Below are 72,089 nucleotides of genomic sequence, written 5' to 3'. Positions count from 1 at the left end.
GGCTCAGGGACTATGGTGGTCAGGGAGACACATGGGCTCAGGGACTATGGTGGTCAGGGAGACACTTGGGCTCAGGGACTATGGTGGTCAGGGAGACACTTGGGCTCAGGGACTATGGTGGTCAGGGAGACACATGGGCTCAGGGACTATGGTGGTCAGGGAGACACTTGGGCACAGGGACTATGGTGGTCAGGGAGACACTTGGGCTCAGGGACTATGGTGGTCAGGGAGACACATGGGCTCAGGTACTATGGTGGTCAGGGAGACACATGGGCTCAGGGACTATGGTGGTCAGGGAGACACATGGGCTCAGGGACTATGGTGGTCAGGGAGACACATGGGCTCAGGGACTATGGTGGTCAGGGAGACACATGGGCACAGGGACTATGATGGTCAGGGAGACACTTGGGCACAGGGACTATGATGGTCAGGGAGACACATGGGCTCAGGGACTATGGTGGTCAGGGAGACACTTGGGCTCAGGTACTATGATGGTCAGGGAGACACATGGGCTCAGGGACTATGGTGGTCAGGGAGACACATGGGCTCAGGGACTATGGTGGTCAGGGAGACACATGGGCTCAGGGACTATGGTGGTCAGGGAGACACATGGGCTCAGGTACTATGGTGGTCAGGGAGACACATGGGCTCAGGGACTATGGTGGTCAGGGAGACACATGGGCACAGGGACTATGGTGGTCAGTGAAGACACTTGACAGTTGGTCAGCTCATGCTCAAAGTACACGTCCTGGTAATCCCTCTGGCCCTGCGGCCTTGTGAATGTTGACCTGTTTAAAGATCTTACTCACATTGGCTACGGAGAGCGTGATCACTTTCCTGCCTTCACTCTCAGGGGCTACTTCAGGATGAGACTCGTCAGAAGCTGGCTCTGGGCTCCAGGGTGAGAGCTCTGGAGGAGGAGAGGAATGGACTGATGGAGAGAGTGGAGGAGGAAGAGGAGAGAGCCAAGGATCTCTCCAGGCAGATACAGACTCACACTCAGCAGGTAATCATCATTGTGTAAAAAAACCTTTCATCTAGATTATAATATAAAACATGTTCAGTTGTCTTCTACAGTAAGTCTATCTTCCTCCTCACCATCACTCCCTCTCTCCTGCTCTCCCTCTAGCTGGCTGAGTTGCGGAGGCAGTCGGAGGAGGTGAATGCGGCGGTGGAGGCAGGAGAGGAGACGCGCAGGAAACTGCAGAGAGACCTAGACCAGGCCGTCCAGAGAGAACAACAGAAGGAGGAGGAGAAAGAACGCGTGGAGCGTCAGAGGGAGAGGCTGAGGGAGGAGATAGAGGACATGACCCTGGCCCTGCAGAGAGAGAGACAGAACTGCACCACCCTGGAGAAGAGGCAGAAGAAGTTTGACCAGGTCAGAGTTCGGGGGTTAGAGGTTAAAGGTGAGAGGTAACCATAATGACATAATGTCCCGTGATGTAACCCCTGCCCTTTGCCCCCTCAGTGCCTATCAGAGGAGAAGGCGGTGAGTGCCCGGCTGGCTGAGGAGAGAGACAGGGCCGAGGCAGACAGTAGAGAGAAGGAGACACGCTCCCTGGCACTGGCACGAGCCCTGCAGGTACCACTGGAGTGACTACACACATTATTATCCAGTTATCAGCATAAAAAGTTGTTTTCATCTTCATCTAAATAATAGTGAGTCTTGATACTTCATTGTTCCCGTCCACACTTACAGGAGGCCCAAGATCAGAGGGACGAGCTGGAGAGATCTAACAAGCAGCTCCGCATAGACATGGAACAACTAGTCAATCAACAGGATGACGTGGGGAAGAATGTACGTGTGTGTGTGTGTGTGTGTGTGTGTGTGTGTGTGTGTGTGTGTGTGTGTGTGTGTGTGTGTGTGTGTGTGTGTGTGTGTGTGTGTGTGTGTGTGTGTGTGTGTGTGTGTGTGTGTGTGTGTGTGTGTGAGAGAATGTGTGTGAGAATGTGTGTATTTGTATTACAGAGTGAAAATGTATCTCACAACAAGCAAACATTTCTCTCCTCCTGTGTCAGGTGCATGAGTTGGAGCGTTCCCGGCGGGCCCTGGAGACAGAGGCAGAGTCCCTGCGCACTCAGACCCAGGAGCTGGAGGAGGAGCTGGGGGAGGCGGAGAACTCCAGGCTGAGGCTTGAGGTCACCCTCCAAGCCCTCAGGGCCCAGTTTGAGAGAGAGATCAGCACCAAGGAGGAGAAAGGAGAGGAGAAGAGGAGGTCTCTCAACAAACAGGTATGGAGAGAAGAGAGAAGAAGAGGAATGTATCAAGCCTGAATATGGGGAGAATATGGGGAGTTATTCATTTGGATTAGATGCTAAACTTCTCTCTTTCTCTGCTGTTCCCTTCCTTTCCATCCCCCTCTCCTCTCCCCTTCTCTTGCTCTCCTTCCCCCCCAGGTGAGGGAGTTGGAGACCCAGCTAGAGGAGGAGAGGAGTCAACGCTCTCAGGCCATGTCTGTCAAGAAGCAGCTGGAGGCGGAGCTACAGGAGGCTGAGGCTCAGGTGGAGACAGCCAATCGCGGCAGGGAGGAGGGGCTTAGGCAGCTACGGAGACTGCAGGTAAGCTACACCCCCCTTCTCTCTTTCTTTCTAATGCTGCTTGCTCGGTCTGAGATTAGATGCTGTGCAGTTAACTGATATATAAACCACAGCTATAATGAGAACAGTAAGGATCCCAGCACAGAGCCTTGTGGAAAACCATATTTAATCAACCCTCCTTTTCGCTCTCTCTCAGGTTCAGATGAAGGAAGTGCTTCGTGAGCTGGATGAGTCCAAGCTGGCCCGTGACGAGGTGGTCGTCCAATCAAAAGACACAGAGAAGCGCCTGCAGACCTTGGAGGCGGAGTTACTGCAGCTTACAGAGGTGTGTGTGCTGGTGTGTGTGAGAGATTTGCGAAGACACAAACTCTTGTGTTTTAGGATGCTAACGCCCTCTCTCTCTTTCTCTGGCTCTCTCCTTCTGTCTGGCTCTCTCTTTCTCTCTCTCGCTCTCTTTCTCTGTCTCTCTCTCTCTTTCTGTCTGTCTCTCTCTCTGTCTCTCTTTCTCTGTGTGTAGGATTTATCAGTGTCTGAGAAGATGAGGAGACAGGCCCAGCAGGAGAGAGATGAGATGGCTGATGAGATCGTCAACAGCTCTACCGGGAAGTCAGTATCTCTCTTTCTATTTTCCTTTCTGTATATGTGTGTGTGTGTATTACTGTGTATTATGCGTGTGTATTACTCACGGTGTGTGTATTACTGTGTGTTATGCGTGTGTATTACTCACGGTGTGTGTGTTACTGTGTATTATGCGTGTGTATTACTCACGGTGTGTGTATTACTGTGTATTATGCGTGCATATTACTCACGGTGTGTGTATTACTGTGTATTATGTGTGCGTATTACTCACGGTGTGCGTATTACTCACAGTGTGTGTATTACTGTGTATTACTCTTGGTGTGTGTATTACTGTGTATTATGCGTGCATATTACTCACGGTAACACGTTCTTATTTTCAATGACGGCCTAGGAACGGTGGGTTAACTGCCTTGTTCAGGGGCAGAATGACAGATTTTTACCTTGTCAGCTCGGGGGATTCAATCTTGCAACCTTACAGTTAACTAGTCCAACGCTCTAACCACCTAAATACATTGCACTCCACGAGGAGACTGCCTGTTAGCGAATGCAGTAAGCTAAGGTAAGTTGCTAGCTAGCATTAAACTTATCTTATAAAAAACAATCAATCAATCATAATCACTAGTTATAACTACACATGGTTGATGATATTACTAGTTTATCTAGCGTGTCCTGCGTTGCATATAATCGATGCGGTGCGTATAGTTGCTCCAATGTGTACCTAACCATAAACATCAATGCCTTTCTTAAAATCAATACACAAGTATATATTTTTAAACCTGCATATTTAGTTAATATTGCCTGCTAACATGACTCGTTGCGAACTGTGAAGACTATTTCTTCCTAAGGAAGACAGCCAACTTCGCCAAACGGGATGATTTAACAAAAGCGCATTTGCGAAAAAATCACAATCGTTGCACGACTGTACCAAACCATAAACATCAATGCATTTCTTAAAATCAATACACAGAAGTATATATTTTTAAACCTGCATATTTAGCTAAAAGAAATCCAGGTTAGCAGGCAATATTAACCAGGTGAAATTGTGTCACTTCTCTTGCGTTCATTGCACGCAGAGTTAGTGTATATACAACAGTTTGGGCCGCCTAATTTGCCAGAATTGTACGTAATTATGACATAGCATTGAAGGTTGTGCAATGTAACAGGAATATTTAGACTTAGGGATGCCACCCGTTAGATAAAATACATAACGGTACCGTATTTCACTGAAAGAATAAACGTCTTGTTTTCGAGATGATAGTTTCCAGATTCTACCATATTAATGATCTAAGGCTCGTATTTCTGTGTGTTATTATGTTATAATTAAGTCTATGATTTGATAGAGCAGTCTGACTGAGCGGTGGTAGGCACCAGCAGGCTCGTAAGCATTCATTCAAACAGCACTTTAGTGCGTTTTGCCAGCAGCTCTTCGCTGTGCTTCAAGCATTGAGCTGTTTATGACTTCAAGCCTATCAACTCCCGAGATTAGGCTGGTGTAACCGATGTGAAATGGCTAGCTAGTTAGCGTGGTGCGCGCTAATAGCGTTTCAAACGTCACTCGCTCTGAGACTTGGAGTAGTTGTTCCCCTTGCTCTGCATGGGTAACGCTGCTTCGAGGGTGGCTGTTGTCGATGTGTTCCTGGTTCGAGCCCAGGTAGGTGCGAGGAGAGGGACGGAAGCTATACTGTTACACTGGCAATACTAAAGAACCTATAAGAACATCCAATAGTCAAAGGTATATGAAATACAAATCGTATAGAGAGAAATAGTCCTATAATTCCTATAACAACTACAACCTAAAACTTCTTACCTGGGAATATTGAAGACTCATGTTAAAGGAACCACCAGCTTTCATATGTTCTCATGTTCTGAGCAAGGAACTTAAACGTTAGCTTTTTTACATGGCACATATTGCACTTTTAATTTCTTCTCCAACACTTTGTTTTTGCATTATTTAAACCAAATTGAACATGTTTCATTATTTATTTGAGGCTAAATTGATTTTATTGATGTATTATATTAAGTTAAAATAAGTGTTCATTCAGTATTGTTGTAATTGTCTTTATTACAAATAACATTTTTAAAAAATCGGCCGATTAATTGGTATCGGCTTTTTTTGGTCCTCCAATAATCGGTATCGGCGTTGAAAAATCATAATCGGTCGACCTCTAGTGCGTATTACTCACGGTGTGTGTATTACTGTGTATTATTACTGTGTATTATGCGTGTGTATTACTCAATATGTGTGTATTCCTGTGTATTATGCATGCGTATTACTCACGGTGTGTGTATTACTGTGTATTATGCGTGTGTATTACTCACGGTGTGTGTATTACTGTGTATTACTCATGGTGTGTGTATTACTGTGTATCATGCGTGCGTATTACTCACGGTGTGTGTATTACTGTGTATTATGCGTGCGTATTACTCACGGTGTGTGTATTACTGTGTATTATGCGTGCGTATTACTCACGGTGTGTGTATTACTGTGTATTATGCGTGCGTATTACTCACGGTGTGTGTATTACTGTGTATTATGCGTGCGTATTACTCACGGTGTGTGTATTACTGTGTATTATGCATGCGTATTACTCACGGTGTGTGTGTTACTGTGTATTATGCGTGTGTATTACTCACGGTGTGTGTATTACTGTGTATTATGCGTTTGTATTACTCACGGTGTGTGTATTACTGTGTATTATGCGTGTGTATTACTCACGGTGTGTGTATTACTGTGTATTACTCACGGTGTGTGTGTTAATGTGTATTATGCGAGTGTATTACTCACGGTGTGTGTGTTACTGTGTATTATGCGTGTGTATTACTCACGGTGTGTGTGTTACTGTGTATTATGCGTGTGTATTACTCACGGTGTGTGTATTACTGTGTATTATGCGTGTGTATTACTCACGGTGTGTGTATTACTGTGTATTATGCGTGTGTATTACTCACGGTGTGTGTATTACTGTGTATTATGCGTGTGTATTACTCACGGTGTGTGTATTGCTGTGTATTACTCACGGTGTGTGTATTGCTGTGTATTGCTGTGTATTACTCACGGTGTGTGTGTTACTGTGTATTATGCGTGTGTATTACTCACGGTGTGTGTATTACTGTGTATTATGCGTGTGTATTACTCACGGTGTGTGTATTGCTGTGTATTACTCACGGTGTGTGTATTACTGTGTATTATGCGTGTGTATTACTCACGGTGTGTGTATTACTGTGTATTATGCATGTGTATTACTCACGGTGTGTGTATTGCTGTGTATTACTCACGGTGTGTGTATTGCTGTGTATTACTCACGGTGTGTGTGTTGCTGTGTATTACTCACGGTGTGTGTGTTGCTGTGTATTACTCATGGTGTGTGTATTGCTGTGTATTACTCACGGTGTGTGTATTGCTGTGTATTACTCACGGTGTGTGTATTACTGTGTATTATGCGTGTGTATTACTCACGGTGTGTGTATTGCTGTGTATTACTCACGGTGTGTGTATTGCTGTGTATTACTCACGGTGTGTGTTGTCAGGTCTGCTCTGTGTGATGAGAAGCGGAGGTTGGAGGCGCGAGTCACTCAGCTGGAGGAGGAGTTGGAGGAGGAGCAAAGCAATGCTGAACTAGTGGCCGAGAGACACAGGAAGACTACACTTCAGGTACACACTCTCACACACTTACCCCCACACACACACATACAGACACACACACACACACAGTATACTGGACTCGATTTACATTTATCCATTTTTCTCCCTTTCTATCCCTCTGTCTCCCCTCCCTCCCCAGGTGGAGACTCTGGCGGTGCAGCTTCAGGGAGAGAGGACCCTGGGCCAGAAGGCTGAGGGGGCCAGGGAGGCTCTGGAGAGGAATAATAAGGAGCTGAAGCTGAAGCTGGGGGAGATGGAGGGAGCTGTCAGGGGAAAACACAGGCTCAGTGTCGCCGCCCTGGAGGCCAAGATGGACGGCATGGAGGAGCAGCTGGAGCAGGAGAGACAGTGAGGGGAACACACACATTCTCTGATGGATTTCCCCTCACACTTCTTCTCTCGCCTTGTTCCTTTCCTCACTCCCCCTCCTCTCTCTTTAATTCTCCTCCCATCCCTCTCTTCCCTTTCCTTCCCATCTCCTCCCTCTAACATCTCACTTCTTCCACTACTATTCTGACTGTATGTTCTGGGTATGGGGATAAAACATGACTCACAGTATTTCTCCCCTCCCCCCAGAGAGCGGGCGATAGCCAACAAGCTGGTGAGGAAGACAGAGAAAAAACTGAAGGAGGTGATGATGCAGGCGGAGGACGAGAGGAGACACGCAGACCAGTACAGAGAACAGGTACGAACCAGTACAGACCAGTACAGAGAACAGGTATGTACCAGTACAGACCAGTACAGAGAACAGGTACGAACCAGTACAGACCAGTACAGAGAACAGGTATGTACCAGTACAGACCAGTACAGAGAACAGGTACGAACCAGTACAGACCAGTACAGAGAACAGGTATGTACCAGTACAGACCAGTACAGAAAACAGGTACGAACCAGTACAGACCAGTACAGAGAACAGGTACGAACCAGTACAGACCAGTACAGAGAACAGGTACGAACCAGTACAGACCAGTACAGAGAACAGATACGAACCAGTACAGACCAGTACAGAGAACAGGTACGAACCAGTACAGAGAACAGGTATGAACTAGTACAAACCAGTACAGAGAACAGGTACGAACCAGTACAGACCAGTACAGAGAACAGGTATGAACCAGTACAGACCAGTACAGAGAACAGGTATGAACCAGTACAGACCAGTACAGAGAACAGGTACGAACCAGTACAGACCAGTACAGAGAACAGGTATGAACCAGTACAGACCAGTACAGAGAACAGGTATGTACCAGTACAGACCAGTACAGAGAACAGGTACGAACCAGTACAGACCAGTACAGAGAACAGGTATGAACCAGTACAGACCAGTACAGAGAACAGGTACGAACCAGTACAGACCAGTACAGAGAACAGGTACGAACCAGTACAGACCAGTACAGAGAACAGGTATGTACCAGTACAGACCAGTACAGAGAACATGTATGAACCAGTACAGACCAGTACAGAGAACAGGTATGTACCAGTACAGACCAGTACAGAGAACATGTATGAACCAGTACAGACCAGTACAGAGAACAGGTATGTACCAGTACAGACCAGTACAGAGAACAGGTATGTACCAGTACAGACCAGTACAGAGAACAGGTATGTACCAGTACAGACCAGTACAGAGAACAGGTATGTACCAGTACAGACCAGTACAGAGAACAGGTATGAAACCTCTTCTCTATGAGTTCACCATAGAAATGGAGAGATACAGTAGGGTGTGTTTTCATCCCAAAAGGAGTGGTTGGTCCTGCTAATCCCAATCCTAATCTAATCCAGCCCTGGCACCAGGGGAAGGTAGGGGTTATCTCCTCCTAAATTATACCTAACAAAATAATCCCTCTACAGTGTAGAGGTAGAGGTGATACTGACCCCCCTCTCAAAAATCATCTGGAATTTAATCTGTGGGATGTAATCCCAGTCCTCGTGTTCTGTGCTTAATCTGTCTAATTCTCTCCCTCCGGCCCTCTCTGATACCCTTCCCCCCTTCTTCTATTGTCTTCTCCTCTTCCACTTTACCCATTCTCTTCTTCTCTCTCACTCCCTCTACACCCTTCCCCCTCCCTCCTCTCTCCAGTTGGATAAGTCTATGGGCCGGCTGAGGCAGCTGAAGAGGCAGCTCGAGGAGGTGGAGGAGGATAACTCTCGTTCCAACGCCCAGAGACGTAAACTGCAGAGAGAGATGGAGGAGCTGACTGACAGCTCCCAGAGCATGACCCGCGAGATCACCGCTCTACGCAGCCATCTCAGGTAATACTACCACTGTGTGTGTGTGTGTGTGTGTGTGTGTGTGTGTGTGTGTGTGTGTGTGTGTGTAATCTGAGTGACCCTCCCAGATCCATTGTATGTTTGCAGTTCCATTGCCACCTACTACCTGTATGTTGTATTATTGCATGTTTTTTCTTCCATTGAACTCATCTAACACTGACACACTGTCCATCAGTCTGCCTCACACTCCACTCCATCCACTCAGCATCACCACATCTGAACGGAAACCAGAGAAGTAGGTCTGTGTGTGCGTGCGTGTGCAATTCATTAAGTTAACATTTCTGTTAGTTGTGTGGACTGCAGTATATTTTAAACTGAGCAAATACTGTCTCTTATTAGTTTGATGTCTCAGGGGTTTAGTCACATTTATAACACAAGAGGGCTCTTGTCTTTCCAGTCCCTCATAGAGACATATCAGATGTACAGTGCATTCAGAAAGTATTCAGACCCATTCCCTTTTTACACATTTTGTTACGTTACAAACTTATTCTACAATAGATTAAATAAAATTAATCAATCTACACACAATATCCCATAATGACAAAGTGAAAATAAATGTTGGGAAATTTTTGCTAATTTATAGAAAATTAACAGAAATACCTTATTTACATAACTATTCAAACCCTTTGCTATGAAACTCGAAATTGAGCTCAGGTGCAACCTGTTTCTATTGATCATCCTTGAGATGTTTCTACAACTTGATTGGAGTCCACCTGTGGTAAATTCAATTTATTGGACATGATTTGGAAAGGCACACACACCTGTCTGTATAAGGTCTCACAGTTGACAGTGCATGTCAGAGCAAAAACCAAGCCATGGGGTTGAAGGAATTGTCCGTAGAGCTCCGAGACAGGATTGTGTCGAGGCACAGATCTGGGGAAGGGTACTAAAAAATGGAAGAAGTTTAGAACCAACAACACTTCCTAAAGCTAGCCAACCAGCCATACTGAGCAATCTGAGGAGAAGAGCCTTGGTCAGGAAGGTGACCAAGAACCCGATGGTTACTCTGACAGAGCTCTAGAGTTCTTCTGTGGAGATGGGAGAACCTTCCAGGACAACCATCTCTGCAGCACTCCATCAATCAGGCCTTTATGGTAGAGTGGCCAGACTGAAGCCACTCCTCAGTAAAAGGCACATGACAGCATGCTTGGAGTTCGCCAAAAGGCACCTAAAGACTCTCAGACAATAAGAAACTATCATGACACAAGGTGAGACCCAGATGCAGACACAGGAGGCAGATGGTTGGAGTCTTACAATATTTATTAATCCAAAAGGGTAAGGCAAGAGAATGGTTGTAGACAGGCAAAAGGTCAAAACCAGATCAGAGTCCAAAAGGTACCGAAGGGCAGGCAGAATCAAGGTCAGGGCAGGCAGGATGATCAGGCAGGCGGGAAAGAAGTCCAGAGTCAGGCAGGGGTCAAAACTGGGAAGACTATCAAAAGGAGAACAGCAAAAGGAGATCGGGAAAAACATGCTGGTTGACTTGACTAACATACAAGACGAACTGGCACAGAGAGACAGGAACACAGGGATAAATACACTGGGGAAAATAAGCGACACCTGGAGGGGGTGGAGACAATCACAGTAACAGGTGAAACAGATCAGGGCGTGACAGAATAAGATTCTCTGGTCTGAGGAAACCAAGATTGCACACTGGCCTGAATGCCAAGTGTTACTTCTGGAGGAAACCTGGCACCATCCCTACGGTGAAGCATGGTGGTGGCAGCATCATGCAGTGGGGAAAATGTTCAGCAGCAGGGACTGGGAGACTAGTCAGGATCGAGGGAAAGATGTACAGTACAGAGAGATCTGTGATGAAAACAAAGCTCTGAGTAAAGAGACTGAATACTTATGTAAATGCAATATTTCAGTTTTACATTTTTGTATACAAGTTTTAAATGTATAAAAACCTGTTTTTGCTATGTCATTATGGGGTATTGTGTGTCGATTGATGAGGGAAAAAATTGGTTGAATCCATTTTAGAATAAGGCTGTAATGTAACAAAATGTGGAAAAAGTCAAGGGATCTGAATACTTTCCAAATGCACTGTGTGAAAACCCCTCCCTTTATCTCCATGACCCTCTCTACCACCTCTCTCCCGCCAGGCGTGCTCCGATGCCCCTTGGGATGCGTTCAGGTCGCAGGGCGTTGGTGGATGATCTGTCGTGTGAGAACTCTGACTCGGAGGAGCCCCCCCCCTCCCCGACCCCTTCTTCTGGTACTGGCCCCGGCACTGGCCCCGGCACCCCCACACCCCCCTCTGAAAACAACAGTCTGGGACCCCCCCCACCATACAGCCTCAACGACACTGAGTAACACACACACAAACACTCACTCACACACACGCATACATACAGATACATACTCACACAGACGCATAGGCCTGCATACATGTATATCTACACATAGGCCTGCATACATGTATATCTACACATAGGCCTGCATACATGTATATGTACACATAGGCGTGCATACATGTATATCTACACATATACACATAGGCCTGCATACATGTATATCTACACATATACACATAGGCGTGCATACATGTATATCTACACATATACACATAGGCCTGCATACATGTATATCTACACATAGGCCTGCATACATGTATATGTACACATAGGCGTGCATACATGTATATCTACACATATACACATAGGCCTGCATACATGTATATGTACACATAGGCCTGCATACATGTATATGTACACATAGGCCTGCATACATGTACAGTGGGGCAAAAAAGTATTTAGTCAGCCACCAATTGTGCAAGTTCTCCCACTTAAAAAGATGAGAGAGGCCTGTAATTTTCATCATAGGTACACTTCAACTATGACAGACAAAATGAGAAAAGAAATTCCAGAAAATCACATTGTAGGATTTTTTATGAATTTATTTGCAAATTATGGTGGAAAATAAGTATTTGGTCACCTACAAACAAGCAAGATTTCTGGCTCTCACAGACCTGTAACTTCTTCTTGAAGAGGCTCCTCTGTCCTCCACTCGTTACCTGTATTAATGGCACCTGTTTGAACTTGTTATCAGTATAAAAGACACCTGTCCACAACCTCAAACAGTCACACTCCAAACTCCACTATGGCCAAGACCAAAGAGCTGTCAAAGGACACCAGAAACAAAATTGTAGACCTGCACCAGGCTGGGAAGACTGAATCTGCAATAGGTAAGCAGCTTGGTTTGAAGAAATCAACTGTGGGAGCAATTATTAGGAAATGGAAGACATACAAGACCACTGATAATCTCCCTCGATCTGGGGCTCCACGCAAGATCTCACCCCGTGGGGTCAATATGATCACAAGAACGGTGAGCAAAAATCCCAGAACCACACGGGGGGACCTAGTGAATGACCTGCAGAGAGCTGGGACCAAAGTAACAAAGCCTACCATCAGTAACACACTACGCCGCCAGGGACTCAAATCCTGCAGTGCCAGACGTGTCCCCCTGCTTAAGCCAGTACATGTCCAGGCCCGTCTGAAGTTTGCTAGAGAGCATTTGGATGATCCAGAAGAAGATTGGGAGAATGTCATATGGTCAGATGAAACCAAAATAGAACTTTTTGGTAAAAACTCAACTCGTCGTGTTTGGAGGACAAAGAATGCTGAGTTGCATCCAAAGAACACCATACCTACTGTGAAGCATGGGGGTGGAAACATCATGCTTTGGGGCTGTTTTTCTGCAAAGGGACCAGGACGACTGATCCGTGTAAAGGACAGAATGAATGGGGCCATGTATCGTGAGATTTTGAGTGAAAACCTCCTTCCATCAGCAAGGGCATTGAAGATGAAACGTGGCTGGGTCTTTCAGCATGACAATGATCCCAAACACACCGCCCGGGCAACGAAGGAGTGGCTTCGTAAGAAGCATTTCAAGGTCCTGGAGTGGCCTAGCCAGTCTCCAGATCTCAACCCCATAGAAAATCTTTGGAGGGAGTTGAAAGTCCGTGTTGCCCAGCAACAGACCCAAAACATCACTGCTCTAGAGGAGATCTGCATGGAGGAATGGGCCAAAATACCAGCAACAGTGTGTGAAAACCTTGTGAAGACTTACAGAAAACGTTTGACCTCTGTCATTGCCAACAAAGGGTATATAACAAAGTATTGAGATAAACTTTTGTTATTGACCAAATACTTATTTTCCACCCTAATTTGCAAATAAATTCATTAAAAATCCTACAATGTGATTTTCTGGAGAAAAAAAATCTCATTTTGTCTGTCATAGTTGAAGTGTACCTATGATAAATTACAGGCCTCTCTCATCTTTTTAAGTGGGAGAACTTGCACAATTGGTGGCTGACTAAATACTTTTTTGCCCCACTGTATATGTACATACAAATACACCCTCACATAGACTGACTTACTGATCCTGCACTTCTTTAAACTATTTCCTCTGCAGTTCAAACTAGAACAGAGAACTCTCTCTCTCTCTCTCTCTCTCTCTCTCTCTCTCTCTCTCTCTCTCTCTCTCTCTCTCTCTCTCTCTCTCTCTCTCTCTCTCTCTCTCTCTCTCTCTCTCTCTCTCTCTCTCTCTCTCTCTCTCTCTCTCTCTCTCTCTCTCTCTCTCTCTCTCTCTCTCTCTCTCTCTCTCTCTCTCTCTCTCTCTCTCTCTCTCTCTCTCTCTCTCTCTCTCTCTCTCTCTCTCTCTCACTCACTCTCTCACTCACTCACTCACTCACTCACTCACTCACTCACTCACTCACTCACTCACTCACTCACTCACTCACTCACTCACTCACTCACTCACTCACTCACTCACTCACTCACTCACTCACTCACTCACTCACTCACTCACTCACTCACTCACTCACTCACTCACTCACTCACTCACTCACTCACTCACACAATTTAAGGGGGGAAAATGATTTGTTGATGATTCGTGAGCAAGAATATGGACTAATCTCACTGGGGAAACTTCATCTCTCAGAAATCTGAGGGAAAGTGAATTATATCAACGTAGCCATGTTCTATTATTATGATACTGTATTACACTTCAAATGGCAGAAATAAGATGGCTACTGGCCACTATCAATGTAAAGCCATGTTTAACCCTTTGAGGAACTCTGACAATATTCTAGTTGATGACATCGCAAAGGGCTGCTAAATGTTCTAGAATGCTGTAGAATCCTGGAATAAAACACTCCGAATAATGTTCCACTCCTCAAAGGGTTAATGACAATCTGCATGTTTGGGAAGACATTTTGCAAGACTAGAGAAACACACACACACATGCACACGCACACACACAGGGGACTGATTAATGTTTCTATGTATGTAGTCCCTCTGTCAGTGTGTGTCTTGGAAAAGGCAATCGCTCATTGACTGCTAGTGTGAAAGACAGCTCATATGCTCTTCTGTCTTTTAACAAGCCTGAGAGAAGCTCCCTTGAGTTGTTTATCTTTCTCTCTCTCACTTGAATTTCAATTTAAGGCCAAGTTATTATTTTAAAACGTATTTTAGAAAACAAACACAGAATGTCTGTGAAGTATTTTAGGATATATTACTAATTTGTAGTTTGAATTAGGTCATATATGGGGGAAATATCAATCAGGGAAGAGGGTTAAGTGAGAGAGAAAAAATGAAAAATGAAAATCAACCTTGCTGTTGTATGCACAACGAAGAATGAAGCCAGCGTCAAGTTTTTATAGAAAAAGACTGATGATATTTCACTCCATCATCACACATACTGGTGAAACTGGCTAGGGTATAAACACCGGCATCATCACACATATTGGTGAAACTGGCTAGGGTATAAACACCGGCATCATCACACATACTGGTGAAACTGGCTAGGGTATAAACACCGGCATCATCACACATACTGGTGAAACTGGCTAGGGTATAAACACCGGCATCATCACACATACTGGTGAAACTGGCTAGGGTATAAACACCGGCATCATCACACATACTGGTGAAACTGGCTAGGGTATAAACACCGGCATCATCACACATACTGGTGAAACTGGCTAGGGTATAAACACCGGCATCATCACACATACTAGTGAAACTGGCTAGGGTATAAACACCGGCATCATCACACATACTGGTGAAACTGGCTAGGGTATAAACACTGGCATCATCGTAGACCTTATCAATCCATCTTATGATTGTCACAAGATGATGAAATGTTGCTATCTTTTGTCATGAGAAGCGATGACAACCAAACATGTTATTGCAGTTGCATCAAACACTATTGCAAAACAAACCATGCAGTCTGTCTCCGGTGCTGTGCTCTGATCTGGGTTATCTAGACATCCATTGACCTTTTTGGATTGAGACAGATAGGTAGTTACTGTAGATAGGCCAATGGATTGCATAGGTAGGTATAGGTAGATAGATACAGTAGGTAGATAGTTTCTTTAAGTCTTTAACATATTGCTTCTTATAAAGTACAGGGAGTTGAATCTATGTAATTTACGTCAGTCTGAATAGGAGCAAAATCCTCCATTATTTATTGCCGCTGGTTGTTTTTTGTATTGTTTCCAGTCTGTTCAGACATATCATTGGTAGATGACATACTGGTATGGTATCACTGGCACTGATGGAAAGGAAGGCAGGGCCTCACACATACTGTAACCATGGCAATAGAGAGAGGTTAAGAACAGAATCACAATTACTAGGTAGATTGTGGTTAACAACATCTGCCTGTCTATGTATTGTGTTGTTGAATAATTCCTGGATGGGGTATTGGTTGTTCTATTTGACAGTGTATCAGGATGTTAGGGAAGTTTGTAGGTCTTGGTTAGTAGGGAATGCACTGGAAATATATTGGACAGAGAGATGACAGACATTTAAGACAGTAACCAACACTACATCAGAACTCACCTGTGGAGCAGGACACTAGAATCTCTTACACAGAACAGGAAAATGTGAAAATTGAGGATGTAATGTTGGTGTTTCGAGACTGCTAGTCATTCTCAACATATCATAAGCATCCATATCTTGTTTTTATCAAACAGACATATTGTACATTGTAATATTGTTTTTTTTTTATTCATTCATTGTGTAATATATTTATGGAACAAAGCTTTTGTGTTTAACCAAATGGTGGGCGTATGGATGAGAAAAGGGACTTATTGTATACATAGTAGAATAGAATAGATTCAAGTAGAGTAGTATGGCGGAGACTGGTGTTGGAGGAATTTCCACTGTAATCCATGGAACTACCCTCTGGAATAGCAGACGAAAGTGGAGGACTTTTCCCAGCAACTTCCGTTGAGTTCATTGTCTTCAGATCTGTCCTATGAAGCACCAAGAAAACCCTGTTTCTACCCAGAATTTCTGTATAGATCATTCTAGAACAGCAAAGCTCTAGGCTTCCCTCATAATAGTGTTTTTGCGGAAGACAAAAGGGGTCAAATCTTCCAAAATTTTGTATTTTCATGAAGTGACAGACAGGGAGATTTCTAGCCAGTTAGAACATATGGTTTTAGAGTATACATGCCCCGCCCCCTTTAATCTCCAACAACATTCACGATTCATTCAAGTTTAACAAGTGCAAAGCCTTTTTGTTAATGTATATTGTTTATATTTGAACTCCTCTCAGCCCCAGAACCTCTCTGCCTGACACAGCAGAAGTCTGTACAGGGAATACATGTCCTGTCCACATACTGTTCTTACAGACACAGGACACCTTGACATAGGGACGTTTTGCTGCTCAGTCTAGTTAAACACTACGTATTTGCATGGTGGTGCATTCCATTGATAATAGCATTGGCCGCATAGTCTCACGGTTGTCTGCTCTTGCACAAGGAAGAGTATTTATCTCCCGCCACATAAGACTAGGACATTCCCGTTGAAAAGCATGCAGGGTTGAACAACTAAAAGGTTGTTTAAAGAGCATTTATCAGAGCAAAGTTACAGTTCCCCATCATTATCTCATGTCAAGCTTGACACAGTGGAGAGCAAAGCCAAGATCCATTTTGATCATTTTCATGACAGTCCTTTAGAAACAGTCAGATCTTTAGAACTAGCAACCTAATGAGGACATGGGATATTTGAATTAAGAATGAGTTCTATTAGTATTTGATTACAGAAAAAATTACGACATGTATTTGGTCTTTTTTTTCTTCCTCTTCATGTGATTTATTTGGCAAAATGTACTTTTTTTGTAAGTTACTGTAAATTCTGCACTTTACATATGCACCAATAGAGGGCAGACTCCGACAGTATCAGTGGCTGGCATTGGTTCACAGTCAGTCCCATCTCTCTGAAGATGATGCAGATTTTATATGTAAATCTAACTGATTTGTCAAAGATCTGAGCAGATGTTTTAAATGTTATTTGGATGCAAACTGTCACTTTAAAGTTGTGAAAATTAAGATCACTACATTTTAAACTATCTAGGTTTGGTCTTCAGGGGAAGTAGTAGGAAGGTTGGTTTGAGGTTAAAGGTTAAAGGCTGACCCCTGGAATGTGATCAGAGAACTGAAGTGTCTGTGCCGCTGTAGAGAGACCGGTGCTTTTTCAAAGGTGTTATAATTTTGTTGATTTTCTTTCTTTTATGGCTTCTGTGGAAATTGAACATTTTGGAAATGTGTTGTTTATTAGCCATTTTTTGTTTATGATGCTGTAATTATAAAACATATCTGACTGGGGTGAACTTTAATATATGTTGTTGGTTTTGACATTTTGTGTGTTTCAATTTGTTAATTGGTTTGGTGAACACTCAGTTACATGTACACATTTACTGTAATTTAATGTAAGGAGAGACTAACACTGACTTATTTAATTACGTTTCACCATTTATCAATAAGTTAACATTACACACATAAAGAAGTGAATACAGTAACACAGTCAAACCACAATAGATCATTTATAAGGTGAAGTATCATTCCCCCTTTTTAGTGGCACTGCAGTAAAGTTGGGCAGTAGCGGGACCCACTACTCACACTGATGGGCCCCCATGATATCAGTGAACAGCCAATCATCTTCCAGGGGCGGGGTCAGAACCTGATGTGGATGAGGGGTGTGAACTGGGGCCGGGAAGGATCTGGCCACTCCCTCATAGAGAATACAACTCTGATTCATATCATCATTCACCAATGAGAAGGTACCATCTTGTTGGGCACAAGACCTCTGAAGGATGTTGGGGTCTGGGAAGTCACAATGGTAGCCTACAGAGGTGGACAGTTGGTTTGGGGTAATATTTAAACAGGTGAAGTGCCTATCTGTACCTTGTCTTCCCACAGCACTCTCCAACATACACTGTGAGCTGCCCTGGCCACTAATGAAGTCTCTTATGGCTGTTACTGGATCGATAGAACATCCGTATCCAGATCCGTATTCATACTGCCCTCCATCACAGTCAATCCGCTCCATCTCAGATCTACCGTCACTCCTGCTGCTGGTGTGGAGCATCACCTTCTCTATGAAACTTTCGGATTGGTTCAGATACGTGATGTCATCAACGTGCGCCTTATCACCTAGGCTCCTCTCTTCCCCAGGATACCCCCAGATGGTCTCTAGATGGGCCGAAGGGTCCCCATCATTCTGTGGTTCAACCTCTGAGTCCCACAGCCTCAACATGTCCATTCTCTGGCTCTCCACTGTGTCACTGTCTGCCATATTGTTTTGGGACTGGAAGCAAGCGGAGTTGTCTGCGACCGTTGTGACCCCAAAGTCACAGGAATCTAGGGACAGAAGGGATAGTCCGGGCGAGAGGGGAGTTGGGTTGAAAGTTGAGGTATCCAAGTTTAGAGGTAGAGCCCTCTGGTTTTGAGTTGGGGCCATGATATTTGAATTTGAGTCGCGTCTGAGTTGTGTTTCATATTTCTCTCTAATGCTGTCTATCCAGCTATAAAGGCTCTCCTCTGAAGTGACATCACAACTGAAGGGTTCTGTGTGAAAGTGTTCCTCCTCTTGTTCTAAGGCAATGGTTTTCTCTGATGTTATGGATGATCTATAGTCAGTTTGATTTTCTGTTCTGCCCCACTGTTTATGAGTCGTTTGGTATGTTCCTTTACTTGGAGTGTTGCTGTTGGACTGGTCCATTTGGAGATGTTTGGGGTTGAGTCTCCTCCATTGGGCTCCAGGGTCTTTCTGTTCTGTTGCAAGGGCTTCAGTTTCATGTGAACAAAGGAAAAGGTCTGCTTCTGCACTTACAGGAGCTGGAGGGGAGTCTGAGTCAACATGGTGGTTCATTCAGAGGGAGGAGAAAGGACAAAAGGTGAAGATAAGTATAAACATCATAGGAGCCCAGTTTGCTTAATTTATGCATCAAGTCACCTGGATAATTAAAGAGAGAATACCTTCTTTAGAGGTGCTGTTAGATTGGTCAGTGGTTATTGCCTGTCGTGATGGGGAAGGTGTGTCGCTATTCGCTACCTCCGTTGAGAAGAGGACAGACACAAGCTGGTGATTGGCTGCCTCTATCTCTGCAAACTTCCTGTTTGAGAGAAGGGGCAGTATAACATTTCAGTTTAGGGCATCTTAGAATGGCACTCACGCTCACCAGAAACACATACGATACACACACACCTCTGGATCATGTTGTGTAGGAAGCGACGGTGGTTGACTTGACGTTTGGACGGCCTGTTCTTCCTTGGTCTCTGGAGTGTCCGCATCATGTGGCCTGCTGCTGATGTCACAAAGGTAAAGAGGTCGCGACCCCAGGGAACACCTCGCTCCACCCTGGGTTCAAAGGTCACAGAGTTGGATTGACGCATTGCTGGAAGGAGGAGAAGGGAAGACAGGAGTAACAGGTCTGGGCTATTAATCGGGGATGTGGTGAGAGAAGGATGAGGTGGGAGGGGTAACAGAAGTATCAACATTAGGAGACAGTGATAAGGTAAAATATGAGTTTCTGAAGTCCAAAGAAATTTCTTGTGAGCTTCCAACCATATGGGAGCATATACCACTAGAAGTGGCAGCAGATATGACATGTAACAGAACCATTGAAATGTGGGAAACTCATAGTGTAATCTTGAAGGCCTATCCACAATGTCTAAGTTAGAATTATTCAGTTTCACATTTTCAGTGGAACACCGCAATGCAACAACAACAAAATGTCAACCTGCATGAGACATGAAATCTGTTGCCACAATTGTGAAACTAAGTCTTAAACTGGACCTACAGGACCTACAGAAACAAAACCCACACGAGTGGGCTGGGCACTCCTGTAACATATTAGGGTATCCCATAATTGTTCAGATATTACATTGGTTTAAAACAATAACCAAAACCCTCTAATAATTGGTCCAGCCAACTATTTTCAGGGAAGATTCTGTCCAATGTGTAATTGGAATGATTAAATAATGGTCATTTAGCTGACAGAATAACGGTCCATACAAGAATCAAACCCATAACATTAGGGACGCCAGCATCATGCTCCAACAAGCTGGACCATCAAAACCACTTATTAAACAAATACTATTCTACAATATAGAACAATACAAAGAAAACTCACCGTGGCACTGCTGTGGCTATCTCTAGCTCTGCAGACTGGCTCCAATAATGTGTCAGAAAGACAGGTTGAGGTACAGATGGAGAGAGAGGTGGGGTTTCGTGGTTGATTGTGTGTCTGTGTGTGTGTGTATGTGTCTCAATGAGTCAATGCTGAACGTCACACATCAATCCCCTGCTCTGAGACAGAACAGCCCGACAAATTAAGAGTGGTTGGGGAAGTGAGGGATGAGAGACAGAGACAAGAAAGAGGGCAATTATCTGAGAAGTCAACTGCTTGTAGAAGCGTAGGCGCACATCTCCATTGTGAGGAACACTAAAGGCAGCTTGTTAACTACTGAAAGACACAAACGCACCAGTTGAGGTACTTAACAAGCTGTTCATTATCACATTTTCTGAGCTCAGAGCTGAGGTGGTTGCTAATGGCACATTGCCCTTAAGGGTCTGCAGAGGTCTGTCCTAGCACTCTATTTTACATATCTATGGCAGCACAGCGAATGAATAGACTATCCTCACCGCATAACTGAATAACGGGTAGTGTGTGTGTGTGTGTGTGTGTGTGTGTGTGTGTGTGTGTGTGTGTGTGTGTGTGTGTGTGTGTGTGTGTGTGTGTGTGTGTGTGTGTGTGTGTGTGTGTGTGTGTGTGTGTGTGTGTGTGTTTGTTATTTCAAATAGGAAAATCTATAAGCCTCCATCCCAAAGTGGGAGCAGAAATGATTGCCACCATCTTATTCCATGTAATTTGGAGTTTGGGGTGAACTATTCTTTAAATATATACACTGTGCTTATCATTGTAAATTCAACTTACCACGGGTAACCAAAGGAGGGAAGTGTGGTTTCAGGAGTGGCATCTATTTTTAGTGCAGCCACATGCATGAGACCAGGGTCTACTCTGCCTTTGAGAAACAGCATGTTGTTGGTATAGATTTGCTGACTTATACTGTGGACCATTACTTTGGTAAGTGACATCACTCATAACCCTTTTCCAGCAGTAAAGAGTAGGAGTGTGGATCTTTGTTGTCACTATTGGCAGTTTTGCAGCAAGTAGCCACAGACACATGGCTGTGGCAATGAATGGGAATGTGTTGAGAAACGTAATACCATTCTCCCACCAAAGTCAGTTATAAACACACGATCTGAGAGCATCAGTCAAATGTAGTGGACGTGCATTTAATAGGCTAGTACAGTAGGCTACCTTAGAACCATAGTGGTAGTAGCACTGTAGTAATACTGTATTTAGGTTGATTGGTGGTATTGTACCAGTATGAAAACTCCTGCTATTCATCAGATCTGTCTAATTCATGTTCTAAACACTACACTCTGTATCCCTCTAGCTCTTTTCCTCCATGTATCCATTCACTCTCCCTCCTGCTTTCCCCATCTGTGCTTTTCTCACATGCTTTCATTGCAAAAGAAGGCTACTAGGTAAAGCCTTATCACACTCCCTCTGACAGAACTTTGACCAGCCAAGCAGACCTCTCTGACCTCTGAGAACCTGCCTCTTATTGGCTGAGAATTCCATTGACCCCACCCTTCCCTGTCCTCCAGAAGCAAGCAGTGTGAATCTTGTGCCTCTGCCACTGCTGTGTTCCAAGCGGTGGACGAGACAGCTAAGTTGTAAGGTAAGTTGTCTCTCTCTTTGCCTAAAGCAAGGAGTCAGAGCTCAATTTGACAAGGCAAAACAACAAGGTTATTTTGTTTAATTTATCTATCATAGCCCACTGGATTTGAGGATTGGGTGGGACCTTAGACAATATAGTGTAATGAAATCAAAGTCCACTTTTATCCAAAATAAAATGATCAGTGAGTCTAGCTTGTGATGCTGATAGCCTATAAGTAAGTGAAATATAATTCATTAGTCATAAGGAATGTTTTCTTTCTCATTCCATAATGTTAACACTTTGTTTCTCCCCTGAATTCACCAGTAACCATGAGTCGAGCCTGGGCCTTGTTTAAGGCCCATCCCTACATCAGCAACGTGGTCGGATACACAACCCTGTTCGCATCCGCGGACCTCATACAGCAAAGCATGCTTGGAGGGAAACAGAGTGGTGGATTTAACACAGACAAGGGAACACTCACCATCCATGACTCAGAGGGGGTCAAGCTTAACATGGAGGGAACCAATAATTCCACTGGTACTAAAAGTGTCACAACATGGGCTGATATTGACTGGTCCCAGACCGCTCGAGTGGCCTTTGTTGGGTTCTGTTTCCATGCCAATTTCAACTACCATTGGCTGAAGGGGCTGGAGAGGATGTTGCCAGGGGGAGGGGCCAAAAGGGTGTCGGGGAAGGTAGTGCTGGATCAACTGGTTGCTGCCCCCGCTACTATCAGTGCCTTCTTCATAGGCGCGTGTGTGTGTGTGTGTGTGTGTGTGTGTGTGTGTGTGTGGCTGAGGAGTAAGTTTCACACATCCCCAAGTGCTACACGTGTGTGTGTTGGTGTGATATAACTTTCAATGTGTAAGGCTTAAATTTAAACATTGTTCTATAATATTAGTTACTCTTTTTAAGGTCTTAGTGTATTAGAAAACAAAGAGGACCCATTGGAAAACTGGAGGGAGAAATTCTGGACTTCATACAAGGTAAGGATGCAGAGAACGAATTCGTTGCTTAAGGAGAGAGGACAGTCTAGGTCAGCACAACCACATTAATGGTCTCTCTGTCTCCCTCTCTTTTGTTGTGTATGACAGACTGGAGTGGTCTACTGGTCAACAATGCAGGTAGAAACAATAACAACATATTATATGCATACACACACACACACTGATTATCTCTCTCTCTCTCTCTCTCTCTCTCAGGCATTGAATTTCTCCCTGGTTCCCCCAGTTGCTCGTACAGTGTTTGTGGGTGGCATCACACTGGTGTGGACAGTATTCCTGTGCCATTTCAGACAGAAGAAAGATGATACACAAACCAAACCCCCCTCTCACTGATATGGATGTTATTGGATGAGCTGTGTGATGACAAAATTGTGACAACTATTTCATTGAATAGCTTTTATGTGCTTCACGCTTATAATTTGATTAAAGTAGTTATTTTAAAGAATGTGTTTTTCATCTTTGCATGATGGCAGGTAGACTAGCAGTTAAGAGCGTTGGGCCACTAACTGGAAGGTCGCTGGTGCGAATCCCAGAGACTACGAGGTGATATATCTGTTGATGTGCCCTTGAGCAAGACACTTAACCCTAATTGCTCCTGTAAGTCGCTCTGGATAAGAGCATCTGCTAAATGAAAGCTATATATATATATATACACTGCTCAAAAAAATAAAGGGAACACTTAAACAACACAATGTAACTCCAAGTCAATCACACTTCTGTGAAATCAAACTGTCCACTTAGGAAGCAACACTGATTGACAATAAATTTCAGGCCGTAGGAGGGCAACAACCCAGCAGCAGGACCGCTACCTCCGCCTTTGTGCAAGGAGGAGCACTGCCAGAGCCCTGCAAAATGACCTACAGCAGGCCACAAATGTGCATGTGTCTGCTCAAACGGTCAGAAACAGACTCCATGAGGGTGGTATGAGGGCCCGACGTCCACAGGTGGGGGTTGTGCTTACAGCCCAACACCATGCAGGACGTTTGGCATTTGCCAGAGAACACCAAGATTGGCAAATTCGCCACTGGCGCCCTGTGCTCTTCACAGATGAAAGCAGGTTCACACTGAGCACATGAGCACATGTGACAGACGTGACAGAGTCTGGAGACGCTGTGGAGAACGTTCTGCTGCCTGCAACATCCTCCAGCATGACCGGTTTGGCGGTGGGTCAGTCATGGTGTGGGGTGGCATTTCTTTGTGGGGCCGCACAGCCCTCCATGTGCTCGCCAGAGGTAGCCTGACAGTCATTAGGTACCGAGATGAGATCCTCAGACCCCTTGTGAGACCATATGCTGACACATGCACATTTGTGGCCTGCTGTAGGTCATTTTGCAGGGCTCTGGCAGTGCTCCTCCTTGCACAAAGGCGGAGGTAGCGGTCCTGCTGCTGGGTTGTTGCCCTCCTACGGCCTCCTCCACGTCTCCTGATGTACTGGCCTGTCTCCTGGTAGCGCCTCCATGCTCTGGACACTACGCTGACAGACACAGCAAACCTTCTTGCCACAGCTCGCATTGATGTGCCATCCTGGATGAGCTGCACTACCTGAGCCACTTGTGTGGGTTGTAGACTCCGTCTCATGCTACCACTAGAGTGAAAGCACCGCCAGCATTCAAAAGTGACCAAAACATCAGCCAGGAAGCATAGGAACTGAGAAGAGGTCTGTGGTCACCACCTGCAGAACCACTCCTTTATTGGGGGTGTCTTGCTAATTGCCTATAATTTCCACCTTTTGTCTATTCCATTTGCACAACAGCATGTGAAATTTATTGTCAATCAGTGTTGCTTCCTAAGTGGACAGTTTGATTTCACAGAAGTGTGATTGACTTGGAGTTACATTGTGTTGTTTGTGTTCCCTTTATTTTTTTGAGCAGTGTATATACATACACATTTGAAGTCGGAGTCAAATACATTTAAACTCAGTTTTTCACAATTCCTGACATTAAATACTAGTAAAGAATCCTTGTCTTAGGTCAGTTAGGATCACCACTTTATTTTAAGAATGTGAAATGTCAATAATAGTAGAGAGAATGATTTATTTCAGCTTTAATTATTTTCCATCACATTCCCAGTGGGTCAGTAGTTTACATACACTCAATTAGTACTTGGTAGCATTGCCTTTAAATTGTTTAACTTGGGTTAAACGTTTCGGGTAGCCTTCCACAATAAGTTGGGTGAATTTTGGCCCATTCCTACTGACAGAGCTGGTGTAACTGAGTCAGGTTTGTAGGCCTCCTTGCACGCACACGCTTTTTCAGTTCTGCCCTCAAATTTTCTATGGGATTGAGGTCAAGGCTTTGTGATGGCCACTCCAATACCTTGACATTGTTGTCCTTAAGCCATTTTTCCACAACTTTGGAAGTATGCTTGGGGTCATTGTCCATTTGGAAGACCCATTTGCGACCAAGCTTTATCTTCCTGACTGATGTCTTGAGATTTTGCTTCAATTTATTTTAATAAATTTTTTAATTTTTTAATTTATTTAATCCACATAATTTCCCTTCCTCGTGATGCCATCTATTTTGAAGTGCACCAGGCCCTCCTGCAGCAAAGCACCCCACAACATGATGCTGCCACCCCGTGCTTTACGGTTGGGATGGTGTTCTTCGGCTTGCAAACCTCCCCCTTTTTCCTCCAAACATAACGATGGTCATTATGGCCAAACAGTTCTACTTTTGTTTCATCAGAAAAGAGGACATTTCTCCAAAAAGTACGATCTTTGTCCCCATGTGCAGTTGCAAACTGTAGTCTGGCTTTTTTATGGTGGTTTTGGAGCAGTGGCTTCTTCCTTGCTGAGCGGCCTTTCAGGTTATGTCGATATAGGACTCGTTTTACTGTGGATATAGCTACTTTGTACCTGTTTCCTTCAGCATCTTCACAAGGTCCTTTGCTGTTGTTCTGAGATTGATTTGCACTTTTCGCACCAAAGTACGTTCTACTCTAGGAGACAGAATGCATCTCCTTCCTGAGCGGTATGATGGCTGTGTGGTCCCATGGTGTTTATATTTGCGTACTATTGTTTGTACAGATGAACGTGGTAACTTCAGGCATTTGGAAATTGCTCCCAAGGATGAACCAGACTTGAGGAGGTCTACAATTTTTTTTCTGAGGTCTTGGCTGATTTCTTTTCATTTTCCCATGATGTCAAGCAAAGAGGCACTGAGTTTGAAGGTAGGCCTTGAAATCCATCCACAGGTACACCTCTAATTGACTCAAATTATGTCAATTAACCTATCAGAAGCTTCTAAAGCCATGACATAATTTTCTGGAATTTTCCAAGCTGTTTAAAGGCACAGTCAACTTAGTTTATGTAAACCTCTGATCCACTGGAATTGTGATACAGTAAGTTATAAGTGAAATAATCTGTCTGTAAACAATTGTTGGAAAAATTACTTGTGTCATGCACAAAGTAGATGTCCTAACTGACTTGCCAAAACTATAGTTTGTTATCAAGAAATTTGTGGAGTGGTTGAAAAACGAGTTTTAATGACTCCAACCTAAGTGTATGTAAACTTACGACTTCAACTGTATATATATACACAGTACCAGTCAAAAGTTTGGACACACCTACTCATTCAAGGGTTTTTCTTTATTTTTACTATTTTTTACATTGTAGAATAATAGTGAAGACCTCAAAACTATGAAATAACACATACGGAATCATGTAGTAACCAAAAAAGTGTTGAACAAATCAAAATAGATTTTAGATTTTAGATTCTTCAAAGTAGCCACTGTCGTGGAAAATTGCAAGATTATGTTATCGTGCTTGTAAGATTATATTACAATCTTTGTATTGCATTAGAATGGTTGTTTTATTCGACAGAATAGAGGATTCTGTCGACTATTGTGTGTGTGTGTTCCACTGAGGATGGGCCTCTATGAGATAGCACTGACAGGAGATTTACGATGTCTTTGGGTAATAAAGCCTAAAGAGCATTCCAGATAGTAAAGCTAATGTTTTTGTACTATGAAGTACCAGGAACGAGATTAGAACCTCGTCTTAGAGACCAAACTGAACGATAATTTATAGCGAATGCTATCTGGCTATGGGATACTCCTTTCTCAAGTAAAAGGCCCTTTGTGAAGAGTTCCTAAGATCTGTGGTTCGTCATGTAAGTTGAGAGAGGTGTATCTTGGCTATAAAAGATCTTTGTATTCTACTGTAGGGACTCTCAGAATTCATTATAGACACTGAATTGATCTGAGAGTCAAAGGGCTATTGTAAAGCTCATATTATTAAAGATGACGTTTAAGTATAACTCTGACTGGTGTGTGGTTTGTAACTCTCCTCATTTGGTAATACAGGAAATTGCCACGACACCACCCTTTGCCTTGATGACAGCTTTGCACACTCTTGGCATTCTCTCAACCAGCTTCACCTGGAATGCTTTTCCAACAGTCAACCGGCTTGAAGGAGTTCCCACATATGCTGAGCACTTGTTGGCTGCTTTTCCATCACTCTGTGGTCCAACTCATCCCAAACCATCTCAATTGGGTTGAGGTCGGGTGATTGTGGAAGCCCCGGTCATCTGATGCAGCACTCCATCACTCTCTCCCTTACATACCTGGAGGTGTGTTTTGGGTCATTGTCCTGCTGAAAAACAAATGATAGTCCCACTAAGGGCAAACCAGATAGGATAGCGTATTGCTGCAGAATGCTGTGGTAGGCATGCTGGTTAAGTGTGCCTTGAATTCTAAATAAATCCCTGAAAGTGTCACCAGCAAAGCACCCCTACACCATCCCACCTCCTCCTCCATGCTTCACGGTGGGAACCACACATGCGTAGATCATCCGTTCACCTACTCTGCGTCTCACAAAGACACGGCGGTTGGAACCAAAAATCAGACCAAAGGACAAATTTCCACGAGACTTGCTTGTGCTCGTGTTTCTTGCCCAAACAAGTCTCTTCTTCTTATTGGTGTTCTTTAGTAGTGGTTTCTTTGCACCAATTTGACCATGAAGGCCTGATTACGCAGTGTCCTCTGAACAGTTGATGTTGAGATGTGTCTGCTACTTGAACTCTGTGAAGGATTTATTTGGGCTGCAATCTGAAGTGCAAATAACTCTAATGAACTTATCGTCTGCAGCAGAGGTAACTCTGGGTCTTACTTTCCTGTGGTGGTCCTCATGAGAACCAGTTTCATCATAGTTTATGGTTTTTGCGACTGCGCTTGAAGAAACTTTCAAAGTTCTTGAAATTTTCCACATTGACTGACCTTCATGTCTTAAAGTAATGATTGACTGTCATTTCGCTTTGCTTATTTGAGCTGTTCTTGCCATAATATGGACTTGGTCTTTTACCAAATAGGGCTAACTTCTGTATACCACCCCTACCTTGTCGCAACACAACTGATTGGCTCAATTGCATTAAGAAGGACAGAAATTCCAGAAATGAACTTTTAACAGAGTTAAATAAAGGTTAAATAAATAAATAACTAAAAATAAAAACAAGTCACACCTGTTCATTTAAATGCATTCCAGGTGACTACCTCATGAAGCTGGTTGAGAGAATGCCAAGAGTGTGCAAAGTTGTCATCAAGGCAAAGGGTGGCTACTTTGAAGAATCTCAAATATAAAATGTATTTTGATTTGTTCAACACTTTTTTGGCTACTACATGATTCCATATGTGTTTTTTTCATAGTTTTGAGGTCTTCACTATTATTCTACAATGTAGAAAATAGTAAAAATAAAGAAAACCCCTTGAATGAGGAGGTGTGTCCAAACTTTTGACTGGTACTGTATATATGAGAAATGCATTTTTTCTCTCTCTCAAAGTTGGAGCTATGAATTCTGACACAAACATACATATTTAAATATTTTATAAAGTTACAAAATAAAGAGCCTGACAAATTACAAGAAGAGAAGCTAGTTCAATTTTCTGTTCTGTTAATAAAATTGGCTATTAAATGTATGTAAATCACATGGTAAAATATAATAGACTACTGTATTTTGAAATGTAATTCGTTTTTCACATAGTGGTTTTATTGGTTAGAAAGTCACTTCACACTAGCCTTTACACAAATGATGAATGGATTAAATTAATTAACGAATAGAACAATATAAAATATTAAATGATTTTTTGACGACGTGATGATCACACAGGAAGTAATAGCGATACAGCCAAAGAAAACGCGTGTGACCTCCGTAATCGCGGAGATGTGTTTATCGCGAGACAGCGACCCTTCCTTTTTCCTTTCCACTCTGAGTCTAAGATGGTAGGTACAGATTCTGAAAACATCGTTAATGCTCCGATTTGTTAATCTAAGTCCATCCTCACTTTTACAGTAGCACAACTCAACCATTTCCATGTAACTATTTGTCTTGATGTCTTTGGTTTGAATTCCGAATGGTATTGACATACTATTTGGCGTTTTAACGATACGGTTCAGTCCTTCACTACCGGTGGTTAGTGTGACAGTAGCTAGCTTGCTACCTGGTATTCTCACTAATTACTGAAAGACAGCGTGTAAATTAGACACACGATAATGGTACTGCTGTTCGAGAAATGTCGGTAACTTTTGTATCTTCGTTTTGAGACATTTCCAAGTTAGAATGTATCGGATATCTGACTAGGTAGATGGCCCTAATTGAAAACGTGCTATTTGACCAGTGTTGGTGAACTGTTACTTAACGTTACTTCGCTGTCTCGCTAGTTAGCCGCTGTGTATGAGACTGCAACGTTATGCTTGACGGTATGCTACCAAATTCAAGTTGGGTATGAATTTGTGTGCTGTTTAGGTATGGGTTACACTGTAACGTTAGTAGACGTGGTCTATCGTTTGAGGCCTAGCCATAAAGCATAGGGTTCAGAAGCATGCAAAGGTACATTTCCTGGCACAGTGATCAGAAATGTCATTAACACTAACTAATAATTAGGTTTTTAATTGATCAGTGCGTGAATGGCAAGCTCTCATGTATTTACCTGCACCATCTCTATTCACAGGGAGTCGACATCCGACACAACAAGGACCGTAAGGTGCACCGAAAGGAGCCCAAGAGTCAGGATATCTACCTGAGGCTCCTGGTCAAGGTAAGTGTCACAACCTTTATACATTGTGATTCAAGTTCACATTAAGGCATTGTCATGTAAACAAGTAGTCCGACAACTAAGTTGTTGATTTTCCCATCTTAATGTTAGCCTTTTTTTGGTTAATTGTCAAATCTATGCAGCACATAGCTCAGAGTAACCCTTGTGAACATTTTACATTGAGTAGTCAATACTTTCTACTTAATCTTCCCCACAGCTGTACAGATTCCTGGCCCGTCGCTCCACTGCTCCCTTCAACAAGGTGGTCCTCAGGAGGCTCTTCATGAGCAGGACCCACAGGCCTCCGATATCGGTGTCTCGCATGGTGAGTTACATCAATCCATCAATCCGTCCCTTTGCTGTGTTTTTAACCTGCTACAGAATCAAATTGCTACAATCAACTCAATTGAATGGCAGTCAAGTTCATAGATTCAAAGACTTAAGAGGGCAACAGTACAAGTGGAAGGGCAACTTCAGCTGGTACTCCTGCTTATGCCTGTTGCGCTACAATGCTTTATTGGTGCTTTTGACACTTCCTTGCTCAAACATTCTAGTTATGATTCTCTTTTGACCTTTGACTTCTATGTTGTGGTTAATTTCCCTTCTGATGATTTGGTACCTTTGAGTGAGCTGGAGAACTTTCCACCTCTCATGTGACTTCTTGAACATGTCCCATTTGGGGTGGCAGGTAGCCTAGCGATTTAAGAGCATTGGGCCAGTAACCAAAAGGTCGCTGGTTCCAAACCCACCAGGTGAAAAGTCTGTCATGCCCTTATTGCTCCTGTGTCTGCTAAATTTCTTAAATGTAATGGCCCAGTTTCCCAAATGCATCTTAAGACTAAGTTCATTGTTGGAGCATTGTACAATGTCAGCGGTTTCCCAAAACCATCGTTACTAAAATTTGACTTGAAACCGCTCATTATTTACAGAGTGTCTGTCGTTGGATGCTTTTTTTGCCCATCTGCGTCACTTTATACACAAGATCTCCGCTAAACATGGAATCAAGATGTTTCTTACCGCAGATAACTTCAGAACAAAGTTGACTACAAATGTCTTTATTGTTACAAATGAGTAAAGGATAAATAAAATAATCTTGCAATGGAAACCGAGATGACCGCATTAAAACAGGCTAAGGGGGATATAAGTGGTATCACTGAGTGGTCATGACTTCAAAACCAACTTATACGCTGATGATATCATACTAACACTGTCAAATCCCAGCTGTACGATACCAAGGGTCCTACAGCTCATTAGGGATGACGTTAAGAGATGGACCGTTCTAGCTTTTAGCACTATAGGGACGAGCAGAGGTGATAAAGAACATTCTCCCTAGGCTACCGTTCCTTATGTCCTCTGTACCCCTTCAATTCCCTCAGTACTGGTTTAAAGAGATGTGTAGTTTATGTTTTGGCTTATTGTGGAAAGATAAGAAACCAATAATTAACCATAAACTGTCCATATCAAGAAGCAAGGGTGGATTAGCTGTTCCTGTTTATTTGTATTACTTGTCTTGTGACGGTAATTTGATCTCTATATCATCATTATGGTATTACCCCAAGTGCTACTGTAAGATAACTCAAGTGTGTTTTCATGTGACGTGGCAAAGATACTTAATAAAAGGTTATCTATGAAGCATCCCTCATGTCCAATATGGAACAACCCTTGTTTACTACAGGGAGAAAGACATTGGCTAATATTACCTGGCTATGCCAAAACATCAGTCAGGTGTGGCAGGTTGTAAGGGATGGTGATATCAAACCATTTTAAAGAGTTGATAGCAGAGTTTGGCTTAAATAATATGGCATTTCTACCTTATTTGCAACTTAAATCAATAATCTATTTCCTCATGGTGTTGATGTGGGATCTAAAAGTGATGGACAACAAACTAAGGGGTGCTGCTAATGGGAAAGGAACGGTTTCCACCTTATACAAGCTGGTTGGTCTCTCCTCCCCAAACAGCAACATCCCTACTCCGTTACATTGGGAACAGGACTTGGGTGTATCTCTCACCGCAGTACAGTGGGATGCAATATGGAAAAACATTGATATCCAACTAACTGTAGGGTATAAAATTATTCAAATGGTCTTACATAGGCTTATATTACACCTCACATGTTGAAAAAAAAAAAATGGATCAAAGCCTTTCAGAATTGTGTTGGCATGGCTGCGGTGAGGTTGGTACACAAATGCATATTTTATGGAAATGTCCAGCTGTCAAAAGATTGTGGACTGAGGTAAATATGTTGTCTGTCCTGTAGTGTGACTGCTAGGAAGTAGGGTGGACAATATCCAACCTAGAACCACGCAGCGTATCACTGTACTGGCCTTCCTATCAGTCAAATCAACAATTCTTCTGAATTGGAGAGAGTGTAATCCACAGTGCTCCAGCGTGGAAGTAATGGATTTGTTGACTATGGAAAGAGTGTCATCGGCCCTCCAGGACTATGACAACGGTCTAGACTCTAGCGGGTCTCTGGGACATAAGAATATATGTAAATCAAAGAGCCTTGCCTAATATTAATAATCTGTATGTGTTTGAACTGTACACCCCCCCCCCCCCCCAGGCTTGAGTCCAGCCAGGTCACACAGGATAGGATAAAACACAGGCTACATTGATTTGATGTTCAATTTGTTATATTTTTATAATTGTAGGCTTTTGCTTCAATATTTCATGTGCAATGATGACAAATCTTATTTGGTGCATTATTATTGGATTAGACAAAACTGCCTAAATATTTGTAGTCAACAGTGGTAATATCCCTCTAGGGTCTGATCTGTCGTCAGTATGATTTGAATGAAGAAAGTTGATCTGAGAGCTGCCTTTCTTTCGTTCCGATCAGTATCGAGGCAGCTCCAACCATGCACTTGTGAACGTTCTCTCAGTGGTGTTTTTGGGATACTGGTGTTACATATTCGCCAGTTTGTAGGAATGATGCATCAATTATCCCTCGTTAGCCTAAGTTCCATTGCTATTGAGAAACCGGGACAGTGTCCTTCCAGGTTTATTGATATGAATACATAGCAACGTGAAAGCATCTTAGTATTTATCTTTACTGTGTGGCGGTTGTCCCTCTTCTGAACTATTTGCCGTCCTCTTCAGATCCGTAAGATGAAACTGCCTGGACGTGAGAACCGAACCGCAGTTGTCGTGGGAACCGTCACTGATGATGTCAGAATTCAGGATATCCCCAAGCTCAAGGTAAAGGTTGTTTTAACTTACTGGATGCCTGTTTGGGTCAGGCTTTTGCTCCAGCACTAACACACCTGGTTTAACCTGGGGTGTATTTATTGCGGAAACTGTTTAAGAGCAAAACTAGTGTTTCTATTGGCCAAATTCAGGTAGGTCCCTCTCCGTTCCCTTTGCTTCCGTTTTAAGAAACGTTTTGCAACAATCGGCGGAGTAAATACACCCCTGACTATTTTAATCTGGTGTTGGGCTACAACAAAAGCCTTCCCACCCTGTAACTAGGTAGCTCTTCCGGACTATGGTTAGACTACTTCACTGAAAATGAATTAAGTGTTAACATGAGTTGCTAAACGTGTTCTGTTCTCCCTTCGCTCAGGTGTGCGCTCTGAAGGTGACTGACGGCGCTCGCCGCAGGATCCTGAAGGCCGGAGGTCAGGTCATGACCTTTGACCAGCTGGCTCTGGCTGCCCCCAAAGGACAGGGCACCGTGCTGCTGTCAGGTAAGAACACTGCTAGTTTGAACGATGTTCAAGTTTAAAGTTATGCTGGGAATATGCTGTTGTACCTTTGCTCCACAGTCCTGTTACTGTTATCACCGCCACAGTTGGACTATGGCTAAACCCTGCCTATTTCTACAGTTTCTCTTAACTTTTCACGCCTCTCAACCCCGGATCCGGGATCACCCCCCACCCCCCCCACACTGATTAGCATCGCTAGCATAGCGTCACAATTAAATAGTAGCATCTAAATATCATTAAATCACAAGTCCAAGACACCAAATGAAAGATACAGATCTTGTGAATAAAGCCACCATTTCAGATTTTTAAAATGTTTTACAGGGAAGACAAAATATGTAAATCTATTAGCTAACCACGTTAGCAAAAGACACCACTTTTCTAACTCCATCAGTTTCTTACTCCATCAGGTGCTATCACCAATTCGACCAAATAAAGATATAAATAGCCACTAACCAAGAAAAAACTTCATCAGATGATAGTCTGATAACATATTTATTGTATAGCATAGGTTTTGTTAGAAAAATGTGCATATTTCAGGTATAAATCATAGTTTGCCATTGCAGCCACCATCACAAATCTCCCCAAAGCGACTAGAATTACTACAGAGAGCAACGTGTATTACCAATTTACTCATCATAAAACATTTCTTAAAAATACACAGCTCACAGCAATGGAAAGACACAGATCTTGTGAATTCAGACAGTATTTCAGATTTTCTAAGTGTTTTACAGCGAAAACACAATAAATCGTTATATTAGCATACCACATATGCAAACGTTACCCGAGCATTGATTCAAGCCAAAGAGAGCGATATCGTTATCGCCAAAATATATTAATTTTTTCACTAACCTTCTCAGAATTCTTCCGATGACACTCCTGTAACATCATATTACAACATACATATAGAGTTTGTTCGAAAATGTGCATATTTAGCCACAAAAATCGTGGTTATACAATGAGAATAGTAGCAAAACTGGTCTGAAAATGTCGGGCGCCATCTTTGAGAGTGATCTAGCCTAATCGATAACTAATCATAAACTTGACTAAAAAATACAGGGTTGACAGGAATCGAAAGACAAATTAGTTCTTAATGCAATCGCTGAATTACATTTCTAAAATTATCCTTACTGTGCAATACCGGGTCCGCCAAAGCGAAGTTACACAAAACAAAATGGCGATATATGCGTTTAACATTTTAACAGAACAGCGATTTATCATCATAAATAGTTCTTACTATGAGCTGTTCTTCCATCAGAATCTTGGGCAATGTATCCTTTCTCCGGTCTAATCGTCTTTTGGTCGAAAGATGTCCTCTTGTCCGTCGAAATGGCCACTAACGTTCGACCGGTACTGGAAACGTGCCCGGCGCTTCAAAGTGCATCACAAAGAAATGCCTCAAAATCGCACTAAATGGATATAAATTGCTATAAAACGGTTTAAATTAACTACCTTATGATGTTTTTAACACCTATAACGAGTAAAAACATGACCGGCGATATGATATATAAGTGGCTAAACCAAAGCTTGGAAAGAGAGCCAGTCCGACATCCATCGTGCGTCAGGCGCAGCAGGAAAAGAAAGCCACTTCCGCCTTGTGCTCTTTTATACAGGCCCTGATTGCGCAATCGACTCCATTCAAATTGTCACCTCTTACTGACATCTAGAGGAAGGCGTGGGCAGTGTTTGTATCCTCATAGCATTTACAGGGACATTAAAACTGACCTGGGACCAGAGGCCAAGATTTCTGAAATCTCACTCCCTGTCAGGAAAAGTGCTGTAGAATGAGTTCTGTTCCACTCAGAGACATAATTCAAACGGCTATAGAAACTATAGAGTGTTTTCTATCCAATAATAACAATAATATGCATATTGTACGAGCAAGAATTGAGTACTAGGCAGTTTAATCTGTAGACCAAATTATGCTAATGCGAAACAGCACCCCCTATAGTGGCAAGAAGTTTTAAACCTAACCTTAACCACACTGCAAACCTAAATCTGCCTAAATTAAGGCCAAAAGGTTAATTTTGTGTTCATTCATTTTTACATCATAGGCAATTTTGGCTTTGTGGCTATTGAGTAGTGACAACCCTGTTACTCTGGTCTGAAACTCACTTGTTTTCCTTCTTTCAGGACCCCGTAAGGGCAGAGAGGTGTACAGGCATTTTGGAAAAGCCTGTGGAACCCCCCACAGCCACACCAAGTGAGTATTGTACCCCCTTCTTGAGATTGCTGCTCTCCTAGCGTTTCATTCAATATCTATCAATTGAGAGAATGTTTTCCAAATTGTTTGACATGTTCGTTCCAGTTTGGTTTTCAATGAAAATCACCAATGTTTTTAAACGGAGGACACTTTCTGACTATTGAGAACTTGGATAAGATGTTTTGTTAGTACAGGGGCTTGTTGTGGAGGGCCCTACTTTAGAATTAGGATACTAGATGTGCTTGTGTAGAGAAGGACAAACATGTTTCTCTGTCATGTAGAAACAATTGTCCGTTTGTCTGAAATGTTCTAATCTATATGTTGCACCTCGCTGAATTAGCCCCTGAGCCCAGTGTTAAAAAAACGGCAATTGCATTAATTGTTAGAATTTAGTATTTCAAAACTGGTAAATGAGATTGGGTCCTCTGTATAGGGATTTGGATTTTGTAATCCAATCTGACATTTAATCATCAGGATTATTTGTTTTTGCGTTTTTCAAAAGTTAGTGATTAGGGTTGTTTTAGATGGCGATAATCCTGATCTCACTGGAAGAGTGCATTCAGGGTGGGTTTATAAAGGTTGCACTGCAACCAAGATATGTCAATATAACTAAGGTGAGGAGGTTTAAAATACTCTTGCATCTGAAAATTATTTTGACTGCAGTATAGGTACTAAATGTGGCAATTTTGTTTGTATTGAGAAGTGTCAAATACAGGGATGATTTCAAAATAGGTCATCCACGTGAATCATGTAGATCTTAGCCTAAATTGGAGGGGGGTGTGTACTTAGCCGTGATGGTGAGATGCGGTGTGCAGACAGTGATGGTCCTTCTATTATGTTGGATTAATTAATATTTTCATTTCGCTTGTAAGAACAAGAGCACAGGCCAGTCTGACTAGGCTTTGCGGTCACGTAGACTGAGAGAGACTGCCGTAAAGGGGAAAGGAGCTCAGTCACGCGTGCGACTTTACATAAATGTTGTCACGTTTTTGGGCCTACACCAGTTTGCGTCCCTGCAAGTAAATGCATGTACCTTTTTGATTCCGTGTTTAATCGTCACCTACAGGGGTTGCAGGTGTAATTGCAGGGTACAGTGAAAATCTTACGATATAAATACAAATAGCACAAACCTTATATAAATACAAATAGCACAAACCTTATATAAATACAAATAGCACAAAACTTATATAAATACAAATAGCACAAACCTTATATAAATACAAATGGCACTATATACATTAGTTTACTCCTCTCGGGTTCCCTATGACAGTTTAGTGGTAGTGCCATAACCTGTCCAGTAGATGGCGAGGTGTGGGTAGGCCTGTTCAAAGCACTGAACATCTGGATCAGTGATCTTGATGTTGTGGCCTCTTGATCAGAATGATCCATCTGATTTTATTTTCACTTTATTTTTCAAAAATGTCCAGATTGACCTTGAATTGCAAAACGGAGGATTCCAGAATCTGGATCATTCTGATCCAAATAAAACATTTATTGGTGTAGAGAAATTTGTTGAACTCAAATGTTTATTTACAAAATATTTAAAATGTATACGCCTGAGTTCCAATAGATTCACTTTCTCCAACCCAGTTATATCATATCAGTGATTACTTCAAGGAATGGAGAAGGGAAAATGCATAATTTTTCTAATACATTAGGCCTAGCTGTATTTTGCTAGTTTTGTCCTCAGTCTATTGCTTTGGTTTACATTGAGTTGATGGACAAGGCACATAATCAACATATTATCTGCAGAATCTAGGAAGTTGTTTGAAACACTTATAAACACTGAATTAATGGCATATCTCTTCTCTCCCTCAGGCCCTACATTCGCTCCAAGGGCAGGAAGTTTGAGCGTGCTCGTGGGCGCAGATCCAGCCGTGGATACAAGGCCTAAAGTCTTTTTTGTTTTCCCCGGAATCTGATACAAATAAAGATAGTGATTGTATCGATGTCTCTGTCCATTTATTTTTTTCCGAGCTTTGTTGCGCTTGCATAGTACTTCACTCTAGACATTTTCTTGTGCAAACCTGATGGACAATTTGAATCAAGCTACTATTACTATTCACTCCTAGGCCCAGTTTTATAACATTTAGTACTATTAATACAATTGTTTTTCAATGCCTTGTGTAATATTTTTATTTAGACAGGTGATGAGTGCATTGGAAGCATGGACAGTCTAGCCTAGACTGCTTGAGTCCAGTCTTGTCCTCAGTGACTTTCAGTCGATCATGACACTATCTGTGTCCTCCACAATGTGGTGCACTGGCGCCGTTAACTATTGGAGAATGTCGGTAGGTCCCGAATGTCTTTCCTTATCAGGATTGGACTTCCTCCCCGCCGCTCAAACTATCCAGCCCTCCAGTGTTTCATACACGCTTCCTGGAGGATAACCACAGAGCCTTCCTACGGAGCAAGCAAGCCGGGGAGGTAGAATGAGGTAATTTGAGTTCAGTCTATACAGTTGGGGGTTAATATTTACACGGTTATTTTACCAATTGAGTATTAAGTAGCTATCTCCAAACTAGCTAGTCAGCATATTGTTGCTAGCTGACGTTGGTGAAATGACAAAATGATGGCTAGCCGGCTAGTGCCTCGCTACTAACGTTAGCAAATGACGCGTTAACTACAGTTAATAATCATTGCTCAGCAGTCTACTCTGCGTAACTATTGCAAGCTAACTGATAAGTTAGCTAGCTACTTCTGACGTTTCAAATTGTCATAGCCATGTTGATTGTGTTGACTGGTAGCTACAGTAGCCATCGCCAGGGAATACAGTATACAAAGCAGTTACCGTTCGATTGGGGTTAGCAGCAAGCTAGACAATTTAAGATATCCCAACTTGTTACAGTAGTGGATAGCATGCTAGTCAACAATGCTGTGTTGAAAATCATGTATTGGCTAGTCATAACGTTAAAAGCAACTGGTTTATCCTGGCTAAAAGCTCGGTCTAGCCACAATATCTAACGTTAGATCGCTACGAAACTATTAGCTAACTAGTAGCTCGATGGCTTCATTCTAAGCCAACGTTATTTGTCTGTCGCTCTATCCTGCTAGCTAGCCATCCGAGAAAGGATCACACATTTCTAAACAATGTTGTGTGCAAGACTGCCAAATGGATCCTAAATGTTCCGAGCACAGCCATAGTAAAACTAAATTAGAACGGCGATACCCGCCACCCTGCATTTCAAAGACACAATGTGTAACAATCGGCACGAGCAAATGCACCAAGTATTATTATTATTATTTTATCAGAGGCTGCATATCTGCCAAGTCTTGATTGTGTCAGCACCTTAGATAAAGGTTATCGACTGAACATAACAGTTGGTACTTAAAGGAAGCCTCTTATGGGTCCGTTATGTTATATCGTCTATGATAGCTGAATCTGAATGATAGACACTTTCCTTTGAATTAAGGTTTTCTTAGGTTACATGTTAACCAGCACATTGTGTTTTCAGTCCATAGTATTTCACTAGTAACAAAGTAAAGAACCAATTGGTGATGACTGAGTAAACTATATTTGAAGGTCGCTACGAGTTATGCCTGCCGAAGCCAGTCATGGGCAAGAATCTGTCTAGTAGGCTAATCCGTCTGAATCATACTTCCACTGGTTACAAATTGTGAAAGAGAGTAAGTAAGTAGACTCAAGACTGTCTGGACAAACGCCACCCGTCAGAATGTGTCCACCAAACTCGGTTAATTTCATTAGGCATACGTGGTAATAAACCAGTGTTAATTTACCCAAATTAGGTCGTCGCATCAGTGAGCACAGATGTCAGGAACGTGTGATTCTAAATCTGCGTGGTTTAGCCATCATGGCATGACTTCAAGGAATACTGGACATGGGGATAATGCATGCACACAGATTGCCTAATCCTGTTTAAACCACAATCTCTCACGAGTTTGCTGCCCTGCTTTCACTTCTGCAACTGGCCAAAGAGTCACTCACCGTTTGGAACAATATAAAACTGTTTCGGACTGTGAAACACGCGTACACATCACTCTAAACTTAGAAGCAGGACATGTGGAGAGAGGACATGGTGAGGGAGCCTGTCTGTCACTCGGCTGGAATGTTGGAAAAGTTTATTTGAAAATAATTTTCTCCTTGTTTTCTACTGTTCTATTGTTTTCACAATGACTGTCTTACAAGGTGCGACTGCACATGTTTTTGTCAACGAAACATAAAGGTACTTTTAGGTGGAGTGACATTGATACTAGAGCTGGGACGATAAACTGAAAATTATCGTCACCAATCACTTATTGCAGGCATTTTACTGATATTGTTCATTACGATAAGTACTAGCCTATACTAGAGAAATGTGGAGTTTGAAATGAAATACGTTTGCTAATATGGGTGCTTGTTAATGGGACAATTGATGGCTACAACCAGCAAACCATTAGTACTAGTTTTAAAGGGACATTTTTATTGATACTAGTCACTTCCTTTATGCATCTTCAGCACTTGAATATATAGAATGAGTATTTTCTGCTGGAACACATTGGAAGCTAATAGATTACTAATACCAGTGTTTCTCTCTAGGTATACATATCTATGTGAAGGAACATGAACATGGACCCTTGAACTCAGGAAATGACACACCCCCCGGCACAATCTAGTAACGTTTTAGAGTTTTTATTTGTTTTGTTTATTTTCCATCTCTGTCTTTGATGGAAAACAACTGATTATGTGGCATTTTTCATTCAGATGACACTTAGCTACGCGGTCAATGTCCAATTCTATCTCACTACTGTAACGCCTGCTTGTCTCTTGAAGAGTGATATTTAAATTCTACCTTGACACACCTTTCTCCTGCCTCCACATATCTCTCATTTCTGTGGAAGACCGGGACGTTTGACATCAGCACTTAACACGCAATATTCCACCACAATCTAGTGCTAAGTAAATTGCTATAGCCTCCTTGCAAGACCAAGGTGTGTTCATTTTGGTCTGATTTATAGTTTTAAGATGTATTGTTTTATTTTATGTTATTTAAACTCTTGTTTGACATGTAGCCATCATTTCTAAGCTGCACTTTATTGATAAATATAAAGATAATTTCAAACTGTAATTTAAGCATATCTTTGAGTTATATTTTTTTAATATTTAGGGGTATATATATAATGTTTTAATTTTAAACTTGAAAAGTATATCGTTTTTGTTTACAAGCCTTGTCTGTCGATCATTCCGAAATGGACAAATCTAGAATCTGATAGCATTTAAGGACAAGGCAGACATAATCTGGAATTGACAGATCTAAGATCGATCCTTGTCTTCGGCATTTGCATTGTGAAGGCTGGTGTTTTTCATTGTTTTTATGTTCCTCTGTTGGATTGACACACTAAAGAGAAGAATCTCCATCTGAAGGCCAGTGGGAGTTATTTTTTCTTGGACCGTACAATACTTCTTTGAGTGCAGATGGATTTCACACGTCAAACTCAGAGGTGCTTTTGTGGCGTTGCCTTTGCAATTCAAGCACTGAAGTAGAAGAATGATTTTAAGGTTTCAAGGATAAATAACTTGTGTTTTTAATACAGACTGACAGGTCTATAGTTATATTTTGGTCTTCCTAGCAGATCCTAAGGAGAGGTGCTTCTATTTGATTCTCCTTTAAGGTGGCCATCAGTGGCGAAATGAACTGACATGTGTATCACTGCCTGAATTTAAACAGACTTAATCCATCCAACAAACTGCCAACTGCATGAAACACTCACACACCGTCCACCTGTCAGGAAACAGACCTTACCTACCCTAAACCTGAGGGTTGGAAGTCCTCTCCCGTCAAGCCCCCCACACTAAGGATGCGTTCCCCAGAGCCCCCCATCCCATCCCCAGCTGAGGCGCTACTCCACTGCCAGTTCGGGGGCTGGACAACGGGCAGCAGCTGCAACAACAGCTGCCCCAACAGTCCTGGGGGTCTGTCGTCCCTGTCTCCCTCCCCCAACCCCTCTCCTGCCTCCAGCTACGCCTTGACCCTCACCCCCTCCCACATCCACGTCCAGCGCCTGGCCCCCCGCCCTGGTAAAGAGGCACGTCTAATACTACCCCTGTCAGAGCTGGCAGGGTGCAGCTGTCCCCGTGCCCCTGCTCCCCCCTTGCTGGTTCTATACTGGTATCCCCCGGGGAGGCGGAGGAAGGGGGTGTCCAGGAGGAGGCAGGTGAGGGCGTACCTGGCTGAGGCCAGGGTGGAGGCTGAGAGGTGGTCCACTGCTATACAATGTCTGCTCAGGGGAGTCGCCATCACTGCTGACACAGGTGAGTGTGTGTTCCACTAACACAGCTACAATCAGTTATCTTGTCTGTATGCTATGTTACAGTCCAGGCACACTTTGTGTAGGTTCGGAGGTTATTGTAACATCCCAGTTGTTGGAATCAGTCTGATGTCCCTTAATGCCCATCATAAAGACAGGCTCAGTGTCACCGTGAGAGAGAATGAAGCCAAATCAGCACTCGTTATGGCGTTTGACGTCGACTACTTCCTATCCTGTGTACAGACTTTAACTGTGCCTTCATTAACTTAATGAGCACCATTCACTCCATAAAGTTTGTTTCCATAAATGAGAGCGTTTATGTTAGTTATTGTTAACTGGAGTCATACAGGGTGACCTGAGGTCCTTTTGATGTAGGAGGCCAGAGGATACAAGTGAATATAGGCCTAGGCTACTGTATGAATACCATGCATGTTCTAACAGATACAGGCTAGTTCAGTTCATTTCTGACCATGCTAGATATAGGCTACTGCATAATGGCTGTAGGAAACTGTATAATGGCCATGTGATAAAGAATGAATGGATATAGCCCAATGCTGTTGTATGTACATACAGCATGCTATGTTCAGTCAGGAGGCCTGACTATTAAAAGTCTAAGTATTGTTTAAGGGTTCATTCATGTATGTGAACAAACATGTTATTTAATTTTTCTTGGCTGTGTGTGTGTGTGTGTGTGTGTGTGTGTGTGTGTGTGTGTGTGTGTGTGTGTGTGTGTGTGTGTGTGTGTGTGTGTGTGTGTGTGTGTGTGTGTGTGTGTGTGTGTGTGTGTGGGGGGGGGGGGGTTAGATTAGCTAGATTATCCCTTTAACACTTCATTTCCTCTACTTTCTCTGTCTCTGCTCTTATCTGTCCTACACACACGGTCTGTATCATTCAGCGTCTAACCAACACTGCCTCCCTCCCTTCCCACTAACTCCCACCCCTTACCAACACTGCCTCCCTCCCTTCCCACTAACTCCCACCCCTCACTCACCAACACGGCCTCCCTCCCTTCCCACTAACTCCCACCCTTCCCACTAACTCCCACCCCTCACTCACCAACACGGCCTCCCTCTCTTCTCACTAACTCCCACCCCTTACCAACACAGCCTCCCTCCCTTCCCACTAACTCCCACCCCTCACCAACACAGTATCCCTCTCTTCTCACTAACTCCCACCCCTTACCAACATGGCCTCCCTCCCTTCCAACTAACTCCCACCCCTCACCAACATGGCCTCCCTCTCTTCTCACTAACTCCCACCCCTCACCAACACGGCCTCCCTCTCTTCTCACTAACTCCCACCCCTCACCAACATGGCCTCACTCCCTTCCAACTAACTCCCACCCCTCACCAACATGGCCTCCCTCTCTTCTCACTAACTCCCACCCCTCACTCACCAACGCGGCCTCCCTCCCTTCTCACTAACTCCCACCCCTCACTCACCAACACGGCCTCCCTCCCTTCCCACTAACTCCCACCCCTCACTCACCAACACGGCCTCCCTCCCTTCCCACTAACTCCCACCCCTCACTCACCAACGCGGCCTCCCTCCCTTCTCACTAACTCCCACCCCTCACTCACCAACACGGCCTCCCTCCCTTCCCACTAACTCCCACCCCTCACCAACATGGCCTCACTCCCTTCCAACTAACTCCCACCCCTCACCAACATGGCCTCCCTCTCTTCTCACTAACTCCCAACCCCTCACTCACCAACACGGCCTCCCGCCCTTCCCACTAACTCCCACCCCTCACTCACCAACACAGTATCCCTCTCTTCTCACTAACTCCCACCCCTCACCAACATGGCCTCCCTCCCTTCTCACTAACTCCCACCAACATGGCCTCCCTCTCTTCTCACTAACTCCCACCCCTCACCAACATGGCCTCCCTCTCTTCTCACTAACTCCCACCCCTCACCAACATGGCCTCCCTCTCTTCTCACTAACTCCCACCCCTCACCAACATGGCCTCCCTCTCTTCTCACTAACTCCCACCCCTCACCAACATGGCCTCCCTCTCTTCTCACTAACTCCCACCCCTCACCAACATGGCCTCCCTCTCTTCTCACTAACTCCCACCCCTCACCAACATGGCCTCACTCCCTTCCAACTAACTCCCACCCCTCACTCACCAACGCGGCCTCCCTCCCTTCTCACTAACTCCCACCCCTCACTCACCAACACGGCCTCCCTCCCTTCTCACTAACTCCCACCCCTCACCAACATGGCCTCCCTCTCTTCTCACTAACTCCCACCCCTCACCAACATGGCCTCACTCCCTTCCAACTAACTCCCACCCCTCACTCACCAACGCGGCCTCCCTCCCTTCTCACTAACTCCCACCCCTCACCAACATGGCCTCCCTCTCTTCTCACTAACTCCCACCCCTCACCAACATGGCCTCCCTCTCTTCTCACTAACTCCCACCCCTCACCAACATGGCCTCCCTCTCTTCTCACTAACTCCCACCCCTCACCAACATGGCCTCCCTCTCTTCTCACTAACTCCCACCCCTCACCAACATGGCCTCCCTCTCTTCTCACTAACTCCCACCCCTCACCAACATGGCCTCCCTCTCTTCTCACTAACTCCCACCCCTCACCAACATGGCCTCCCTCTCTTCTCACTAACTCCCACCCCTCACCAACACGGCCTCCCTCTCTTCTCACTAACTCCCACCCCTCACCAACACAGTATCCCTCTCTTCTCACTAACTCCCACCCCTCACCAACATGGCCTCCCTCTCTTCTCACTAACTCCCACCCCTCACCAACATGGCCTCCCTCTCTTCTCACTAACTCCCACCCCTCACCAACATGGCCTCCCTCTCTTCTCACTAACTCCCACCCCTCACCAACACAGTATCCCTCTCTTCTCACTAACTCCCACCCCTCACCAACACGGCCTCCCTCCCTTCCCACTAACTCCCACCCCTCACTCGCCAACACAGTATCCCTCCCTTCTCACTAACTCCCACCCCTCACCAACACGGCCTCCCTCCCTTCTCACTAACTCCCACCCCTCACCAACACGGCCTCCCTCTCTTCTCACTAACTCCCACCCCTCACCAACACGGCCTCCCTCCCTTCCCACTAACTCCCACCCCTCACTCACCAACACAGTATCCCTCCCTTCCCACTAACTCCCACCCCTCACTCACCAACACAGTATCCCTCCCTTCCCACTAACTCCCACCCCTCACCAACACGGCCTCCCTCCCTCTCTTCTCACTAACTCCCACCCCTCACCAACATGGCCTCACTCCCTTCCAACTAACTCCCACCCCTCACTCACCAACGCGGCCTCCCTCCCTTCTCACTAACTCCCACCCCTCACTCACCAACACGGCCTCCCTCCCTTCCCACTAACTCCCACCCCTCACTCACCAACACAGTATCCCTCTCTTCTCACTAACTCCCACCCCTCACCAACATGGCCTCCCTCCCTTCCAACTAACTCCCACCCCTCACCAACATGGCCTCCCTCTCTTCTCACTAACTCCCACCCCTCACCAACATGGCCTCCCTCTCTTCTCACTAACTCCCACCCCTCACCAACATGGCCTCCCTCTCTTCCAACTAACTCCCACCCCTCACCAACATGGCCTCCCTCTCTTCTCACTAACTCCCACCCCTCACCAACATGGCCTCCCTCTCTTCTCACTAACTCCCACCCCTCACCAACATGGCCTCCCTCTCTTCTCACTAACTCCCACCCCTCACCAACATGGCCTCCCTCTCTTCTCACTAACTCCCACCCCTCACCAACACAGTATCCCTCTCTTCTCACTAACTCCCACCCCTCACCAACATGGCCTCCCTCTCTTCTCACTAACTCCCACCCCTCACCAACACGGCCTCCCTCCCTTCCCACTAACTCCCACCCCTCACTCGCCAACACAGTATCCCTCCCTTCTCACTAACTCCCACCCCTCACCAACACGGCCTCCCTCCCTTCTCACTAACTCCCACCCCTCACCAACACGGCCTCCCTCTCTTCTCACTAACTCCCACCCCTCACCAACACAGTATCCCTCCCTTCTCACTAACTCCCACCCCTCACCAACACGGCCTCCCTCTCTTCTCACTAACTCCCACCCCTCACCAACACGGCCTCCCTCCCTTCCCACTAACTCCCACCCCTCACTCACCAACACAGTATCAGAGATGTGTGCAGTTAGTGTTTGGTCCACTTCAACCCTATACAGTAGGTGCTGCTGTGTAGATAGGGCTCTGCTTGTTATTACGAGGTGTTTTGTGGAAGACTGAGCACTGAAGTGTTCAGTTAAGTACCTTGTTTCCCTGTCCTGGGCCTTGAGTGCCTTTTCATTCTAGAAGATTTAATTATGTAGAGCCATTAGTCAAATGGAATCATTATTACTTATCTGGTCAGAGATAGTCCCTTTGAGATGAGCTGAAAGAGGTTTGCCTTGTCACAGATACACTCAAGGTCTAAGGGTGGGAAACACTGTGCTTAATGGCAGGGTTTCCCAAACTCGGTCCTCCACAAATAATTAGGGGTGGGTCCCAGGGGGGGGGGGTCCCAGGACTGAGTTTGGGAAACCCTGCTTTCTGGTATCACGTACGTTTGTTGTTCTCAATCAATCAATTTGTTTCTAATGATTGGCTGCTTTCCCTCAGAAATTGGCAAACGTCTACTGCCCCGTCCCCGAAGGCTGCTGCTATTGGTGAACCCCTTCAGTGGGAGAGGCCAGGCTATGCAGTGGTGTCAGACACACATCCTGCCAATGATCAGAGAGGCTAACATCAGCTACAACCTGATACAGACAGGTAACACACACCGTAACATCAGCTCTACAACCTGATACAGACAGGTAACACACACCATAACATCAGCTCTACAACCTGATACAGACAGGTAACACACACCATAACATCAGCTACAACCTGATACAGACAGGTAACACACACCGTAACATCAGCTCTACAACCTGATACAGACAGGTAACACACACCGTAACATCAGCTACAACCTGATACAGACAGGTAACACACACCGTAACATCAGCTCTACAACCTGATACAGACAGGTAACACACACCGTAACATCAGCTCTACAACCTGATACAGACAGGTAACACACACCGTAACATCAGCTCTACAACCTGATACAGACAGGTAACACACACCGTAACGTCAGCTCTACAACCTGATACAGACAGGTAACACACACCGTAACATCAGCTCTACAACCTGATACAGACAGGTAACACACACCGTAACATCAGCTCTACAACCTGATACAGACAGGTAACACACACCATAACATCAGCTCTACAACCTGATACAGACAGGTAACACACACCGTAACATCAGCGCTACAACCTGATACAGACAGGTAACACACACCATAACATCAGCTACAACCTGATACAGACAGGTAACACACACCGTAACATCAGCTCTACAACCTGATACAGACAGGTAACACACACCATAACATCAGCTACAACCTGATACAGACAGGTAACACACACCGTAATGTCAGCTCTGCAACCTGATACAGACAGGTAACACACACCATAACATCAGCTCTACAACCTGATACAGACAGGTAACACACACCGTAACATCAGCTCTGCAACCTGATACAGACAGGTAACACACACCGTAACATCAGCTACAACCTGATACAGACAGGTAACACACACCGTAATGTCAGCTACAACCTGATACAGACAGGTAACACACACCGTAACATCAGCTCTGCAACCTGATACAGACAGGTAACACACACCGTAACATCAGCTACAACCTGATACAGACAGGTAACACACACCGTAACATCAGCTCTGCAACCTGATACAGACAGGTAACACACACCGTAACATCAGCTACAACCTGATACAGACAGGTAACACACACCGTAACATCAGCTACAACCTGATACAGACAGGTAACACACACCGTAACATCAGCTACAACCTGATACAGACAGGTAACACACACCGTAACATCAGCTCTGCAACCTGATACAGACAGGTAACACACACCGTAACATCAGCTACAACCTGATACAGACAGGTAACACACACCGTAACATCAGCTCTGCAACCTGATACAGACAGGTAACACACACCGTAACATCAGCTCTACAACCTGATACAGACAGGTAACACACACCGTAACATCAGCTCTACAACCTGATACAGACAGGTAACACACACCGTAACGTCAGCTCTACAACCTGATACAGACAGGTAACACACACCATAACATCAGCTCTACAACCTGATACAGACAGGTAACACACACCGTAACATCAGCTCTACAACCTGATACAGACATGTAACATCAGCTACAACCTGATATAGACAGGTAACACACACCGTAACATCAGCTCTACAACCTGATACAGACAGGTAACACACACCGTAACATCAGCTACAACCTGATACAGACAGGTAACACACACCGTAACATCAGCTCTACAACCTGATACAGACATGTAACACACACCGTAACATCAGCTCTGCAACCTGATACAGACAGGTAACACACACCGTAACATCAGCTCTACAACCTGATACAGACAGGTAACACACACCGTAACATCAGCGCTACAACCTGATACAGACAGGTAACACACACCGTAACGTCAGCTCTACAACCTGATACAGACAGGTAACACACACCGTAACGTCAGCTCTACAACCTGATACAGACAGGTAACACACACCGTAACGTCAGCTCTACAACCTGATACAGACAGGTAACACACACCGTAACGTCAGCTCTACAACCTGATACAGACAGGTAACACACACCGTAACATCAGCTCTACAACCTGATACAGACAGGTAACACACACCGTAACATCAGCTCTGCAACCTGATACAGACAGGTTAACACACACCGTAACATCAGCTCTACAACCTGATACAGACAGGTAACACACACCGTAACGTCAGCTCTACAACCTGATACAGACAGGTAACACACACCATAACATCAGCTCTACAACCTGATACAGACAGGTAACACACACCATAACATCAGCTACAACCTGATACAGACAGGTAACACACACCGTAACATCAGCTACAACCTGATACAGACAGGTAACACACACCGTAACATCAGCTCTGCAACCTGATACAGACAGGTAACACACACCGTAACATCAGCTCTACAACCTGATACAGACAGGTAACACACACCGTAACATCAGCTCTACAACCTGATACAGACAGGTAACACACACCGTAACATCAGCTCTACAACCTGATACAGACATGTAACATCAGCTACAACCTGATATAGACAGGTAACACACACCGTAACATCAGCTCTACAACCTGATACAGACAGGTAACACACACCGTAACATCAGCTCTACAACCTGATACAGACAGGTAACACACACCGTAACATCAGCTACAACCTGATACAGACAGGTAACACACACCGTAACATCAGCTCTACAACCTGATACAGACAGGTAACACACACCGTAATATCAGCTCTACAACCTGATACAGACATGTAACATCAGCTACAACCTGATATAGACAGGTAACACACACCGTAACATCAGCTCTACAACCTGATACAGACAGGTAACACACACCGTAACATCAGCTCTACAACCTGATACAGACAGGTAACACACACCGTAACATCAGCTCTACAACCTGATACAGACAGGTAACACACACCGTAATGTCAGCTCTGCAACCTGATACAGACAGGTAACACACACCGTAACATCAGCTCTGCAACCTGATACAGACAGGTAACACACACCGTAACAACAGCTCTACAACCTGATACAGACAGGTAACACACACCGTAACATCAGCGCTACAACCTGATACAGACAGGTAACACACACCGTAACATCAGCTCTACAACCTGATACAGACAGGTAACACACACCGTAACGTCAGCTCTACAACCTGATACAGACAGGTAACACACACCGTAACGTCAGCTCTACAACCTGATACAGACAGGTAACACACACCGTAACGTCAGCTCTACAACCTGATACAGACAGGTAACACACACCGTAACGTCAGCTCTACAACCTGATACAGACAGGTAACACACACCGTAACGTCAGCTCTACAACCTGATACAGACAGGTAACACACACCGTAACATCAGCTACAACCTGATACAGACAGGTAACACACACCGTAACATCAGCTCTACAACCTGATACAGACAGGTAACACACACCATAACATCAGCTCTACAACCTGATACAGACAGGTAACACACACCGTAACATTAGCTCTACAACCTGATACAGACAGGTAACACACACCGTAACATCAGCTCTACAACCTGATACAGACAGGTAACACACACCGTAACATCAGCTCTACAACCTGATACAGACAGGTAACACACACCGTAACATCAGCTCTGCAACCTGATACAGACAGGTAACACACACCGTAACATCAGCTCTACAACCTGATACAGACAAGTAACACACACGTAACATCAGCTCTACAACCTGATACAGACAGGTAACACACACCGTAACATCAGCTCTACAACCTGATACAGACAGGTAACACACACCGTAACATCAGCTCTACAACCTGATACAGACAGGTAACACACACCGTAACATCAGCTCTACAACCTGATAGACAGGTAACACACACCGTAACATCAGCTCTACAACCTGATACAGACAGGTAACACACACCGTAACATCAGCTCTACAACCTGATACAGACAGGTAACACACACCGTAACATCAGCTCTACAACCTGATACAGACAGGTAACACACACCGTAACATCAGCTCTACAACCTGATACAGACAGGTAACACACACCGTAACATCAGCTCTACAACCTGATACAGACAGGTAACACACACCGTAACATCAGCTACAACCTGATACAGACAGGTAACACACACCGTAACATCAGCTCTGCAACCTGATACAGACAGGTAACACACACCGTAACATCAGCTCTACAACCTGATACAGACAGGTAACACACACCGTAACATCAGCTCTACAACCTGATACAGACAGGTAACACACACCGTAACATCAGCTCTACAACCTGATACAGACATGTAACATCAGCTACAACCTGATATAGACAGGTAACACACACCGTAACATCAGCTCTACAACCTGATACAGACAGGTAACACACACCGTAACATCAGCTACAACCTGATACAGACAGGTAACACACACCGTAACATCAGCTCTACAACCTGATACAGACAGGTAACACACACCGTAACATCAGCTCTACAACCTGATACAGACATGTAACATCAGCTACAACCTGATATAGACAGGTAACACACACCGTAACATCAGCTCTACAACCTGATACAGACAGGTAACACACACCGTAACATCAGCTCTACAACCTGATACAGACAGGTAACACACACCGTAACATCAGCTCTACAACCTGATACAGACAGGTAACACACACCGTAACATCAGCTCTGCAACCTGATACAGACAGGTAACACACACCGTAACATCAGCTCTGCAACCTGATACAGACAGGTAACACACACCGTAACATCAGCTCTACAACCTGATACAGACAGGTAACACACACCGTAACATCAGCTCTACAACCTGATACAGACAGGTAACACACACCGTAACATCAGCTCTACAACCTGATACAGACAGGTAACACACACCGTAACATCAGCTCTACAACCTGATACAGACAGGTAACACACACCGTAATGTCAGCTCTGCAACCTGATACAGACAGGTAACACACACCGTAACATCAGCTCTACAACCTGATACAGACAGGTAACACACACCGTAACATCAGCTCTGCAACCTGATACAGACAGGTAACACACACCGTAACGTCAGCTCTGCAACCTGATACAGACAGGTAACACACACCGTAACGTCAGCTCTGCAATCTGATACAGACAGGTAACACACACCGTAACGTCAGCTCTACAACCTGATACAGACAGGTAACACACACCGTAACATCAGCTCTACAACCTGATACAGACAGGTAACACACACCGTAACATCAGCTACAACCTGATACAGACAGGTAACACACACCGTAACATCAGCTACAACCTGATACAGACAGGTAACACACACCGTAATGTCAGCTACAACCTGATACAGACAGGTAACACACACCGTAACATCAGCTCTACAACCTGATACAGACAGGTAACACACACCGTAACATCAGCTCTACAACCTGATACAGACAGGTAACACACACCGTAACATCAGCTACAACCTGATACAGACAGGTAACACACACCGTAACATCAGCTACAACCTGATACAGACAGGTAACACACACCGTAATGTCAGCTACAACCTGATACAGACAGGTAACACACACCGTAACATCAGCTCTACAACCTGATACAGACAGGTAACACACACCGTAATGTCAGCTCTGCAACCTGATACAGACAGGTAACACACACCGTAACATCAGCTCTACAACCTGATACAGACAGGTAACACACACCGTAACATCAGCTCTGCAACCTGATACAGACAGGTAACACACACCGTAACGTCAGCTCTGCAACCTGATACAGACAGGTAACACACACCGTAACGTCAGCTCTGCAATCTGATACAGACAGGTAACACACACCGTAACGTCAGCTCTACAACCTGATACAGACAGGTAACACACACCGTAACATCAGCTCTACAACCTGATACAGACAGGTAACACACACCGTAACATCAGCTACAACCTGATACAGACAGGTAACACACACCGTAACATCAGCTACAACCTGATACAGACAGGTAACACACACCATAATGTCAGCTACAACCTGATACAGACAGGTAACACACACCGTAACATCAGCTCTACAACCTGATACAGACAGGTAACACACACCGTAACATCAGCTACAACCTGATACAGACAGGTAACACACACCGTAACATCAGCTCTACAACCTGATACAGACAGGTAACACACACCGTAACGTCAGCTCTACAACCTGATACAGACAGGCAACACACACCGTAACATCAGCTCTACAACCTGATACAGACAAGTAACACACACCGTAACATCAGCTACAACCTGATACAGACAGGTAACACACACCGTAATGTCAGCTACAACCTGATACAGACAGGTAACACACACCGTAACATCAGCTCTACAACCTGATACAGACAGGTAATACACACCGTAATGTCAGCTACAACCTGATACAGACAGGTAACACACACCGTAACATCAGCTCTACAACCTGATATAGACAGGTAACACACACCGTAACATCAGCTCTACAACCTGATACAGACAGGTAACACACACCGTAACATCAGCTCTACAACCTGATACAGACAGGTAACACACACCGTAACATCAGCTCTACAACCTGATACAGACAGGTAACACACACCGTAACATCAGCTCTACAACCTGATACAGACAGGTAACACACACCGTAACATCAGCTCTACAACCTGATACAGACAAGTAACACACACCGTAACATCAGCTCTACAACCTGATACAGACAGGTAACACACACCGTAACATCAGCTCTACAACCTGATACAGACAGGTAACACACACCGTAACATCAGCTACAACCTGATACAGACAGGTAACACACACCGTAACGTCAGCTCTGCAACCTGATACAGACAGGTAACACACACCGTAACGTCAGCTCTGCAATCTGATACAGACAGGTAACACACACCGTAACGTCAGCTCTACAACCTGATACAGACAGGTAACACACACCGTAACATCAGCTCTACAACCTGATACAGACAGGTAACACACACCGTAACATCAGCTACAACCTGATACAGACAGGTAACACACACCGTAACATCAGCTACAACCTGATACAGACAGGTAACACACACCGTAATGTCAGCTACAACCTGATACAGACAGGTAACACACACCGTAACATCAGCTCTACAACCTGATACAGACAGGTAACACACACCGTAACATCAGCTACAACCTGATACAGACAGGTAACACACACCGTAACATCAGCTCTACAACCTGATACAGACAGGTAACACACACCGTAACGTCAGCTCTACAACCTGATACAGACAGGTAACACACACCGTAACATCAGCTCTACAACCTGATACAGACAGGTAACACACACCGTAACATCAGCTCTACAACCTGATACAGACAGGTAACACACACCGTAACATCAGCTCTACAACCTGATACAGACAGGTAACACACACCGTAACATCAGCTCTACAACCTGATACAGACAGGTAACACACACCGTAACATCAGCTCTACAACCTGATACAGACAGGTAACACACACCGTAACATCAGCTCTACAACCTGATACAGACAGGTAACACACACCGTAATGTCAGCTCTACAACCTGATACAGACAGGTAACACACACCGTAACATCAGCTACAACCTGATACAGACAGGTAACACACACCGTAACATCAGCTCTACAAACTGATACAGACAGGTAACACACACCGTAACATCAGCTCTGCAACCTGATACAGACAGGTAACACACACCGTAACATCAGCTCTGCAACCTGATACAGACAGGTAACACACACCGTAACATCAGCTCTACAACCTGATACAGACAGGTAACACACACCGTAACATCAGCTCTACAAACTGATACAGACAGGTAACACACACCGTAACATCAGCTCTACAACCTGATACAGACAGGTAACACACACCGTAACATCAGCTCTACAAACTGATACAGACAGGTAACACACACCGTAACATCAGCTCTGCAACCTGATACAGACAGGTAACACACACCGTAACATCAGCTCTGCAACCTGATACAGACAGGTAACACACACCGTAACATCAGCTCTGCAACCTGATACAGACAGGTAACACACACCGTAACATCAGCTCTACAAACTGATACAGACAAGTAACACACACGTAACATCAGCTCTACAACCTGATACAGACAGGTAACACACACCGTAACGTCAGCTCTACAACCTGATACAGACAGGTAACACACACCGTAACATCAGCTCTGCAACCTGATACAGACAGGTAACACACACCGTAACATCAGCTCTACAACCTGATACAGACAGGTAACACACACCGTAATGTCAGCTACAACCTGATACAGACAGGTAACACACACCATAACATCAGCTACAACCTGATACAGACAGGTAACACACACCGTAACATCAGCTCTACAACCTGATACAGACAGGTAACACACACCGTAACATCAGCTACAACCTGATACAGACAGGTAACACACACCGTAATGTCAGCTACAACCTGATACAGACAGGTAACACACACCGTAACATCAGCTCTGCAACCTGATACAGACAGGTAACACACACCGTAATGTCAGCTACAACCTGATACAGACAGGTAACACACACCGTAACATCAGCTACAACCTGATACAGACAGGTAACACACACCGTAACATCAGCTCTACAACCTGATACAGACAGGTAACACACACCGTAACATCAGCTCTGCAACCTGATACAGACAGGTAACACACACCGTAACATCAGCTCTACAACCTGATACAGACAGGTAACACACACCGTAACATCAGCTCTACAACCTGATACAGACAGGTAACACACACCGTAACATCAGCTCTACAACCTGATACAGACAGGTAACACACACCGTAACATCAGCTCTGCAACTTCAGCCGTTAACCGGTATCACACACACACACAGGTACAACCTCCTAACAACACGTCTACTTTTCTTCTCAGAGCGACAGAACCATGCCAGAGAGTTGATCAAAGAGATCTCCCTGCCACAGTGGGACGGCATCATCATCGTCTCTGGAGATGGCCTGCTGCACGAGGTGTGGGGGTGTGTGTGTGTGTATGTGTGTGTGGGGGGGGTGGGAGTGGGGTGTGTGTGTGTGTGTCTGACTCTGCTCTGCTTTTCTCTCGCCAGGTGATCAATGGTTTGATGGAGCGTCCAGACTGGGAACTAGCAATAAAGACACCTGTAGGCATCCTGCCCTGTGGCTCTGGAAATGCCCTGGCTGGCTCCATCAACCACCATGCAGGGTGGGTCACACACACACATCCAACCAGCTATGTGACACATGTAATAACTTGACCAGAGATATGAGACTGATTCAAACCTAAACATGCAATATTTTAGAATTTCTTGTTAGATCAATGGTGAGAATGCTGGAGATACTAGTAGAAGCATTGAAATGAATGAATCGGTTATTCCAGTTCAGGGTTCTGGTCCCATGGTGTGTCTGGATTGAATTAATAATTTCTCTCAGCCTCAAATTCATTCCTCAACCACTTGATACATTTCTCATTGCTGATGTAGATAATCACGCACCTTTACAGTCACACACACCCACAGTAGTTTTCATTGGAAATAAAAGGTGTGCAGTCTAATTAGCATTGGGCCGATATATGATTCTCTCAAATATCGGGATGTTTGACATTGCCAAATATGTGAAGTCCAAGATGGTAGGTATATCGTGAAGTCCAAGATGGTAGGTATATCGTGAAGTCCAAGATGGTAGGTATATCGTGAAGTCCAAGATGGTAGGTATATCGTGAAGTCCAAGATGGTAGGTATATCGTGAAGTCCAAGATGGTAGGTATATCGTGAAGTCCAAGATGGTAGGTATATCGTGAAGTCCAAGATGGTAGGTATATCGTGAAGTCCAAGATGGTAGGTATATCGGGATGTGCAAGACTTCTGTATTTGAGCTTTAAAAATCGAACGGTGCAGTCTTATAAGTTAGGCTGCAACAATATATTGAAAATGAAGTCTAAATAAATGAATACTTATTTTTTTGCCTTACTAAGATTATTTAATGAGAATGTGACTAGAAAATCATATATAAGGACAAAACTTGCACAGTCTGGAATTATCTAGTCAATATTGGTGGCTCCCGAGTGGTTCGATTCCAGGCTGTATCACAACCGGCCGTGATCGGAAGTCCCATAGGGCGGCGCACAATAGCCCAGCGTCGTCCGTTTTGGGAGGATTTGTCTGGGGTAGACCGTCATTCTAAATAAGAATTTGTTCTTAACGGACTTGACAAATTTTTTAAATTAACCTTTATTTAACTAGGCAAGTCAGTTAAGAACAAATTCTTATTTACAATGACGGCCTACCAGGGAACATTGAGTTAACTGCCTTGTTCAGGGGCAGAACGACAGACTGTTACCTTGTCAGCTCGAGGATTCGATCCAGCAACCTTTCGGTTACTGGTCCAACACTCTAACCACTAGGCTACCTGCTGGTTACTGGTCCAACACTCTAACCACTAGGCTACCTGCTGGTTACTGGTCCAACACTCTAACCACTAGGCTACCTGCTGGTTACTGGTCCAACACTCTAACCACTAGGCTACCTGCTGGTTACTGGCCCAACACTCTAACCACTAGGCTACCTGCTGGTTACTGGCCCAACACTCTAACCACTAGGCTACCTGCTGGTTACTGGTCCAACACTCTAACCACTAGGCTACCTGCTGGTTACTGGTCCAACACTCTAACCACTAGGCTACCTGCTGGTTACTGGCCCAACACTCTAACCACTAGGCTACCTGCTGGTTACTGGCCCAACACTAACCACTAGGCTACCTGCTGGTTACTGGCCCAACTCTAACCACTAGTCTACCTGCTGGTTACTGGCCCAACACTCTAACCACTAGGCTACCTGCTGGTTACTGGTCCAACACTCTAACCACTAGGCTACCTGCTGGTTACTGGCCCAACACTCTAACCACTAGGCTACCTGCTGGTTACTGGCCCAACTCTAACCACTAGTCTACCTGCTGGTTACTGGCCCAACACTCTAACCACTAGTCTACCTGCTGGTTACTGGCCCAACTCTAACCACTAGGCTACCTGCTGGTTACTGGTGTCACGAACCGGCTCAGAGCCCGTAACAAAAGGGAGACCACGTGGAGATAAGGAGTAACAAAATATATTTATTAAATAACGAAACTAGGTATAATATACAATGGTGTGTGTAATCAGTAATCAGTAGTGTAAGTGAATGTTTTGCATGCATGAATGTGATAATGCAGGGTGTTGAAAGATGCTAAAACAAACAACCAAAAAGCACCATGAAACATAACCGAATCTATCAAGGTGTCTGCATGGAGAGAGTTCCCTCCATGAATGGGGAAGTGGTGTATTTATCCTGGGAGAGTGGGCCCAGGTGTTTCCCATGTAGCTGACGACCCTCCCAACTCCGCCCACCGGCATCCTAATAAGGAAACAAGAGCAGAGAGAGAGAAAACGGTAGACAGAGTGGGAGGGTCGTCACACTAGGCTACCTGCTGGTTACTGGCCCAACACTAACCACTAGGCTACCTGCTGGTTACTGGCCCAACACTCTAACCACTAGTCTACCTGCTGGTTACTGTCCCAACACACTAACCACTAGACTACCTGCTGGTTACTGGCCCAACACACTAACCACTAGACTACCTGCTGCCCCAAAAGTTAAAGGTTAAATAAAAAGAGGAAATTAACAAATTAAGTCGCCAAACGATTATATCGGATATCACAATATTTTGAGTAGCATATCGTAGAAGAGGTCTCCCCAAATATCACCCAACCTTAATTCTAATCACGGTCAACTTTTAGACTGTAGTTTGTTGATGGCCCTATTTACATTGCAGTAGTAGACTTCAGTTTCTTGATGTACCACTAACCACTAGTGGTTAGTACTGTACTGTAGACTTTAGCATCTTCAACTAATCCTTATGTCTCTCATATTGTTGTATCAGCTGTTTCAACGAACCATCGAGACTGAGACTGAGACTAGAGAAATTCTCTCTTCCCTCCCTTTCTCTCCTGCCCCCCCACTCCCTCCCTCTGGCCCAACACTAACCACTAGGCTACCTGCTGGTTACTGGCCCAACACTCTAACCACTAGGCTACCTGCTGGTTACTGGCCCAACACTAACCACTAGGCTACCTGCTGGTTACTGGCCCAACTCTAACCACTAGGCTACCTGCTGGTTACTGGCCCAACTCTAACCACTAGGCTACCTGCTGGTTACTGGCCCAACACTAACCACTAGGCTACCTGCTGGTTACTGGCCCAACTCTAACCACTAGGCTACCTGCTGGTTACTGGCCCAACACTCTAACCACTAGGCTACCTGCTGGTTACTGGCCCAACTCTAACCACTAGGCTACCTGCTGGTTACTGGCCCAACACTCTAACCACTAGTCTACCTGCTGGTTACTGGCCCCAACACATTAACCACTAGGCTACCTGCTGGTTACTGGCCCAACATTAACCACTAGGCTACCTGCTGGTTACTGGCCCAACATTAACCACTAGGCTACCTGCTGGTTACTGGCCCAACATTAACCACTAGGCTACCTGCTGGTTACTGGCCCAACATTAACCACTAGGCTACCTGCTGGTTACTGGCCCAACTCTAACCACTAGGCTACCTGCTGGTTACTGGCCCAACTCTAACCACTAGGCTACCTGCTGGTTACTGGCCCAACTCTAACCACTAGGCTACCTGCTGGTTACTGGCCCAACTCTAACCACTAGGCTACCTGCTGGTTACTGGCCCAACACTCTAACCACTAGGCTACCTGCTGGTTACTGGCCCAACACTCTAACCACTAGGCTACCTGCTGGTTACTGGCCCAACACTCTAACCACTAGGCTACCTGCTGGTTACTGGCCCAACACTCTAACCACTAGGCTACCTGCTGGTTACTGGCCCAACACTCTAACCACTAGGCTACCTGCTGGTTACTGGCCCAACACTCTAACCACTAGGATACCTGCTGGTTACTGGCCCAACTCTAACCACTAGGCTACCTGCTGGTTACTGGCCCAACACTCTAACCACTAGGCTACCTGCTGGTTACTGGCCCAACACTCTAACCACTAGGCTACCTGCTGGTTACTGGCCCAACACTCTAACCACTAGGCTACCTGCTGGTTACTGGCCCAACACTAACCACTAGTCTACCTGCTGGTTACTGGCCCAACACTCTAACCACTAGGCTACCTGCTGGTTACTGGCCCAACACTAACCACTAGACTACCTGCTGGTTACTGGCCCAACACTCTAACCACTAGACTACCTGCTGGTTACTGGCCCAACACTCTAACCACTAGGCTACCTGCTGGTTACTGGCCCAACACTCTAACCACTAGGCTACCTGCTGGTTACTGGCCCAACACTCTAACCACTAGGCTACCCGCTGGTTACTGGCCCAACACTCTAACCACTAGTCTACCCGCTGGTTACTGGCCCAACACTCTAACCACTAGTCTACCCGCTGGTTACTGGCCCAACACTCTAATCACTAGTCTACCTGCTGGTTACTGGCCCAACATTCTAACCACTAGTCTACCTGCTGGTTACTGGCCCAACACTCTAACCACTAGTCTACCTGCTGGTTACTGGCCCAACACTCTAACCACTAGTCTACCTGCTGGTTACTGGCCCAACACTCTAACCACTAGTCTACCTGCTGGTTACTGGCCCAACACTCTAACCACTAGTCTACCTGCTGGTTACTCTTTCTCCTACCCCCACTATTCCCTCCCACTCTTCATGTCCTGTTATTTCTAGAGTTCTCTCCTTTATCTCTGGAAGACACGTCAATAAATGAGTCCAGTCAATATAGTACACTGTTCTTTCATCTCTCTCTCCTTCTTATCTCTTGTGTTGTCTTTACGATGGTTTGTTTGGCCACCTACATAACATTCACTGATTGTGTATGTCATAAACATTATGTTAACTTATATTACACAGTATTAATTTCCTCTCTCCTCTCACCTTTCCTCTCTGTATTTTCCATTCCTCTCCCTCTCCATATTCTCACCCTTTCTCCATTCTCTTCCATCCACTGTTTCCCTCTTACTTTTCTCTTCATCCCAGTTATGACATGTGCCTTCGGGAGCCTCTCCTCCTCAACTGCTGTTTTCAGCTCTGCCGTGGCGGAGTCAAGCCCATGGATTTGGTCTCTGTGACAACCAGCCCCGCCCCTTCTCAAAATGGCCGTCCGGGTCTTCCCAGAAGGATGTTCTCCTTCCTGTCTGTGGCCTGGGGCTTTGTGTCTGACGTGGACATCGAGAGTGAGAGGTGTGTGTGTTTAAGTTAATGGCGTGGCTGCGGTGCCGAGTTCTCTGGAGTCCTCTTCCCGATAGCTAAACAACCGAAGCTTCTGCACATGTGCGGGATTCTCTATTTTACTGCTCCCTCTGCTGACACAGCTTATCAAACACAAGCAGTACACTGAAGGGACGTTTTTTCCATCATCATTGCAAACATTGGCTAAGCAGGAGGCAGTCAAAGTAGTAGTTGAATGGTCGGCTGCCCAGAAGTGGAACAGGCTACTCAGGCAAATTTCAGTCATTGTCAAATCTTGCAGTACTTGCATGATCATTGAGAAGTGAAATTACAGTTGTACGTGATTTGTGGTTTAAATGCAGATTGTTTTTGCCCCAGTACAATGTGTAGACAGCTTCCTACATGTGCTACTGCAATATCCTTAGTTACAACAGACTAAGTTGTAGCCTACATCCTAAATTAACATACTATAAATATTTATATTTATTTGGAATGTTGGTTCAAATAGCTGCAGGTTTTATATCAGCTGTTCAGAAATTTGAGGCAGAGATGTTGGCTCTGTCATTTCTATCAAAAAGATTGATAGGAAGGGTTCAGAAGAGGCTGAGTAAAGTGAGAAATGTGAAGGGCAGAACGTGATTTGGTTCTTTAACTCTGGGGAAGAGGCTTCCAGGGTGACGGGACAGGGCGCTTGCCTTTGGTCACTCATCCTTAAATTAAGTACATGCAATCTTTCACTGTACCTCCTTGATCACACCTATTCCTAATGAATAAGTAATGTGTTATGTTCTCTGTTGTTGCCCTGGTAACTAAATGCTGTAATGGTGTGATGTTGCAGGTACCGGGGTCTGGGCTCGGCACGGTTCACCCTGGGCACTCTGGTCCGCCTGGCCTCCCTGCGCTCCTATAAGGGCCGTTTGTCCTACCTGCCCCCCTCCATAGTCGCCACATCCCCAGACGCCATTCCTCCGCCCCTGCACAGACCCCTGTCCCGCAGCATCACTGAGGGCTTGGAGGGCTTCTGCCACACCCCCATCCAACGCACCAGCTCTGACATGGGCCTCAGCGAACAGAGGAGTCTGAGGAGGGTAGACACGGAAAGGGAGAGGGAGAGGGAGATGGAGAGGCAGAGAGAGAGGGAGAGGGAGAGGAGGAGGGAGAGGGCCAGAGGAGGGGGAACGGGGGTGGTCAGGGCGAGTAGCTTGGCAGAGGATAGAGAGGGAGAGGCGGGGAGGTCAGGGACAAGTTCGGAGAGATCTGGGACGAGTTCGGAGTCGAACGAAAGGGAAGATTGCAGGATGGGAAGGAAGGATGGGATGACGAGGAACATGGAAGAAAGGCCAGATGAGGAAAGAGAAAACAGAACGATGGAGCAGGACTCAGGGGTGATAGAGGATATAGAGGAGAGAGTGAGGAATGGGGAAGGCAGCAGCGGCTCAATGGATGGGGTGATGGAAGCGACGGAGGTTGGAGAGGGTTACGGGGTGGACATGGGGCGAGAGGCCAACGAGGACCCAGAGAGGTGTTGCTCGTACCCTGACAACCTCCAGCAGACCAGACTGGCTCTAAGGAAGAATTCCGCCCCTTCCAGCCAGATAGCTAACGCCTTCTTTAGCCAGCCCCTCAGCCAGGAGGCTGACCCCGTGTCTGGAGCCTCGTACAGAGCAGAAGAGATGGATCTGAACGGAACATACTTCCAGAAAGAAGCTTACCCGCTGGACATCGCCCGGGAGAGAGCCCTCACCATATCCTCTCCCTTCAGACACTCTCCTTTCTCCTTCAAGCCCAAATCTCTGGACCAGAACGCATCCCGCCCCAGACCCCTATCCCTCCTTCACCACCCCCACTCCAACTCCCTACCCCCCAAACTCCCCTCCCTGTCCCTGTCCCTCTCCCTCTCTCCCACACCCCCTTCCTCCCCGTCCTGCGCCTCCCCCCACTCCTCCTCCTACCTCGTTCCGCGCCCCAACACCCCCAACTCTACCTCCCCTTCCCCGTCTCTCCAGTCCCCCTCCCCCTCCTTTACCTTTGACATTGGAGAGCCTGCTGGACCCCTCAAGAACCGCCCCCCCATCTCACTCCCTTTCAACCCCCCCAGGGATGACCTCCTGCCCCCCTTGGACCAGGCCCTGCCGACCCGGGACTGGGTGACCATCGAGGGGGACTTTGTGCTTGTGCTGGCCATCTACCAGTCCCATCTCGGGGCAGACCTCCACGCCGCCCCCCAAGCCAGGTTTGACGACGGGCTGATCCACCTGACGTTTGTGCGAGCAGGGATCTCCAGAGCCACCCTGCTCCGTCTGTTCCTGGCCATGGAGAGGGGGGCACACCTGTCTCTCAGCTCCCCCTATGTGAGCCACGTCCCAGCCAGGGCCTTCAGGCTGCAGCCCCTCTCCCCACGAGGAACACTCACTGTGGACGGGGAACTGGTGCCATACGGCCCGCTGCAGGCACAGGTAGAGAGAGCGATGGAGTGTGAGAAAGTGGAGTGGGGAGGGCAGTTGCTAAGATTTTAAAACTGATTTCGAAAGCTTTTTTTTCTAAATCTTTTCACTAACAACCCCAGCTCGTAAGTGCATGTAAATCCACTCCACATCTATAGTACTGAACTGGTGTATTGTCTTTGGTACGATGTTACCCTCTGTATTCTGCCTGTATTATATTAAACCCTTGATGATGGCCTATCACTTCAGTGCAACTAAAGCTGTTAGACTTCTGTGTTTAGCTTTCATGTTTTCTCTGGTATATTAATAACCACATTATACACTTCTATACACTTCTATACACTAGTTCCATTATCTAAAGTATTATACTAATCACTCTATCGGTTTGTCTCCCTCAGGTCCATCCCTCTATGTCCCGGCTCATTGTCGGCGACTCTGGAGTGAAGATCACCCGATTCTGACAAGGGATTGGCTGACCAGATCAGCTGATACGGCGCTCTCTCCAATTATATAATCTCTGTTGCCATCTACGTTCACAGAGAAAGGGGAGGAAAAAATCCTCAGACTGAAAATAGACCGAATCATTTCTGGGGTTTAATGGAAGGGATCACCTGCTGAGCAGAGCGGCGGTGCAGGACGCAAGCCGAGGGATTAATAGAGAATTTTAAAAACGGATGAAAACGAGCTTTGTTGCACAGCTGTTGGATTACACTCCGTTTATCCTGAGAAGCCTGAACCTGCATAGCCATGGGAACAAAATAGGGGGGGGGGGGGGACAAGTTGAATGTGTATGGGGGAGTGTGTATTCAGTGCATGTGTGTGGTGTATACATTCTAGTATGCACAAATGGCATGCAGAGATGCACATTTCCTGACCTTGCCTTACAGAGAGAGTTCAGATTTCTTTGTTCTCTATCAAAGCTGTCCTAGAACAGTTCTAGTTCTATATCAGAACTATCAAAGCTGTCCTAGAACAGTTCTAGTTCTATATCAGAACTATCAAAAATGTCCTAGAACAGTTATAGTTCTATATCAGAACTATCAAAACTGTACTAGAACAGTTCTAGAACTATTTCAGAGGGAGCCACACCCTCATGCAAATGTAGATCCCCTTCCGTATTGGAACCTCCGTCCTTCCCTGTAATGCCTTAAAGTACAACTCCTGTGACCTTTCCCTTTCTGTCTTATATAAGAAGCCTAAACCTGCGACTCTGCAAATCTCCATTCACCAGAGGCTGGTGGGAGGAGCTATAGGAGGACGGGCTCATTGTAAAGACTGGAATGGAATTAATGGAACGGTATCAAACCCATACAAAACCCCATGTTTGACTCCGTTCTATTTATTCCACTCCAGCCATGACAATGAGCCCGTCCTCATATAGCTCCTCCCACCAGCCTCCTCTGCCATCCAGGTATATCAGAGGGGACCGTCCACTACAGGAAAAACAAAGCAAAGCTGATGAGCATACTGTGGTGTTAGTTAAGTTTGTATTGGTGTGTATGAAATATCTGTGAACAAAGGAAGTTTATTAGCAATCCCATGGAGATGATTACTCCTAGAATAAACCAGTAAAGTTAGATCAACACTGAAATAAATATAAAGCTCATTGAGTCCTTTTACACGGGTATTCCACAATAGTAGGATAGACGGGACTGTTGAACAGTAGCCATCATGGTGTATAGTGCATTTGCCTGTTTTTCTTAGCAAAAAGGGTGCATGATGATGATGATGCTAGATTATGAAGTTGCAACACAGTGAACACGAGACTGTTGCTTGATCAAGTTTCATGTATGTTGTCACGGAATCCTCTGAAAGTCTCACAAAGATCCAGAATGCTGGTTGTTTTCAGCAAATAGTCACTAGTTCCACATGTGTAAACTGCCTTTTTACATAGCTCTGTTGTAGTCGGTTTTAATTGATATAATTGTGAGTAGATTCTGATGCGTTATGCAGCTGCAGAAAATCAACACTAGATCGGATTCTATCTCTTAGATAAAGATTGCTGTTTAAAGGAACAAGATGTACTTGTCTTGCTGGTGCTATTTACCACATGACAAGCAGATAATTTCCATAGGAGACAGTTATAATCTTTAACAGACAACATAAACTCAGTAAATGATTGATTACCATCTTGAGGATTTAGCTAGTCCCAGACAAGGCTGTGCCTCCCAACTCATCATTGCTTACATTTCAGAAATGGCTTTCTCAATGGGATGTAGCCTATACAGTTGAAGTCGGAAGTTTACATACACTTAGGTTGGAGTCATTAAAACTAGTTTTTCAACTACTCCACAAATTTCTTGTTAACAAACTATAGTTTTGGCAAGTCAGTTAGGACATCTACTTTGTTGCATGACACAAGTAATTTATCCAACAATTGTTTACAGACAGATTATTTAACTTATAATTCACTGTATTACAATTCCAGTGGGTCAGAGGTTTACATAAACTAAGTTGACTGTGCCTTTAAACAGCTTGGGAAATTATGTAATGGCTTTCGAAGCTTCTGATAGGCTAATTGACATAATTTGAGTCAATTGGAGGTGTACCTGTGGATGTATTTCAAGGCCTACCTTCAAACTCAGTGCCTCTTTGCTTGACAGCATGGGAAAATCAAAAGAAATCAGCCAAGACCTCAGAAAAAAAGTCTGGTTCATACTTAGGAGCAATTTCCAAATGCCTAAAGGTACCACGTTCATCTGTACAAACAATAGTATACAAGTATAAACACCATGGGACCACGCAGCTGTCATACCGCTCAGGAAGGTGCCAAAAGTGCAAATCAATCCCAGAACAACAGCAAAGGACCTTATGAAGATGCTGGAGGAAACCGGTATAAAAGTATCTATATCCACAGTAAAACGAGTCCTATATCGACATAAACTGAAAGGCCGCTCAGCAAGGAAGAAGCCACTGCTCCAAAACCGCCATAAAAAAGCCAGACTACGGTTTGAAACTGCACATGGGGACAAAGATTGTACTTTTTGGAGAAATGTCCTCTGGTCTGATGAAACAAAAATAGAACTGTTTGGCCATAATGACCATCGTTATGTTTGGAGGAAAAAGGGGGGGGTTTGCAAGCCGAAGAACACCATCCCAACCGTGAAGCATGGGGTGGCAGCATCATGTTGTGGGGGTGCTTTGCTGCAGGAGGGACTGGTGTACTTCACAAAATAGATGGCATCATGCTTCACCTGCTGACCTGCTGTTTTCAACTCTCTAGAGACAGCAGGAGCGGTAGAGATACTCTCAATGATTGGCTATGAAAAGCCAACTGACATTTACTCCTGAGGTGCTGACTTGTTGCTCCCTCGACAACTACTGTGATTATTATTATTTGACCATGCTGGTCATTTATGAACATTTGAACTTCTTGGCCATGTTCTGTTATAATCCCCACCTGGCACAGCCAGAAGAGGACTGGCCACCCCTCATAGCCTGGTTCCTCTCTAGGTTTCTTCCTAGGTTTTGGCCTGTCTAGGGAGTTTTTCCTAGCCACTGTGCTTCTACACCTGCATTGTTTGCTGTTTGGGGTTTTAGGCTGGGTTTCTTTACAGCACTTTGATATATCAGCTGATGTAAGAAGGGCTATATAAATACATTTGATTTGATCATGAGGAAGGAAAATTGTTGATATATTGAAGCAACATCTCAAGACATCAGTCAGGAAGTTAAAGCTTGGTCGCAAATGGGTCTTCCAAATGGACAAATGACCCCAAGCATACTTCCAAAGTTGTGGCAAAATGGCTTAAGGACAACAAAGTAAAGTTATTGGAGTGGCCATCACAAAGCCCTGACCTCAATCCCATAGAAAATTTGTGGGCAGAACTGAAAAATCGTGTGCGAGCAAGGAGGCCTACAAACCTGACTCAGTTACACCAGCTCTTGTCAGGAGGAATGGGCCAAAATTCACCCAACTTATTGTGGGAAGCTTGTGGAAGGCTACCCGAAATGTTTGACCCAAGTTTAAAAATGTAAAGGCAATGCTACCAAATACTAATTAAGTGTATGTAAACTTCTGACCCACTGGGAATGTGATGAAAGCTGAAATAAATAATTATTTCTACTATTATTCTGACATTTCACATTCTTAAAATAAAGTGGTGATCCTAACTGACCTTAAACAGGGAATGTTTACTAGGATTAAATGTCAGGAATTGTGAAAAACTGAGTTTAAATGTATTTGGCTGTATGTAAACTTCCAACTTCAACTGTACCTAGTATGTCTATGTTGAACGGGTGTTTTAGTTAACCTCAAAAACATGATTCTTATGTAATTGTGACCGGAACAAATTTAATATGTCAGGAATTTAATCTCATGAGCATGTATCAATCAGTTATGCCATGTTTGACTGCTCGGGGCTGTTTGGTCCACAGTACCCCTGCCGCTTGATATGGATTAGTCATGTCTGAGTAATTCAAGGCCTCTGTGTTCTCTTGCCTGCTAATTTTAGGCCCTGTTCAAATACTTTCAGATGCAGCCCTTCCTCCTAACCTTTACTCCTTCCTCTGAGTAATCCCTGATATCACAAGACTTGATTGGTGAAGGCTGTGTGATATAATCCATGCTGATGCAGTGTCGCTAATTAGTTAATTTCAGTGATTTACTTTAAGGAAGGGAAATATTTCATTTCAAACGGGGCCTTGGTCCCTAGACCAAAGCTGTCCATCCCTGGTCATGCAAGGTAAATTGACAGGATATACACCAAGCTTCCTTCTATCTATGGTCTGAGGATAAAACATTTCACAAGACTGGATGGTGGTTCTCGGGCTGGTGTCAGTGCATTATGACAAATAATTACAAAACTATTCACTCTCAATTTTAAGAGACTCGCTGTGACAATTGAAACCTGATGTACTGCTCAGTGTCTGTGACCAGGGTCCTACAACCGGGATTTCGGGAAAACTTTCAATAAATTCCCTGGTTAACTGAATTTTGCAACCCGAGGTGTGACCCCTTGCTAATGCCAGTAAGATGTATTGTCTATAGATGGATTGGCCTGTAATAAACTTGTAATTATTACTAAAATGAAAATATATACATATAATGTACAGTTCATAGTTATATATTGTTTTTAAAATGTTTTTTCCTTAAAATAATAAATGTATCTTGTAAACTTGTCTATCTTTAGAAAATGTTATTTTCCTTGCATCGACCCCCCCCCCAGGAGTACCCAACATGTTTTTGTTGTTTATGGAAAGACTCGGCGTATCTGTTTAGTACATGTGGCATTGATTTGCTTTAACAGAGGAAAAATAATCCTACCGACAACATTCTTACCATATTTATCTGGAAGATCATTGTTTGAAACGTGACTTAATAACAAAGTCTAGCCCTAGTGCCTGTCCGCTGATTTAATAAGTGTCAGTTCGCTGATAAACAAGGAAGCTGATGCCTCAGAACCTTTTCCTCCATCCCCCTCTCTCCCTCTCCTCTGACTAATCTACCCCTGCCACAGTGTCTTGTTATTGCCACCCCCTTGCTCCTCCTCCTCTTCCCATGGCCTCCCTCCTTCCTCTCTTCTTTGAAGTAGGCTCTCCTTCCTTTTGATATCTGATCCCTGAACCAGCCTGAAACTCATATGTCTGTCTTTGTTGTATCTCAGAGAGCCTGATCGAATACATTGAAATGCTACCTTCCTTAGGTAATCACTGAATTGACAAGGTTGGATTGCAAACACGTGACAGGGAGGGAACCTTGCCTTCTCACAATACGATCATTTCTGGATCACCTGAAGAAAGGGAGGAGAAAGGATGTGTTTACCCTTTCTGGACACTCATACATGGTGGGGGTCTTTATAAAGACCAATGTCTCATCCTTTTGTGTTGGACATTTGTCAGGCAAAAACCTACCAAAAGCATATGTTTTCCCTAGGTCCAAATTGTATTAGGAGTTACTTGGCACTCCAGAGTACATTACATAATCATGTAGCTGCCCATGTGATCTGCAGGTCTGCCCTGTGAGAGGTCACATCTCCTGACCTTTTCTCAGTGATGATAAGGAAGTAAGTGCTGAACATTGTCCCTCACCTAATCATTAAAGGCCTAGTGCAGTCAAAAACTAGTTTTTTTGGTGTTTTACATATATTTCCAAGCTGAAGTTGGAATAATACTGTCAAAATTTGGATAATGCCCTTTTAGTGAAAGAGCTGTTTGAAAATACTGCAAAAAATTTCAGCCTGTTTTGGTGGGATGGAGCTTTGGCCTTTCCATGGTGACGTCACCATGTGGTAAATTAGTTAATAGACAAATCAAAATCAAACGTTATTTGTCAAATACGACAAGTGTAGACCTTACCGTGAAATGCTTACTTACAAGCCCTTAACCAACAGTGTAGTTCAAGAAAGAATTAAGAAAATATTTACCAAATAAACTAAAGTAAAAAATAAAAAGTAACACAAAATAACAACAACAAGGCTATATACAGGGGGTACCGGTACTGAGTCTATGTGCGGGGGTACAGGTTAGTTGAGGTAATTTGTACATGTAGGGAGGGGTGAAGTGACTATTCATAGATAATAGATAGATAAAGTGGTCCCGTGTGGCTCAGTTGGTAGAGCATGGCGCTTGCAACGCCAGGGTTGTGGGTTCATTCCCCACGGGGGGACCAGGATGAATATGTATGAACTTTACAATTTGTAAGTCGCTCTGGATAAGAGCGTCTGCTAAATGACTTAAATGTAATAATAAACAGCAAGAAGCAACAATGTACAAAACAAATGGAGGGGATCAGAACTTTTTGAGGATCTGGGGACCCATGCCAAATCTTTTCAGTCTCCTGAGGTTGAAAAGGTGTTGTCGTGCCCTCTTCACAACTGTCTTGGTGTGTTTGGACCATGATAGTTTGTTGGTGATGTGGACACCAAGGAACTTGAAACTCTCGACCCGCTCCACTACAGCCCCGTCGATGTTAATGGGGGCCTATTTGGCCCGCCTTTTCCTGTAGTCCACGATCATCTCCTTTGTCTTGCTCACATTGAGGGAGAGGTTGTTGTCCTGGCACCACACTGCCAGGTCTCTGACCTCCTTATAGGCTGTCTCAACGTTGTCGGTGGTCAGGCCTACCACTGTTGTGTCGTCAGCAAACTTAATGATGGTGTTGGAGTTGTGCTTGGCCACGCAGTCGTGGGTGAACAGGGAGTACAGAAGGGGACTAAGTACACACCCCTAAGGGGCCCCAGTGTTGAGGATCAGTGTGGCAGAGGGAGATGTTTAGTCCCAGGGTCCTTAGCTTAGTGATGAGCTTTGTGGGCACTATGGTGTTGAACACTGAGCTGTAGTCAATTAACAGCATTCTCAAATAGTTGTTCCTTTTGTCCAGGTGGGAAAGGGCAGTGTGGAGTGCAATTGGGGCGGTATGCGAATTGGAGTAGGTCTTGGGTATCTGGGAGGATGCTGTTGATGTGAGCTATGACCAGCCTTTTAAAGCACTTCATGGCTACAAATGTGGGTGCTACGGGGTGGTAATCATTTAGGCAGGTTAACTTCGCTTCCTGGGCACAGGGACTATGGTGGTCTGCTTGAAACATGTAGGTATTACAGACTCGGTCAGGGAGAGGTTGAAAATGTCAGTGAAGACACTTGCCAGTTGGTCTGTGCATGCTTTGAGTACACGTCCTAGTAATCCGTCTGGCCCCGTGGCTTTGTGAATGTTGACCTGTTTAAAGGTCTTGCTCACATTGGCTATCGAGAGCGTTATCATACAGTCGTCCAGAACAACTGGTGCTCTCGTGCTTGCTTCAGTGTTGCTTGCCTCGAAGCGAGCATAAAAGACATTTAGCTCGTCTGGTAGTCTTGCGTCACTGGGCAGCTCGCGTCTGGGTTTACCTTTGTAGTCTGTAATAGTTTTCAAGTCCTGCCACATTTGACGAGCGTGAGAGCCGGTGTAGTAGGATTCAATCTTAACAAGAAAGATCAATAAGAAAGAGTGCCAAACTTTTTTGGCCAATAACAGCATCTTTTTTTTCGCCCCACTAAGACCACTCCCAGACAGTCCAAGCAAAATTCTTGTTTGTGAAATTACTCTTTGCTAAAAAGTTATTTTAGTTTGTTTTCAACTAAAATGAACAAAAATCATCACAGTAAGGTACTTAATATACTAATCTCATATGTATATACTGTATTCTATTCTACTGTATTTTAGTCAATGCCACTCCAACATTGCTCGATCAAATATATATATATTTCTTAATTTCATTATTTTACTTTTAGATTTGTGTGTATTGTTGTGAATTGTTAGATACTACTGCACTGTTGGACCCGCAATAAAATCTGCTACAAATGTGTATGTGACCAATAAAATTTGATTTGATTTAAATT

At 44.6% G+C, this 72,089-nt stretch overlaps 4 protein-coding genes across 4 annotated transcripts in view; all 4 read left to right on the top strand.

Annotated features, from left to right (window-relative positions):
* The window catches only part of myh14 (myosin, heavy chain 14, non-muscle), a 35,252-nt gene extending 23,908 nt beyond the window's left edge, over positions 1 to 11,344 (top strand). Inside the window, exons 18-30 of the mRNA XM_038976450.1 lie at positions 854 to 1,006; positions 1,130 to 1,378; positions 1,469 to 1,582; positions 1,700 to 1,798; positions 2,020 to 2,232; positions 2,398 to 2,559; positions 2,735 to 2,863; positions 3,056 to 3,144; positions 6,646 to 6,769; positions 6,900 to 7,108; positions 7,337 to 7,445; positions 8,838 to 9,010; positions 11,134 to 11,344. Coding sequence (XP_038832378.1) covers positions 854 to 1,006; positions 1,130 to 1,378; positions 1,469 to 1,582; positions 1,700 to 1,798; positions 2,020 to 2,232; positions 2,398 to 2,559; positions 2,735 to 2,863; positions 3,056 to 3,144; positions 6,646 to 6,769; positions 6,900 to 7,108; positions 7,337 to 7,445; positions 8,838 to 9,010; positions 11,134 to 11,344 — 2,034 coding nt within the window. The remainder of the gene's footprint in view (positions 1 to 853; positions 1,007 to 1,129; positions 1,379 to 1,468; positions 1,583 to 1,699; positions 1,799 to 2,019; positions 2,233 to 2,397; positions 2,560 to 2,734; positions 2,864 to 3,055; positions 3,145 to 6,645; positions 6,770 to 6,899; positions 7,109 to 7,336; positions 7,446 to 8,837; positions 9,011 to 11,133) is intronic.
* An 11,037-nt stretch (positions 11,345 to 22,381) lies between these two features.
* LOC120030943 (mpv17-like protein) lies at positions 22,382 to 23,389 on the top strand. Its single transcript, XM_038976449.1, has 4 exons — positions 22,382 to 22,802; positions 22,968 to 23,038; positions 23,147 to 23,176; positions 23,255 to 23,389. The coding sequence occupies exons 1-4, from the start codon at positions 22,382 to 22,384 to the stop codon at positions 23,387 to 23,389; spliced, it is 657 nt and encodes a 218-aa protein (XP_038832377.1).
* Positions 23,390 to 29,191: 5,802 nt separating this feature from the next.
* On the top strand, positions 29,192 to 37,932 carry LOC120031540 (60S ribosomal protein L18). The gene is made up of 7 exons (XM_038977340.1): positions 29,192 to 29,270; positions 29,999 to 30,085; positions 30,300 to 30,407; positions 33,183 to 33,281; positions 33,646 to 33,769; positions 35,918 to 35,987; positions 37,806 to 37,932. Exons 1-7 carry the CDS (start codon positions 29,268 to 29,270, stop codon positions 37,879 to 37,881), a joined length of 567 nt encoding a protein of 188 aa, XP_038833268.1. The 5' UTR covers positions 29,192 to 29,267; the 3' UTR covers positions 37,882 to 37,932.
* Positions 37,933 to 38,346: 414 nt separating this feature from the next.
* On the top strand, positions 38,347 to 64,519 carry LOC120030942 (sphingosine kinase 2-like). The gene is made up of 8 exons (XM_038976448.1): positions 38,347 to 38,424; positions 40,525 to 42,237; positions 46,874 to 47,023; positions 55,988 to 56,082; positions 56,178 to 56,293; positions 61,135 to 61,338; positions 62,165 to 63,782; positions 64,169 to 64,519. Exons 2-8 carry the CDS (start codon positions 41,784 to 41,786, stop codon positions 64,229 to 64,231), a joined length of 2,700 nt encoding a protein of 899 aa, XP_038832376.1. The 5' UTR covers positions 38,347 to 38,424; positions 40,525 to 41,783; the 3' UTR covers positions 64,232 to 64,519.
* The last annotated feature ends 7,570 nt before the right edge of the window (positions 64,520 to 72,089 follow it).

The sequence above is a fragment of the Salvelinus namaycush genome, chromosome 37 (assembly GCF_016432855.1).
Source record: "Salvelinus namaycush isolate Seneca chromosome 37, SaNama_1.0, whole genome shotgun sequence".
In the NCBI taxonomy this organism is placed as follows: Eukaryota; Metazoa; Chordata; class Actinopteri; order Salmoniformes; family Salmonidae; genus Salvelinus; species Salvelinus namaycush.
Note: the sequence above shows the minus strand (reverse complement) of the source record. Positions and strands in the feature narration are given on the sequence as shown.

What these genes read in the sequence shown, in the direction of transcription:
- LOC120030942 (XM_038976448.1), top strand. Translation starts at nt 41,784, where the DNA reads ATGCGTTCCCCAGAGCCCCCCATCCCATCCCCAGCTGAGGCGCTACTC. An exon ending in CTACAACCTGATACAGACAG is followed by an intron (nt 47,024 to 55,987) that starts GTAACACACACC and finishes TTTTCTTCTCAG; the next exon opens with AGCGACAGAACCATGCCAGA. An exon ending in GAGATGGCCTGCTGCACGAG is followed by an intron (nt 56,083 to 56,177) that starts GTGTGGGGGTGT and finishes TTCTCTCGCCAG; the next exon opens with GTGATCAATGGTTTGATGGA.
- LOC120031540 (XM_038977340.1), top strand. An exon ending in GGGCACCGTGCTGCTGTCAG is followed by an intron (nt 33,770 to 35,917) that starts GTAAGAACACTG and finishes TCCTTCTTTCAG; the next exon opens with GACCCCGTAAGGGCAGAGAG. An exon ending in ACCCCCCACAGCCACACCAA is followed by an intron (nt 35,988 to 37,805) that starts GTGAGTATTGTA and finishes TCTCTCCCTCAG; the next exon opens with GCCCTACATTCGCTCCAAGG.
- LOC120030943 (XM_038976449.1), top strand. Translation starts at nt 22,382, where the DNA reads ATGAGTCGAGCCTGGGCCTTGTTTAAGGCCCATCCCTACATCAGCAAC. An exon ending in TATCAGTGCCTTCTTCATAG is followed by an intron (nt 22,803 to 22,967) that starts GCGCGTGTGTGT and finishes ACTCTTTTTAAG; the next exon opens with GTCTTAGTGTATTAGAAAAC. An exon ending in TCTACTGGTCAACAATGCAG is followed by an intron (nt 23,177 to 23,254) that starts GTAGAAACAATA and finishes TCTCTCTCTCAG; the next exon opens with GCATTGAATTTCTCCCTGGT.